The sequence below is a fragment of the Plecotus auritus genome (assembly GCF_963455305.1).
Source record: "Plecotus auritus genome assembly, chromosome: 10".
Classification (NCBI taxonomy): domain Eukaryota; kingdom Metazoa; phylum Chordata; class Mammalia; order Chiroptera; family Vespertilionidae; genus Plecotus; species Plecotus auritus.
This window is the reverse complement of record NC_137785.1, coordinates 59,880,904-59,949,949: the sequence shown is the minus strand read 5'-3', so window position 1 is coordinate 59,949,949 and position 69,046 is coordinate 59,880,904. Positions and strand designations below refer to the sequence as shown.

General features: G+C 58.9%; 1 protein-coding gene across 1 annotated transcript; it reads right to left on the bottom strand.

The window, feature by feature from the left end:
• Positions 1-9,760: 9,760 nt before the first annotated feature.
• N4BP1 (NEDD4 binding protein 1) lies at positions 9,761-40,997 on the bottom strand. The gene is made up of 7 exons (XM_080645408.1): positions 40,672-40,997; positions 24,543-26,218; positions 17,971-18,101; positions 16,087-16,183; positions 14,956-15,063; positions 12,207-12,314; positions 9,761-10,447 (listed from the first exon to the last, which is right to left on the bottom strand). The coding sequence occupies exons 1-7, from the start codon at positions 40,867-40,869 to the stop codon at positions 10,090-10,092; spliced, it is 2,676 nt and encodes an 891-aa protein (XP_080501534.1). The 5' UTR covers positions 40,870-40,997; the 3' UTR covers positions 9,761-10,089.
• Between the last annotated feature and the right edge of the window lie 28,049 nt (positions 40,998-69,046).

Here is a 69,046-nt window from a genome sequence, read left to right as displayed (position 1 = left end):
CCACCTGTGATGCCTGCTGTCTCCTAGCAACTGCTGGTGGCGCCACCAGGGCCGGGCTGCCAGAGCGGGGCTGGATCCCGTTTCAGAGCCTCTGAGGTCTTCGGAAGGGGTCCCCTCTTCCCTGCCAATTGGGTGTCCCTGAGCCCAAGGTCGGCCTTGCCACGCAGGGGGGTGGACCCTGCCCCGTCAGCAGGGCCAGGGCAGGAGCGGGGGGTGGGGGTGGGGGTCGCTCCGCCCAGGCCTCGTTGCCAGGCGCCAGGGCGTGAGGCGTCAGGTCTGGGGCCCTCCTGGCTTCCTAATGCACCCAGGATCCCGGCAGGTGCCAAGGCTCAGATGTCAGGGGGATGACCTCAGAGCTTTGGCTGTCGCTGGCAGGCGGCTGCCCAGACTTAAAGGCCCCCGGCGGGCACCTGTCACCCGGGCTGGACTGCCGCCCTTGCCCTGCCTCGGACCTTCCTGGAGGACGCTGAGGCTTCTGGGAGAAACAGGGTTCCCGGGTGCGGCCTGGGGATCCCAGAGCCCCTTCCACTGCCCGGCCTCGTGAAGCCTGTGAGGGGCTTTCCCGCTGGGCCCGCCGGGGAAGGCAGGCCGGGTGGGGGGGGGGCGGGGGGCAGCGTGGGGGGAAGACGTCCCTCCTGACCCCGGGACCCACCACGGCAGCGCTCGGAGGGAGAGAAACCAACGTGAGGGCTGCTCTGCAGGCTGAGCCCCCTTGCAGGCCTGCACCCCCTTCCTGCCCCTCGAGGACTGTGAGGGGAGCATTATTCACAGCAGAGAAGAACCGGGTCAGGAAGGTTATTTGTTCCCGGCCGGCGGGGCTCAGTGGTTGAGCGTCCACCTAGGAACCAGGGGGTCCCGGGTTCGATTCCAGGTCAGGGCACGTGCCCGGGTTGCGGGCTCGATCCCCAGTGTGGGGCGCGCAGGAGGCAGCCGGTCCATGATTCTCATCATGGATGTTTCTGTCTCTCCCCCCGCTCTTCTCTGAAATCGATAAAAGTATTTTTTTTTTAAAGGGGAGGTTGTGATCCATCCAGAGCCAGGAAGCTGATTCGTTAGGATGTGGGGGCCCCCTGGGCAGGATAGTACCTACAACGCCAGAGCCAGCGTCTGAGGTCCGAATGTCGGACACGCCCCTCGCTGGCAGTGTGACCTTGGCCAGACCTCACCTCCCTGGGCCTGCTTGTGAGAAAGCGGAGGGCGTCCTTACGTCTCCCCCTGGGTGCGGTGCGCATCAGGAGGCGACAGGAACACTCGGGGGAGCCTCACCCACGGAGCGCCCTCCAGGCTGACGAGGGTCGTTCCTGGGGCCGCACGGAGGCTCGAGGGGCGTCGGCCCTGAGCTCGGCCCTTCTGGGCCCTCCTCCCCCCTGCCTCTCCGGCTAGCGTCCTGGGTCTTTCAGGTCCAATTTGTGCTCTATTTTCGGTTGCTAAGCAACAGTGCCGCTTTCCAGACGGACTGAGCGTTAAACATGTCCGTGAACCGACAGAGCCCGCCGGGGCCGGGCCGAGCTGGCTTCCGCCCGTGGTTCCGTGGCCCTGGAGGGTTTTGAGTCAAATGGACCAGCCGGAGCGCTCCTCTCCCCGGGATCTCGCAGCATGACCGCGTCTGACTGCCTGGAGGGGTGGGGACCAGGCCCGGTGGCCAGGGTGCCGATGCCCCTGAACTCCGCAGGTGCTGGGACAGGTGACACCGGGGCGGGAGCGCCGGGCCCCAGAACCGAGCCCGGAGCCCGCTGGGTGGGAGAGCACCGGCCGCCCGCCCTCCGCCACGTGGTTGGCTGCTTCATCCCCGGCTGGGTCCTTTCCGCTCACGGGGCCAATGTTGCTGGGGTGTCTTAGACGCCCCCTCCAGTGAGGGCATCCTCATGGCCCGTGCTGGCATTTCCAGGAGGGGGTGGAAACAGTACGGCTGTCTTTCTTTTTCTTTCTTTTTAAAAAATACTTTTATTGATTTCAGAGAGGAAGGGGGAGGGAGGGAGAGAGAAACATCAGTGATGACAGAGAACCATGGATCCTGCACGTCCCCCCCCGGGGATGGAGCCCGAAGCCCGGACCTGTGCCCCGGCCGGAACTGAACCCTGACCTCCCGGGTCACAGGCCGACGCTCAGCCACGAAGCCCCGCGGCGGGTGAGACCGCGGTTTCCCGTTCCAGCAGCGCCGGGTCCGGGAGCACCTGCCACCCGGCTGCGGGCCTGGGCGCGGGGCTCCGTCCCAGGAACACGTTCGGCCTCCCCGGGGCGGACACAGCGTCGGGGCGCAGGGAGCTGGCTCCGCACTCCGTGCTGACGATGGGCACGCCGGTGGGTTCCAGGCATGGCACCCCGAGTTCCGTTCCCGTGACCTCACTTCCTCCTCAGCACCCCCGTCGGCAGGGGCCCCACAATTTTGTCCCAGTCCTTGGCTCCGGGATTGGGTCCGGCCTTAACGTTGGCCGGTGGCGGACACCTCCTCTGTCCACCAGACCCCGCCGTCCCCACAGCCAGGGTCAGACCCGCCGTCCCCACGGCCAGGGCCCCGCCGTCCCCACAGCCAGGGCCGTCCCCACCGTCCCCACAGCCAGGGCCGTCCCCACCGTCCCCACAGCCAGGGTCAGACCCGCCGTCCCCACAGCCAGGGTCAGACCCGCTGTCCCCACAGCCAGGGCCGTCCCCACCGTCCCCACAGCCAGGGCCCCGCCGTCCCCACAGCCAGGGCCCCGCCGTCCCCACAGCCAGGGTCAGACCCACCGTCCCCACAGCCAGGGTCAGACCCACCGTCCCCACAGCCAGGGTCAGACCCACCGTCCCCACAGCCAGGGTCAGACCCACCGTCCCCACAGCCAGGGTTAGACCCGCCGTCCCCACAGCCAGGGCCCCGCCGTCCCCACAGCCAGAGCCCCGCTGTCCCCACAGCCAGGGTCAGACCCGCCGTCCCCACAGCCAGGGCCGTCCCCACCGTCCCCACAGCCAGGGCCAGGACAGCCAGGGCCGGGCTGCCGTCGGGCCGCTGTGCAGCGGATGCTGAGCCGGGAGCCCGCCCCCGCGCCTGAGACCTCCGGAGGTGGGAACTAAGGACACGCTGGCCGCTCCTGGCCTCCTCGGCTGGGCTCCGTCGGAGTCGCTGTGCACCGGCCACGGGGCTGGCCGCGTCACCCTCACAGCCCAGGGGTCACCTGCCCCCCGTCCCGCGGCTCCGCCGGTTCCTTCTGCGCCCCGGGATGGAGGGAGCTGGGAGCTGCTCAGCAGCCGGGCTGCGGGGGCAAATGGACATCCTTTCAGACGGACACGCACACGCGTTCCCGCAGAACTGGTCTGGGCGCGCGCACAGCGGCAAAGGGGGCACAGCGCTGGGCGGGCAAACAGGGCGGTCCCCACACAGGGACACACAGGGCTGTTTATTACTCAGCACAAAAAGGGAGGTGCGGGCGCAGGAGGCAGCCGGCCCGTGATCCTCTCTCACCCATGTCTCTCCCTCCCCCCCCCCCCGCCCCGCTCTCTAAACCATATTTTTAAAAAACGAAGTGCTGCTACATGCTGCAAAGTGGGTAAACCTGGAAACATGATGGACGTGAAAAAGGCAGAAGAAGGCAAGCAGATGGCTGGTGCCCGGGCTGGGGGCGGGCGGCTCAGTGTGGTGGGCTTCCCGTCAGGGTGATGAGGGGGCCGAGACCCTAGCTGAGGGCTGCATGACGCTGGGTGCACTAAGCATCACCAAGAGAAACTGATGTCCCGTGTCTGTCCCCCTCCCATCCCCCTCCATCCCTGTCCATCCCCCTCCCATACCCCTCCATCCCCGTCCATCCCCCTCCCATCCCCCTCCATCCCCTCCATCCCCGTCCATCCCCCTCCCATCCCCATCCATCCCCCTCCATCCCCCTCCCATCCCCATCCATCCCCCTCCCATACCCGTCCATCCCCCTCCCATCCCCCTCCATCCCCCTCCCATCCCCCTCCATCCCCCTCCCATCCCCCTCCCATCCCCCTCCATCCCCGTCCACCCCTGTCCACCCCTGTCGGAGGCTCTGCTCTCGGGCCCCAGCTCACATTCTCTTGGCCTCACCTGGTCCCTGGCTGCAGCCCCTCATTCCTGGAGGCCCCAGCAGTCTCCCCCATTATCACAGTCTCACCTCCCGGGGCACGTCAGCCCTGGGTGACTGGCATCCAGCGGGCACCCCAGCAGCTCCGGACCCAGGAGGCCCTGCGCAGGCCTGGGCTCAGCGGCTCTAGGCTCCGGGCCGGGCGAACACCTGCATCCTCAGAGGTGGTTGTGCTGGTTAAACGGGGCGCATAGTAGGTGCTCAATAAATTCAGACCCCCCAGCTGCAGGGGCTGGTGTGTGGGGAGGGTGGAGGGGCTGCTGCCTGGGAGACTTCCTGGAAGGGGGGCCTGGGGGACGATCCCCCACCTCCCACTTCCCATGGTGCTCTTCCCTCCCTGGGTCTCACCAGCTGCCGGGCAGGGGCAGGTGGACTTGTATGTCTCACATGCTGAAGGCGACACCCGGCGAGGGGAGGCCCAGCAGAGGGTCCCGAAGGAGCCGAGACAGACCGGGTGACCTTGACCTCAGAGGGGACAGGCGTGAGGTGGGAAGGTGGGCTCCTCCCTCCACCCCTATAGCCCCGCCCTGCTTTGCTGGATGCCCCAGGCCTCCCCCTCAGAATGGGAGTGAGCAGGGGGACCCTCCCCATCTCTGAGGGGCTGTCAAGGGCGCAGGGACCTGCTGGCCTCAGGGACACGGGTTTGAGCAAAGCAGCGTCCGCAGCTCCCGGCCAGCGGGCGGCCTCTCCTTCCTGCGGCCTTTTCTGGTGGCTGAAACCTTAGACTGATCCCAGCGCCAGACAGGCGGGCAGACAGCACATGCTCCTCAGGGGAGCCCCCCTCCCCCTCCTCCCCCATTCCCCTCCCCTACCCCCCCCCCTCTTTCTCCTTCTCCTCCTCCTCCACTCCTCCCCCTCTCCTTCCTCCAGGGCCTGCCCAGGCCTGACCCCAGGCTGGGTTTCAGGCTGTGCGGCCTGCAGGGCTGGTTCCCGGGGACTTGGGGTGGCAGGGAGCCCCCGAGGCCCTGGGCTGGGCTGGGGGTCCCTGTGGGAGGAGCTGATTCCAGGCCCCTGGGCGCCCGGCTCCAGCGCTGTTTCTGGGCAAACCGTAGCTTGTCCTGACTCTGTTTCCCCAGTGACTGCCCCAGAACCCGAGAGGTCAGAGGATTGAAGCTTGAGCCCCCAGGGACCAGGGGGGCGTGAGGCGAGCTCACTCCGTGGCGCTCAGAGCTGCGGGCCAGTCCTCCCCTTGTGAGACGTGTGCTCCTGGCCCGGTCCCCCCCGGAACAGGCTGGACGTGGGCCCCGGGCTGCGCACGAAGGTGGGGAGGGCAGCTCCTCCCACATCTCCCTCTGCCCCCGATGGGCTGGCACCCTTGACTGGGTCCTGGGCCTCAGCGCTGCGCACCGGGCGGGGGCGGGGGCGGGGGTCATCTCGGGCTGTTCTGGCTGCCAGGTGCCCCCTGGGAGCCTATGCCACTTGGGGTGTGGCATAGCCTTTGCCAGCCGGATCCTGGGCCCTGGACACGCTGGCTGTGGGAGCGGGGCTCTGAGCCCCAAGGCTCGGCTCCTCTCCCCGCCGGGCCCCCAGGCAAGCCCAGTGCCGCTGGTCAGGGCACATCGCAGGCCTCTGTGCGGCTTCCCGGGCCTGTCCGGGCGCCTGGTGTGTGGGCGGGGGCAGGTGGGGGTGGAGGACCTTGTCTAGGGCCGGGAAGGTGAGCCTCAGGCTCAGGCTCAGGCTCAGGCTCAGGCTCAGGCTCAGGGTCAGGGTCAGGCTCAGGCTCAGGCTCAGGGTCAGACTCAGGCTCAGGGTCAGGCTCAGCCTCAGGCTCAGGCTCAGGTTCAGGCTCAGGGTCAGGGTCAGGGTCAGGGTCAGGTTCAAGGTCAGGCTCAGGCTCAGGCTCAGGCTCAGGCTCAGGTTCAGGCTCAGGCTCAGGGTCAGGCTCAGGGTCAGGCTCAGGATCAGGGTCAGGCTCAGGGTCAGGGTCAGGCTCAGGATCAGGGTCAGGCTCAGGCTCAGGGTCAGGCTCAGGGTCAGGCTCAGGATCAGGGTCAGGCTCAGGCTCAGGGTCAGGCTCAGGCTCAGGGTCAGGTTCAGGCCCAGGCTCAGGGTCAGGCTCAGGCTCAGGGTCAGGCTCAGGCTCAGGGTCAGGCTCAGGCTCAGGCTCAGCTTCAGGTTCAGGCTCAGGTTCAGGGTCAGGCTCAGGCTCAGGGTCAGGTTCAGGCCCAGGCCCAGGCTCAGGCTCAGGGTCAGGTTCAGGCTCAGGCTCCAGCTCCGGCTCCGGCTCAGGCTCAGGCTCAGGCTCAGGACGGGGAGCGCCCAGGTGAAGGGAAGCCTGTTCCTGAGGCTGTGGGTCTCTGACGCTGTCTGAGGGGAGGGGGTGTCTGTGTGTCTGCATTGCCCTCGGGGTCCTTCTGACAGGAGGTGCCCCCCCCCCCCCCCCGTTTCTCCTGCCGGGCAGGGCAGTGATACAGAGTTGACCCCACTCCCGACTGAGGGAGGAAAGGGAAGTTAGAATCCCGGGGCATCTGCCCTGGCTGGTGTGGCTCAGTGGATAGAGCATCGGCCTGTGAACTGAAGGGTCCCGGGTTCAATTCCGGTCAGGGCACATGCCTGGGTTGCAGGCTTGATCCCTGGTGGGGCCGTGCAGGAGGCAGCCGATCCATGATTCCCTCTCATCATGGATGTGTCTCTCTCCCCATCTCCCCTCCTCTCTGAGACCAGTAACAACACATTAAACAAAGCAGAGGGCTGGGGCCTGGTTCAGCGGAGCAGACATTTATTGGGCACCTAAGTGCAAGGCACTGTGCCAGGTGCCGGGATACAGAGCGACAGACGTCCCTGCCCGCGAGGAGCTCACAGTCTAGGGAGTGAGAGGCGTACACGGTCGGCGGCAGTGACATCAGCTGGCGCTGCAGGTGCGGGAAGCGCGAGGGGCGGCGGGTCCCAGGACACGGGCTGCTTCCGTGGCCGCGCTGGGCGGGGTACAGCGGGCCGTGAGGGGGGCCATGGGGAGAAGGGGCGTCTCAGCGGAGAGGAGGTGCCCACCGAGGCGGAGCCCACGGAGGCGGAGGAAGGGCGCGGCCGCAGCGAGTGCGGGCGGGGCTGTACAAAGTGGGCAAACACGTGGGCCGGAGGCGGCCAGGGAGGCGCTTGGAGCTGAGCTGGGTGCTGGCCGCGGCCTCTGAGGACCCTGGGCGGGAGGAGAGAGCTTCTGGAAGCTAGAGGACAGGACCACGGAGCCCGAGGCCGCGGGGGCACAGCCGGTGGTCCCACGGCAAGAAAGGGGCAGAGTGGACTGGGGCCCAGGGGGACCTGGGGGGTTGTCGGAGGCTGTCCCCGGCTCAGGTAGAGCTAGAAAGGCCCTCCTGAAGGGCACACGGGGGAGGGGGGCAGAATTAGGCAGGAGTGGGGCGTCCTAAGGTAACATTGGCGAGTTTCTCAAAATGTGGTCCAAGGGCCACCTGCCTGGGCATCGTCCGGGGAGAGGCCGAAGGGGCAGCGCTCCTGGGAACCCAGCCCCGGGCCAGTGCCCAGGCACCCGCACCGCCAGCCAGAGCCTCTCCCGACGGCGCGCCCCACAGCTGGTCCCAAGTCTGAGAACCACCTGTCGAGAAAGAGCAGGGAAAGCAGTGAGGGTCAGAAGGGGGCTCTCGCTCACAGGGCCGGCCATGGTGGGCACTGAGGTGTGAGAAAAGGCGGCCTGGAGGGGAGACGGTGCCCACACCATTCTCACCTGGGGGGCGGGGCCAGGGGTGCAGGCGGAGGTGAGGAACGGGGAGGCGGGGGGAGCAGAATGAAGATGATCCTTCAAGGGAATCGGTTGTTACTTCCATCGAAAGGAGCTGAAATGGGTCACGAGGAGGTAGATGCTGACCAGCAAGATGAGGAGCGAGGGAGGGCGGGAGGGAAGGAGGGGGGACAGGGCGGTGCCGGGGGAAGAGGCAGGCCCATCTCCGAGGTGTGTGTGTGGGGGGAGGGGGGGCGGGAGGCTGGACCCAGGGGAGGGGGGCGCTGGGTGCTCAGAGCATCCCAGAAAGCAGGGCTCTCCAGGTGCAGGTCAGACCCACAGGCCACGGCCTGAGCCAGGCAGATGCCCTCCCTCCTCACCGAGGCTGTGAGTCCCCACGACACGGCGGAGGGTGCTGACCGGCCACCCGGGACGGCTGGGCCTTCTCCCTGCTCTTCCAGCCTCAAGGGCCTCAAACACAGGCCGCTGACATCAGACAAGTGCCCTCCCCAGGAGAGAGCCTGGGGCCTGGGATGGGACGCGCCCGGGAGTCAGCACCGCCGACACCCTCTGAGCAGGCAGCGGACAGCCTTCTGGGGGGCGCGGTGGGGATGGCGTCCTGCACGCGCTACCGACTTCTCGGGAAGGATGTGGGCGACAGGACGCAGAGCCCCTGGGCACGGAAGCTGGGGACGCCCACCGAGACGGGTAGGTCACCGAGAAACAGTCACGAGGAAGCTCAGGACAGGTCGGGACTGTCTGCAATGGTTTGAAAACTGAGGTTTTAAACACGAAAACGAACGCAACTTGATGGATTTAGAAAGACTGGGGATGTTTCCTGCTGTAATTTATCAAGATACGTAACCATGCTTTTCTGGGCTCCACAGTCCTCTGCGTTTTCCCTTCCCACACCTGAGGAAGGGGTAGGCGGAGCTCTTACAGACAATACGTCACTCAAGGGTCAAAGGTCAGGCCACCAGCTCCACCTGGCAGCAGGGAGGCCCCGCCCCTTCCAGGCGCACCTGGGGCCACTACCTCGTGACATCAGGATGCAAAGCCTCGGTCCTTCTCTGAAACGGAAGAGCAATCTGGGATTGGCAAGGCTGCCGGGCCAAGCCTTGACCTCGAAGGTCAGGGTCACGGCGAGACAGCCTAGACCTCACACACCTGCTGTTCGAAGTCACAGCCTGGGCCACCTCAAGGGACTCCCTCGGGCACCTGTCCCAAAGCAACAGCTGACAACAGTCCCCATCCGCACGCAGCTCGAAGGCATCCAAGAGGAAAGGTGATGGAAGGACGTAGCCACCCGGAGGGAGCGGGCGTCCCGGAGGCCACCCCGCCTGCCCGTGGCCGGCAGAGCCCCTCGCCGGGAAGGGCAAACCATCCTGGGGGGCTCCCGGGGCGGGAGAGAGAGATGCGCAGGGCCACGGGGACCTGACGGGGAGAAGGGGTCGAGAAGACAAAGCCCTTTGAAGGTAGGTTCAGAGAACAGCGAAGATTAACTGCCGGGAAAGGACAGGTACGGGGCAGCTCACCACACAACGCTAGCTACTGACTCCGAGGAAGGTGGGTTTCTTGGCAAAGCTGCGCAGAGCTCGCGTGGGGCGTGTGCCACGGCGGAGGACACAAAATCACCACGGTCCTCGCGCCCACTGTCCCCCTCGGAGGCTGGACGGGACTGAGTCAGGTCAGGGCAGCGAGGCCTCTGCTGGCGTGAGAGCCGAGCCCTGGACCAGGAGGCGGGCCCCGCCCACCGGCCTGCACAGCGGGCGCCTGGGCGTGGCCGCACGGGCACGGAGCCCGAGGCCGAGGCTGGCTGTGCCAGGTCCCCACCACGCCAGGCACGGGGTGCCCTCTAGTGGCGCCCGGCCACGCTCACCGAGGATTCCGGCCGGGGAACCCCGGGGGCAAAACCCACTCCTGGGCTCGGGTTCGAGGGGAGGCAGAGGGGGCGGGGAGGGCACACACTCCAGGCTGGCGGACGTGACGGTCACCTCAAGAAAATACACTTTAGGAGGGTCCTGCTCCCCAAGGAGCAGCTCTTTGTTTGTTTGTTTGTTTTGTTTTATTTAGAAAGGCTAATCATATTCATTTGTCAATATTCTCAGCTTTAAGGAAAATAGTTTAAAAAACATAAAAATGTCAATACACTCGAGTCACTGCTAGGAAACAGTCTGAGCAGACAGAGAAGGCCTCTCCTCCGACGGGACACGGCGCTCTGATAGCAGCATCGTTATATAGAAAAGAGCTGGCTTGAAAACCCAGGCTTTGTACACGGATCGGGTCCGCTCCCCCCGTCGGCGCAGCGGCTCCCGGTGCCTCTTCACAGTGTGCGGCCCGCGCTCAGTCCAGCACCATGGCCGACAGGGCGTTCAGGTCCTTCATGTAGGGGTGGGCCACCAGGATCTGGTCGATCTTCAGCCTCTGCTCCGAGTCGGGGAAGATTTTCAGCAGGGCCTCCCTCAGCTCGCTGGTCTCGGCCGAGGACCGCTGGGCAGGCAGGGGCATGCTGGGCGGCAGGCCGGGCAGGCCGGGCCCCAGGGGGAAGCGGGGCTGCTGGGGTAGCCAGTGGCCGGGTGGGGGGCCCTGGACCCGGGCGGGGGGCTGGTGGCTGGTGCCGGCGGCTTGGGTGCTGGGGCTCCGGAAGCTGGGGTCGAACATGCCCACGGCTGGCAGGGCGGGGAGCAGGGGCTGCAGGTCCCTGTGAACGAAGCGAGGCCTGGTGAGCTGGGTGATGCGATGAACGGGAGACCCTTGGAAATGACCTGCTGCTGACCTCGAGCCCAGGGCCGCCCCCTGGCTGCTGAAGGTGGGATTGCGGGCCAGGCGGGGATGTCCCCATGCCACCTCCAGACTTAGGGGGGACAGGGATGGCAGCGCTTCAAGAGCCACTCCAACCCGGCTGGTGTAACTAGGTGTCGGAGTGTCGACCTCTGACCCAGGAGGTCACAGTTCGATTCCTGGTCAGGGCACATGTCCGGGTTGTGGGCTTAATCCCCAGTGGGGGGCGTGCAGGAGGCAGCCGATCCATGATTCTCTCTCATCATTGACGTTTCTCTCTCTCTCCCTTCCTCTCTGACATCAATAAAAAAAAAAGTGTTTGTTTTTTTATTTAAAAAAGAGCCGTTCCACCCACAGGTCTGCTCTGCGAGGACTGACCCCGCCCCTCGGTCTGGCTCAGCACCGGGGCCCTGGCACCGCCTGGGCGTGTCCAGCAGGCATGAGGATGGAGGATGGGCCCACTCTCCTGAGACTATGATTCTGCAGGGGGGGCCCTGGCTGACAGGCCTCAGAAGGGACCCCGTGAGTGAACGGGCAGCCCTCACTGACTCATGTCGGCCCCCCTCTCCCCGAAGTCAGGGTGAGGCATTGGCGCCCACAGCTTGTGTGCACACAGGTGAGTGTTTAACTTCCTCATCAATCGGCTGAGCCTGCTGCGGGCGGCGCCAGAGAACATTCCTCCGGCGGGTTGGACCTCGGACCCTGAGGACGGTGAGGCGCGCACACGGGCCTCGGTTCCAGTTGGGACGCCGGGGAAGGAAGTGAGAGGACGAGAGGTGTGGTGTGGAGCGGGGTGGGTGTGGGCGGAGAAGCAGGGCCTGTGGGTGCTAAGTCCGCGTCCGTGTCATGAACACCAAGGGCTCCAAAGAGAGAGGATGCCCAAGACCAGGGAGGAGGCGGGGGCAGGTGGTCCCCTCCGTGAGTCACCCCCATAGCCGGGCCGGGAACCCCCGAGGGTCCCCTGTAAATGGAAATGAACCCCTGGACGCCTTCCTGCTGGAAACACACACAAGTGCCGCCGTTCCAGTTGTAAAAGAGGGAAGGTCCGCGGCTGGGTGACAGGGTCTGCGTCAGGCACAGAGGACGCTGTCGCTAACGGCCAACCTGAGGAGCCCGCGGCTCTCGCTAACACGTGGCGCCCGCAGCGCCCGCCCCGTCCTTTCAGACCCACAGGAGGCGCCTGGCTCCCCACTCCCCACGAGGAGCGAGCGAAACCCAAAGGAGCCCCGGCCGGTGTGGCTCAGTGGGCAGAGCGTCAGCCCGCGGACGGCAGGTCCCGGGTTCAATTCTGGTCAAGGGCATGGACCCGGACTGCAGGCTCGATCCCCGACTGGGGCTCGTGTGGGGGGCAACCAATCGCTGTGTCTCTCTCACATGGATGTTTCTCTCTCTCTGTCTCTCCCCCTCCCTTCCACTCTCTCTAAGAATTAATGGGAAAATATCCCCAGGTGAGGACTAACCAAAAAAAAAACCCCCAAAACCAAAAGGACCACCAATGAAGATTTAGTCTTTTGGGGGCACTTGCTTGATCGGTTCCACACAGACAAGATCCCCACTGAACCTGAGGCTATTTAAATAAACAGAGAGCCATGTGCAGTGTCCCGGGACACGCTGGCACTGAACTTGCACAAAGACCGGAAAGAAACGTGTAAGCAAGCGGCCGTCGGAGGAGGAAATACCTAAGGAAGACTTCCTTCCGAAGAAACTCTTCTAATCGGGGTCCACTCCTTCCCAGAGGGTCGTCGGGAACCATGAATATGTCCCCCACGAAGGTGTACTGGAGCAGCCTGCAACAGAGGGCGGGGAGGCGCTGGGGCCGCGGCAGCGCTCGGGCCTCGGGCCGTCCGGGCCCGGGCAGGGCCACCCTAAAGCCCTAGCGCGGCTCACAGCCCGAGGGCCGAGGCACACCACGTGCCACGCGGGAACTTCTCTTCTGGATACAGAGGGAGCCGAGCCAGCAGCTTTCATCAGCGGCTCCCTCCCTTCTCACCCAGCCCTGGGGTGCAGCTTCGCCCAGCATGACTCCCTTTCACTCTCCCTCCGAAAAGCTAGACTCCCAGACTCCCTGAGGGCAGGCGGGTGCCCGCCAGGGTTTACATTTGGACGAATGTGGGAGACTCAGGTGTCTTAAGTCAAATCATAGCCGAGAGTGGAGACAAGAGCAGCGAGCGAGGGCTGCGGGGAGCTAACACGCAGCTCACGTTCCTGGATGCGCTCGGGGCCGCTCACCCGCGGGGCGACCCCAGACACTGCACGTGAGCGAGCAGGCGGGAGCTTCCCGGGCTGCCTCCCCCGGCCAAGAAGCAGGAAACGGCTCTTCTCCGTGCACCTGCCCGACGGCCCCGCCCCCTGCCCCTCCCCCAGGGCACACTCAAAACCACGCGTGTCCCTCTTCCCCCAAACTGTGCACAGAGCGCCTGGGAGCCCAGGGCTGTGAGCTCTTCTCCCTCCAGCCCTGCGGCTGGCGGCTCGGACTCCACGCCCAGGACCCGCCCTCTCCGGGGGGCGTACGGCCTATTGCCCTTTCTTTCCGAGATTTCTCTGTGAAAGCTTTTGTCCACTGGCAAACCCCTGAAGACACCGTTAAAAAAGGAAGTCATGAGCCCTGGCTGGTGTGGCTCAGTGGACAGAGCATCGGCCTGGGGACTGAAGGGGCCCGGGTTCGATTCCCGGTCAGGGCACAGGCCTGGGTTGCGGGCACGATCCCCAGCGGGGGGCGTGCAGGAGGCGGCCGATCAATGACTCTCTCATCGCTGATGCTTCTGCCTCCCTCTCCCTCTCCCTTCCTCTCTGACATCAATACAAATACATTTTACAACTTCTGGGAAAACAGAAGGGCCAATGGTTGGACCCGGGTCCGGGCTGTGTTTTGTTTTTGACATTGGACCCGGGCGGGCTCTGAAAGCGACCGGCTGGTGTGCAAACCTGTCTCAGCGCATTCAGGCTGCGTGTGGACATCGACAGTGTCCGGGAAACGCTGACCGCGGGCCCGGGGCCAGGATCCTGCAGGAACTGGTCCTAGGAGATCAGTGGCTCGTGAACTGTGCCCAGAGGTCAAAGACCAGCTCCCAGTTCGGCTATCAACAGCTATTTGACAACACACGGGTCACAGGCATGGAGCTATTCGCACTTCTGCCCTGGGCCTCGGCAGCGACATGCCGTTTTCCTGTGACCCCTAATGGCTCAGCGACAGACACACGTGTGCCGTGGGCGCGGGGAGCCCACGAGGAGCCACCTAGTGGGCGGTGTGGGCAGCTGTGCAGGTACTAGTACACTCCTTTAGTAACCGGTCAGGTAGTTGTCAGAGGGCGCTCTCTGTCCTAGGTGTCTGTGTGTGTGTGTTTGGGGGACCCCCAATCTTGAACACTGAACCTGTGGGATCTGAGGCCACCTCTGGGTAGACAGCATCAGAATTGAGTTGAATTCTGCTCAGCTGGCCTGGCTCAGTGGTTGAGCATCGACCTAGGAACCAGGAGGTCACGATTCGATTCCCGGTCTGAGCACATGCCCGGGCTGTGGGCTCGATCCCCAGTGTGGGGTGTGCAGGAGGCAGCTAATCCATGGTTCTCTCTCATCACTGATGCTTCTATCTCTCTCATCCTCTCCCTTCCTTGCTGAAGTCAATAAAAATCTACAGTAATAAAGGAGAAAGATGCAAACTGACCGTACCTTTGCGACGCCCACCAGCCAATCAGGAGTGTGTATGCAAATTAACCCAACAAAGATGACGGGTTAATTTGCATACACAGGCGCCAAGCAGCCGGGGGCAGGGCGGGATGCAGGCATTCTGCACCCCCCCCCCCCCCAGCTGCTCCGGGCCTCTGGGCAGCGTGGGAAGGTGGAAAGGCGGCTCTGGGCCGGAGCAAAGGCGGTGCCGGCAGCCAGGGGAAGGAAGGCCCATTCTTGCACGAATCTTCGTGCATCGGGCCTCTAGTATATTTATAAAAAAGAAAGAATTGAATTGAATTCCTAGACACCATGATGGTGGCTGAGAATTGTTTGTTGACGTGGGGGAACCCCACCCCTCTCCCCTGCATTGGAACTGGATTCGGGAACCCAATTACCCAGCAACGTTCGTATTTCATGGCTAAAGTGTGAGGCCGATGACCTGCGGAAGCCCCCTGGGCATCGGGCGAGGCCAGGAGGTGGCCACTGCTCCCGCTCCCCACAGCTCACAGCTAGCGGCGCCCAGATGTGCCCTGGCCCGGCAGGGAGCTCCAGCTTGGGGTGGCGCCTGTGGGCACCCAGCCCCCCTTCAGCGGTGGGCCCCTTACCTGGGCCCACCCCACGGTCTGGGCACACAGTCCCCGGGGCCTTGGTCCCTGTCTTGCTCTCTGCGGGGCCAGGTGAACACAAAACAAACACGCACACGGAACCGAGGACGGACCACGGCACGCTGTGGCCGAGGACGGACAGGAGGGACGTTACCTTTTTGTAATGATCTCTCTCCAGGACACCGACTCAGTCACAAACTCTCTGAAGTTGTCGTTTGTTACGATGATGCCACCAGTTTTGTCCGCTAAGTGTAGCAGGAACCTGTGGTGACAGGACAGCGGCTCAGACGGGCAGGCGGGCACCCGGCTCCCAGACGCTGAGCAAGAAACACCGGCTTCCTCTTCCTGGGAAACCAGAGGCCGGGGCCGAGGCCGGGGACAGAGAGGCCACGCCCTAGCCCACCGAGGGCGCGGTTGGCTGGGCGCCGTGCCAAAGGTGCACCAAAAGGTTGCTGGTTCGATTCCCAGACGGGGCACATGCCTGGGTTGCGGGCTGGATCCCCAGTGGGGGCCGTGCAAGAGGCCGCCGGTCTGTGACTCTCTCATCATGGATGTTTCTCTCTCTCTCCCTCTCCCTTCCTCTCTCTGTAAAAAGTCAACTTTAACCAGTTAACTTCCACGATATTTTGAATTTAATTAAAAGGGTCCGCCGTTTGCATCTATAGACACTTATGACATACAAATGGTTTTAAAAAAAGCTTAAAAAAAGAAAAAAGAAGCGATGTTCAGAACGGCCATGTCGCCTCGCCCAGGTTACAGACGCGCTCAACTCCCAGCGACGAAGAGAGGCGATCGGGAGGAAGGGCCGGCTGAGCACCGAGAAGCGCTGCTTCGCTGCTGGAGATGCCCACGGCCCCTCTCACTGGGAGGCTGGGGAGGACGGTGCGAGTCACGCCCTCAGGCCGGACAATGACACAGACACGGGGCTCGGGCATCACGGTGACAAGTCGCGGCCCGAATCCCCAGGAGACAGAACACGTCACGTCCAGCAGCACCAACGCCCAGCTCAGCGCCTGCTTCCGTTCGGATCCCGTCAGCTTTCGCTTAAAAAGACCTGGGTGGCGCGTTCCTTCCCCGGGCGGCGGCCCATCGATGCGTCTCTCTCACATCGGTATTTCCCCCGCTCCCTCCTCCCTCTCAAAATCAATGGAAAAACATATCCTCAGGTGCGGATGAACAACAACGGAAAAGAACAAGGGCCCGGATGCAGGGAGAAGTGCTCCTCGGAGCGGGGGCCGCCCCTCCCCCAACCCCCCCCCCCAGAAAGCAGGGCGGCCCTCCCTACCTGTCGTCGTGGGAAGCGATCCGCTCCCCGAAGACCATCCGGGCGGGGGTCAGGGACAGGATGCCCAGCTCCTGCAGCTGCGTCAGGAAGTGCTGCTCTGTTCAGGGAGGGAGTGGAACACGCTCAGGCCGGGCCGCCTCCCCCACGTTTCCAGTGATGACTGCACCCCACCTCCCCCACGTTTCCAGTGATGACCGTACCCCTCCTCCCCCACGCTTCCAGTGATGACTGCACCCCTCCTCCCCCACGCTTCCAGTGATGACCGTACCCCTCCTCCCCCACGTTTCCAGTGATGACTGCACCCCTCCTCCCCCACGCTTCCAGTGATGACCGTACCCCAAAGCTGTCGTGTGCAGAGTCGTGGGAAACCTTGCTCTCTGCTGACTCAGGGAGACTCGGATGTACTCACTCACGGGAAGAAAACAAAAACCAAGCGTGGCCCAGTCTAAGGTCCCCCCCGCCCCCCCGTCCTCCCCCCGCCCCGCCCGCCCTGTTACCGCAGCAGAGCACAGAGTGAGGACCACAGCCCCTAAGGGGAGGGGGGACCCGGAGCGCCTGCTCCCGGGCTCCCGCTAGGGGCACCCTAACTCAGCCTCTCAGCCATCTGTGCCTGAGCACGGACTGCCACAGGCGTGTGATGACTAAGGAGGAAGGAGAGCCGTGATGGGGAAGAGGCCCAGAGCTCCGGGCCTGGGACCCCCACGCCTGCTGAAAGGCCGTCACCGCGTGCCGCTGTCCCAGAATGCACCCCGCACAGCTTACAGGACTCTCCCAGGGCCCGGCGGCTATGCACCAGGAGGTCAGGGTTCGAGTCCCGGTCAGGGCACAGGCCCGGGTTGTGGGCTCGATCCCCAGAGTGGGGCGTGCGGGAGGCAGCCGATCCGTGATTCTCTCTCATCATGGATGTTTCTATCTCTCTCTCCCTCTCCCTTCCTCTCTGAAATCAATAAAAATATATATTTTTTAAAAAGAGAGGCTGGACATTAAAAGGAAAAAAGACTCCTCCAGGGACCCAGCGCAGAAACAGCTGTAAAACGAGCAGCGTCGGCCGTTCCCCGGCCCTTCTCAGGGCACATGGCCCCGAGGTGAGGGAGGCCGGACTCGGCGGGCGTGCTTTACCGCTCCCACCGGACAGTGGCTACGTCTGACTTCCTGGGGGACGTCTGGGCACACCCTGTCCTCCCTGCCCCCCACCCCCCCTCTGTTCCTAGGTGCTCAGGGCTCTGTGGGAAGCTGCCCGAATCAGCCCTACAGGGCTCCTCCCACAACGGCCGCTGTTTCTCCGGAATATTTCACGATCCTAAGATCAGGCCTGTGTGTGAGGCCTGCAGGGCAGTGCCTGTCCCATGTGATCACAGAAATGGTTGGTATTCGCTCCAGGCAGACCACGGAAAGGACACTCTGCCTGGCCAGCGATCCATCCCTGGTCAGGGCCACGCCCAGGCTGCGGGCTCCCGGGTCGGGAGGGAGTATGCAGGAGGCTCACATCGGATGTTTTACTCTCTCTTCCTCTTTCTAAAAATCAATTTAAAAATCTTAAAAATCTACGTTCTATTTGAGGGTTCTAAATTTATCAAGTGACCACTTTCAAAAATAACATTTAAAGAGGCAGAACCCCAGCCTGATGAAAGAGAAACGGTCAAAGTTTTTCTAAAAAAAGACATTATTTAACCTGCTTTTTAGAGCCAAGGCCATTGCCGTCTATATAACGAACTCCGATGGAACTTTCCAGAAGCGGCGCTAGCCCCGCCCTGCCCGCCTGATGCTGCCCCCCCACACACGTTCCGTGCTTTTGGCGGGGCAGCAGCTTGCCCCTCCCCCCAGAGCGGCGGCCATGGAAAGCCAGCCCCCGGGCGCCTGCTCAGAGGCCGGGAGGCGGCTCACCCGTGACGTTGGGGTCGCGCCTGGTCCTCCACTGCGGGACGAACACGGTGATGTTGCGGTTCCCCAGCTTCCAGAAGTACTCGACCGCGATGGCGATGCCCCGGCAGGAAAAGAACTTCTTCAGCCCGTGGCTGTGGGGACACAAGCGCGACTGTGGGCAGCGGCTGGGGGGCGGGTGCCGCGCGGGAGCTCCGGTCTCGTCCTCCGGCAACCCCGCTCCCCGCTCACTGCACGTCGTCCTCCGGCAGGTGCACAGCCGGTTCTGCGCACCCTGCCGGCCCCTGGCCCCGGTGGCCGGACTCTCCTGAGCGTTGCCAAGCAGCCCCGAGGGCCGGTGACACGCTCGTCACCCCCGCGGCTCCCAGAGGCTGGGCTTCCTACTGCGGGGGGCGCCGTGCCCGTGGGGGAACCGCAAAGCACACCCGGCCCGCAGCCGGGGACAAGACTCCACAGACACGTGCTGGGGGCGACTCAGAAACTCCCGAGGCCACCCAGGCCCCGCCGCAGCCACAGCCACAGCCACAGCCGCAGCCACAGCCGCACCACAGCCACACCGCAGCCACAGCCGCAGCCACAGCCGCAACCACAGCCGCACCCGCAGCCACAGCCGCACCACAGCCACAGCCGCAGCCACAGCCGCACCACAGCCACAGCCGCAGCCACAGCCGCACCCGCAGCCACAGCCACACCACAGCCACAGCCGCAGCCACAGCCGCACCACAGCCACACCGCAGCCACAGCCGCAGCCACAGCCGCACCACAGCCGCACCACAGCCGCACCACAGCCGCAGCCACAGCCGCACCACAGCCGCACCACAGCCGCACCACAGCCGCAGCCGCAGCCACAGCCGCACCACAGCCACAGCCGCACCCACAGCCACAGCCGCACCACAGCCACAGCCGCACCCGCAGCCACAGCCGCACCCGCAGCCACAGCCGCACCACAGCCACAGCCGTAGCCACAGCCGCACCACAGCCACAGCCGCACCACAGCCACAGCCGCAGCCGCAGCCACAGCGGCACCACAGCCGCAGCCGCAGCCGCACCACAGCCACAGCCACAGTCGCAGCCGCAGCCACAGCCACAGCGCCGGCCCGGGCTGGTGACGGATGACAGTGATGACGGAAAAAGGCAGCAGCGGCCTGTCCAGAAGCACACGATGCGGCAAGGAGGCAGCCATGTGCCCTTTGTTCCCGGGAAACAGGCTGCGGGCAGTTCTCATAGAAGCGGGACAAGGTGTGTGTGTGTGTGTATGTGTGTATTTTTTTTTTTTTTTATCTTTAAAAGGAATAAATCACTTGGCAGGTGTGGCTCAGTGGTGGAGCGTCGGCCTATGAACCAGGAGGTCAAGGTTCGATTCCCGGTCAGGGCACATGCCCCGGGGGGGTGGGCTCGATCTCCAGTAAGGGGCGTGCAGGAGGCAGCCGGTCCATGATTCTCTCTCATCATTAATGTTTCTCTCTCTCCCTCCCTCTCCCTTCCCCTCTGAAATGAAAATAAAAAATCAAAAACAAGACTAAATCGTCCCGATGGCTTATCAGCCGGGAAGGCCAGAGCTGGTGGCACCGCAGCCAGAACAAACACAGCTGCGAGGGCCCCGTGGTTCTGCTCAGAACCAGGGCACAGGTGAGCCCCGGAGGGCACAGCTCCCTAGAGAGGGGCACTGGCAGTGTGCACAGGGCCCCCGCGCTCACGCCTCAGGCCCCGGCCTGTGCCAGCCCTTCCTCCTCCTCCTCTCCTCTAACGCTCCGGCGGGGCCCGCGGAGGGGGGGACCCAGCCCCCCACGGAAACACAAGCAGACGGCCTCTGCCCCGGGCCCCTCACAGCTCAGCGGGGACGCTGGGAGCAGCTCTAGAAGCACTAGCTCTCAACTAATGTCCACAATGTCAGCCTCAGGGACGAGATCGCGCCACCCGGGTGGCCTGAACGTTTTGGTGGAGGGCACAGATTTCCCGAAAACAAAACTGCAGAGAGAGTCGAGTGCCCACGCTTCCGTCCCCCCAGCAATACAGCGGGTCCTTCCTGCCTCAGCCCCGCACCAGGCAGCACTGCGCTGACCTCGCTGTCCCGGCCCGCCTGCCAGCCACCCACAGCCTGGGGACAGGTGCCCCGGCGGACCAGCTGTCCCCGCCGACCCGGGCAAGGCGCACGGGCACAGCGACCCGCTCTGACCGCCGAGAAGGCGGTGCCCGGGGCTCACAGCGCCAAACGCAAAAGGAGTGGCACTGGCCCGAGGGCAGGCGTGCGGCTCGCGGGGAGGCCCGGCCCGGCTGTCACATCCCCGGAAACGGGCTGCGGGTCGGCTGTGGTTCCCACACCATCGCAGGCCGCCAGCCAGCGGGACGCGTCCGACGCGGGAAGGAGGTGGGTGATGGGGGATGAAAACGAAGGGCCGCCCTAGCCGGTGTGGCTCAGTGGATAGAGCGTCGGCCTGCGGACTGAAGGGTCCCGGGTTCGATTCCGGTCAAGGGCATGTACCTGGGTTGTGGGCACATCCCCCGTGGGAGGTGTGCAGGAGGCAGCTGATCGATGTTTCTCTCTCATCGATGTTTCTAGCTCTCTATCCCTCTCCCTTCCTCTCTGTAAAAAAATCAATAAAATATATTAAAAACAAAACAAAAAAAAAAACGGAGGGCCGGGGCCCTGGCCAGTGTGCTCAGAGGTTAGCGCATCGGCCTGCGGACGGAAGCGTCTCGGGCTCGGTTCCGGTCAGGGGCATGCACCTCGGCTTCAGGCGCCACCCCCAGCCCCCGCGTCGGGCGTGTGGGAGGCAACCCATCGAAGTGTCTCTCTCACATCGACGTTTCTCTCTCGCTGTCCCTCCCCTTCCCTTCCACTCTCTCTCTTAAAAAAAAAAAAAATCAACGGGAAAAATACCCTCGGGTGAGGACTGACAAAACACAACAACGACAACAACGACAACAACGACGACGATGACGAAACCTGCCCCAGTCGGGGAGCAGGCGCGGCAGCGGGAAAGTGAAACCCTCCCCGAGGGGCCCAGGGGAGAGCCGCTTCCGTCCATGGCTCCCACTGACCACAGAGCCCGGGAGCCTGACGTCGGGAGACCAGCATGGGCCGCGGTCACACGCAGCTCGTGGCGAGAAAAGTCCTCGCCGGGCGTCAGGTGCTGTCACGAGGGGGCTCGCCTCCCGGAGCAGCGCCACGGCCCCCCTGCCATGCTGGGGACTCACCGCAGCCATTTCCACTGACTCACCGTCTGACTCGTTCACGGTGACCGAGGGGAAAAACCAGGTACAGATCTGTGTCACCAGCAGGCCTGGGAGCGTGCTGGGAATTTCTCATGGTGTATGAACTGCGGGCACGGCTGGGGTCCCAAGACCCTGTGGCTTAAGGACCCACATTTCCTCGTTACTGACGTCCCCCACGGGCTGGGTTAAGGGAGCGGGGTGCGCGAGCACGGCTTAAGCAGCTCAACGTGTGCATCCATGTTCCCAGGCCCCTAGTCCCAGCCCCCGTTGCTGTGGGAAGAGGCTGGGTGTCCGGAGGGAAGGGACCGTCTGGGCCCGCATCTCCTATCTGTGATCTTGGACAGGATTCCTAAGCCATCTTGTGTTGTGTGAATTCCAGATAACTTTCACCTCACAAAGCTGGCCTGAAGTTTCTCTTAAAAGATAAAGTCCAGCCGAAACCGGTTTGGCTCAGTGGATAGAGCGTCGGCCTGCGGACTGAGGGGTCCCGGGTTCGATTCCGGTCAAGGGCATGTACCTTGGTTGCGGGCACATCCCCAGTGGGGGGTGTGCAGGAGGCAGCTGATCGATGTTTCTCTCTCATCGATGTTTCTAGCTCTCTATCCCTCTCCCTTCCTCTCTGTAAAAAATCAATAAAATATATTAAAAAAAAAAAAGAAGAAGAAGAAGAAGATAAAGGCCAGGCCCTGGTCGGTGTGGCCCAGGGGCCGCCGGTTTGATTCCCAGCCAGGGCATATGCCCAGGTGCCGGTCCTCCCTCTCTCCCTCTCCCTTCCTCTCGCTCTCCAATCCATAAAAACTCTCCTTAAGAAAAAAAGATAAATCACAGTACCTAACACATGTCAGTGTCAGCTTTAAGATTCCAAATATTTGTTAAATTAAATATATGGCCTCCAAGTTTAACCTAAATTGATTATTGAAAGAGCAACTGGAATTGCAAGTTATAAATGGGTGGTGAAAAGTCATTTAAAAAGTCCTAATCTTTCCTTTTTTTAAAAAACAAACAAACTGGTTTTAGAGAGAGAGGAAAGGAAAGATAGAGAGAGAGGAAGAAAGAGAAATTGTTGTTCCACTTATGCAGGGGTCCTCAAACTTTTTAAACGGGGGGCCAGTTCACTGTCCCTCAGACCGGTGGAGGGCCAGACTATAGTTTAAAAAAAAAAACTATGAACAAATTCCTATGCGCACTGCGGGCCCGGGACGCGTCAGCTGCTAAGCAGGACAGGCAGCGGCACCCGGCGGGCCGGATCAATGTCCTCGGCGGGCCGCCTGTGGCCCGCGGGCCGTAGTTTGAGGACGCCTGCCACTTATGTGTGCGTGCACTGGTTGATTCTTGTGTGTGCCTTGACCGGGGATCAAACCCACAACCTTGGCGTACCAGGGTGATGCTCTAACCACCTGAGCCACACCAGCCAGGGCCGAGAAGTCTACGACCTCCTCTTTCATTCGTTCTTCCTGTGACCGAGCGCCATGTGCAGGCACCACTGACCTTGGGGGTCGTTCGGAGAACAGAACAGACACGGTCACCTTCTTCATGGAACTTACAGTCTAGAGTTCACATTTCATATTGAAGCAATTAATTTAGAAGAAGGGTTAATCTTTCCCCAACTCTTAAAAAATTTAGAGGTGAAATAAACGTAACGAAAAACAATCCTTTCAAAGCGAACAATTCCATGGTATTTAGGACACAACCACCACTTAGGTCTTGTTCCGAAACATTTCCATCGCTCCAAAATACAGCCCTACACCCATTAAGCTGTTTCTCTCCAGAATACGTTCATTTTAATGACTGATATTTTCAAATCAATCTACATCAAGCTGTAAGTCTGTCTTCTTTGTAAAAATGGTGCTTTAAAACTTAAACATCTTGTGAATTCAAAGAAAATGGAGACCCTCCCCCAAACAATCAGTTTTTAAAAAATTAACGCAAGTCAGCTTGTGGGTTCCCTAAGAGCGCTGAGTCAGCGGGTTTCAAGGGCAGGAGGGTACCCAAGGGCGTTAGGGAAACCCTGGGGGTGTGTTGGGCTGTCACATGACGAGGGGGGAAGCACTCTGGCCACGGTGGGAGGGGCCATATATGCAAATCGCCCTGTCATGGATAGACACACAGCTCTAAGCCCCAACAGTCCCTCTGAGAGATGCACTACCATACCACTCCGGGAAGGTTTTAAGGAACGTGTCATTCTCGCCCTGGCTGGTGTGGCTCAGTGGATAGAGCACCGGCCGGTGGACTGAAGGGTCCCAGGTTCGATTCTGGTAAACAGCACATGTCCGGGTTGCGGGCTCGATCCCCAGTAGGGGGTGTGCAGGACGCAGCCGATCAATCATGCTCTCTCATCATGGATGTGTCTCTCTCTCTCTCCCTCTCCCTCTGAAATCAATAATAATAATAAAAAAGTATCATTATCAACACTTATCGTAGGTTAATTTGCATTTCTTGTTCTTCGAACAGCAATTTGGGAAATCTTTCCACGTACAGAAAAATGACAAAGGATTAATATTACTCACAATCGTGACCTATGTTGATGTCATCGTTTGGCTCAAAACATTGTGACAGGGAGGAGCCGGTGCTGGCCGGCGGGGACACAGCCGCACTTACACTTTCCTCAGATAACGCGGCTGTGGCCCTTTGCTGGGTTTCCCCCCCAAGGAACGGCCAAAAACACAGCGAATGACAACAAACGGCAGCGTTCGGGAGTCAGGCGAGTGCACGCGTCTGTTTACTGCCAGCTCTTTCTTTCTTCTTCCCTTTTTTTTTTTTTTTTGACAGCAAAGGACAGAATCAATAATTCATTCAAAAAATAAAAAATAAAAAGAATCCTCTTACTTTAAAAAATTGACACTAAGATAATTGTGGATGAAAAGACGTAGTTGAGCCTGGCCAGGAGGCTCAGTGGTTGAGCATCGACCTAGGAACCAGGAGGTGACGGTTCGATTCCCGGTCAGGGCACAGGCCCGGGTGGCAGGCTCGATCCCCAGTGGGGGGTGTACAGGAGGCGGTCGATCCATGATTCTCTCTCATCACTAATGTTTCTGTCTCTCTCTCTTCCTCTCTGAAATCAATAAAAACACATTCTTTAAAAAACCTAATCGTTTAGAAGTCTCCGTGCCGCTTATCACTGGGCAAAGCGAGGTGAAAAGACACTCCCCGTCATCTCCCGCCCCCGAAATGCAAGGCCGCCGGTGGGCCAAGTTAGAACTCTACAAGATGGAACAGCAAGGCTTTCCACCCAGCTGCTCCCTGCATGGAAGCTCAGACCCACTGGACACACACAGGACCGTTCCCCCAGTGCACGCAGCTCCGGGGCGCTGCGGGGGGCGCTGCTGGGAATCACAGGGGGCGCGGCCGCGTGGACTTACGTAATCGCGACGTTGCTCCCGTCGATGACGATGTGCTTCAGGTCCGTCCTCCCCGGCTCGTTCTTCAGCTCCAGCTTGTAGGGCACTTTCAGGGTGTCTCGGAACCTTTGCACCCCTGTAACCGAGGAGTCGATGTGATCGGAAAACCCGGCCGAGAGCCCCAGCGGGGGCAGCGGCGTGGCCGGAAGGGGCTGGCAGTTCGGCCTGGACTGCGGGGAGCCGAGGCATCCGGCCCGGCTCTCACAGGCCGACTTGAGATGGTTGGGGAGCAAGGCCTCTCCGTGCGGCTGCACCCCATTCTCGGGGAAAACCGGGATCCTGGGCTGGTGGCCCGACACTCCTCTCGAAACAAAACTGGGGCTCGAGGGGGCGACGGAGGGGGCACAGCCATCGATTTCCAGGTCCACGTTCCCGACGTAGTTGGGGTGCGGCCCCCAGGGCTCGGGCCGCGGCTCCGCCGGCCCTGTTTTGAAAGCGTTCATTCTGCAGTTCGAGGTACACGGTTTTGATTCCGCTTTGAACGGTAACGGGGGAAATTTCCTCACCGCGTTTTGCTGTGCGTGGGTTTGCGTTTTCTTTGGGGTGGAATCCACGGTGAACTCGTTGGCGCTGCCACAAACTCCCTTGGGTTTGGTCTTGCTGGTCTCGGGGTGCCCGGGGCCGGGCGCAGACTCCCGCTCCTCCTGGCACCGCCTGTTCTCCTTCTCGATCTCCTCCAGGAGCAGCAGGGGCTCGGCGGACGGCCCGTACTCCCGGATGACCTTCTCCACGGTGTCCTGCGAGTAGCCCATGGTTCTGAAGAAGTTCACCAGGATGTTGTGCTCCATCTCCTCGGTGGTGTCTTTCCCGTCGGGGCTCACCCCGTTGGGCTCGCCGGGCGCCTCGGACAGGTCGAGGAGGACAGCTCCCGCGTCCGTCTTGGCGTCCGCCTTCCCGTTGGGCGCCGGCTCGCCCCCGTCCACGCTTTCCAGAGAGAACTGCTTCTTGGTGTGCCGCTCCTCCGAGTCGGAGGACCTCCGTTTGTGGCGAGCCCTGCCCTTGCCGAGCTCGTCCTCGGGGCCCAGGCCGTTGACGGGAAGGAAGAGCGCGTCTTGGGAGCTAGAAAACACGGTGTCCATCTGTTTCGTGAGCTCGGAGACGGGCGTCCCGGCCCCGCTTCTCGCCTCCTCCCGCAGAGCCTCCCCGTCGACGCTCAGCCCCGCGGCCGCGCTCTGTGGGCACGCCGCCTCCGCCGCCGTCGGGGCAGGCTCTCTGATTTCAGTGGCGTCATCGTCCCCCGCCTCAAACAGGGTGTCCTCCCCCAGCGTGAGCGCCAGCAGCTCCTTCTTCAGGGACGTGGGCAGGATCAGCAGGTCCATGGTGAAGCTGTCAGCGCGCGCCTCCACGAACTGCTTGAACTCGCGCTTCACCTCCGACTCCTTCTGGCAGCTGGGCAGGCCCTCGTGGCTCTCGAAGAGCTTCACGAACTGCTGGATGTGGCTGCGGGCCATGACCACGGCCTCGGCGCTGCCGCGGATGCCCAGCAGCCCGACGTCCAGCACGCAGAGGTCGGCGCAGGTGTCCTGGATCAGGCTCTTGAGGAACAGGCCCTGTGCGCCCACGAAGATGCAGTGCATGGCCTTGGGGTAATGCTCCCGTTCCTCCAGCTCGGGCTCGCAGACGCCCTTGATGTACTCCTGCAAGAGAGGAGAGGGTCAGCTCACTGCGCCCCTCGGCACACAGCCCGGCGGCGACACGTGGCCAGATGCCGAGCCCAAGGGGGCAGCAGGCCCATAACTGGGGGAAGGGCGTGATTCAGACAAAGGGTTTACAGCAGTGGTTCTCAACCTTTCCAACGCTGCGACCCTTGAATGCAGTTCCTCATGTGGTGGGGACCCCCAACCGTAACATTATTTTCGTTGCTACGTCGTAACTGTCATGTTGCTACTGTTAATGAATCGTCATGGAAATATCTGTGTTTTCCGATGGTCTTGGGCTCTACAGCAGTGGTTCTCAACCTGTGGGTCGCCTAAGACCAGGGGTCCTCAAACTACGGTCCGCGGGCCACATGCGGCCCGCCGAGGACATGGATCCGGCCCGCCGGGTGCCGCTGCCTGTCCTGCTTAGCAGCCGACGCGTCCCGGGCCCGCAGTGCGCATAGGAATTTGTTCATAGTTTTTTTTTTAAACTATAGTCTGGCCCTCCAACGGTCTGAGGGACAGTGAACTGGCCCCCTGTTTAAAAAGTTTGAGGACCCCTGCCTAAGACCATCGGAAAACACAGATATTTCCATGACGATTCATTAACAGTAGCAAAATGACAGTTACAAAGTAGCAACGAAAATAATTTTACGGTTGGGGGTCCCCACCACATGAGGAACTGCATTCAAGGGTCGCGGCATTAGAAAGGTTGAGAACCACTGGTTTACAGGAACAGTCGTGAGTCTGGACGGCCTGGCTCAGTGATTGAGCGTCAACCTAAGAACCAGGAGGTCAGGGTTCGATTCCCGGTCAGGGCACAGGCCCAGGTTCGGGCTCCGTCCCCACTGGGGGGCGCGCAGGAGGCAGCCAATCAATGATTCTCTCTCATCATTGATGTTTCTCTCTCTCCCCCTCTCCCTTCCTCTATAAAATCAATATATATATATATATATATATATATATATATATATATATATATATTTAAAAGAAATAGCAGTAGATTGTTTAATATTTAGGTAACCATCAGAACAAGCAGCTAAAACCAGGAAAGTGGAGTTGCCCGTAGAGGTTGGGGGGCAGCGGAAACCCCGGAGCCACCTGACCGCTTGTTTGAACCGGGGCACACCTTCTGATTTTAACAAGAAGAGAGCAAGGAGGCGCAGGGCCTGCCCCATGCTGCCGCGGTGACAGCTGGGCCCTCATCCCAAGCTCTGCCCCGTTCTTGTTGGAGGCGAGGAACCCCAGCAGTTACGGAATACCGAGGGATGCATCTTTGAAACGATTATTTCCTATTATTCCTGTTGCTTTTCTGGATTCCTGTAATTGAAGACTATTCGGCCAGAACCGCCCAGGACTATGTCATCGGTAGCTAATGAACTGTGCAATGCAGGACGCTCTCAACCCTGCACAACCACAAGAAAATGTAGACTCGCACCGGCTGCTGAGTCAGAGAGGTGGCTGCCCAGGTTGGTGAAAAACCCCGACGCTGAGTTAAAAAAAAAAAAAAAAAATAGACTTTATTTTTTTAAAGCAGCTGTAGGTTCAGGGCAGAATTGAGCAGGTAGAGATTTCCCACCAGCACTTTTAAAAACCATCATCACAGCAGTCCCTGCTTCTCTCACCTTAAGTCAATGAACCCATAGAAAATACCCTAAAGCCGTCGGTCTGATCTGTTATTGACAAGCAGATCGACGGCTTTGCGTCGCTTCTGCAATCCCTTTCCAGCAAGGGGTAGTCTCGGGATGCATCCAGACGCTATTGAGATGGTTGTCTTTCGGAGAAAACATAATCAGGTTCCTGCTGGATCCCTAAGAGCCATGGCTGTGGGTGGCAGGCACGGGGGGGGGGGGGGGGGGCGGCAGAGAAACGTCCCGGGAGCAGAACCGTCTGTGGCGTCGCCCCCGGCAGCCAAAACTATGGCTGCAATGCCAGCTGCAGAGGTGTTCTGTGTGTGTGTGTGTGTGTGTGTGTGTGTGTGTGTGTTTTAGTATGTTTTTATTGACTTTGTTTTTCAGAGAGCGGGGCGGGGGAGAGGGATGGGGAGACAGAAACATCAAAGAGAGAGACCCATCTCTGCTTGGCTGCGGATCGAGCCTGCCGCTGAGGGACGTGCCCTTGACCGGGACCGGAACCGAACCTGGGACCCTTGCGTCCGCAGGCGGACGCTCCAGCCAACGAGCCCACCGGCCAGGGCCAGCGGCACAGTTCTGAGGAGGAGTTGTGTGTGTGTGTGTGTGCGCGCGCGCGCCCCGAAAGACATGAGTAATTGGTCCCTTGAGAATGACTCAATTTTTTCATTAATAATTGACTCTTGAGAATTACTAAGTAACAACAATTGATTTTTATACCCAAGTTCAGAGGTAAGCAATAAAGTATACAGTATTACTCCATTCTAGGGGACGTCTGGCCGTCACTTGGATGGGTAAGGAAGATGCTGTGGACCCAAAGAGCCATCACTTGCCTTTGGCTGTATTTGCTATCTGAGCATGTGAATGTTAGTCAAAAACTGTCTCCCCATCCTGCAATGTTCGTATTGTGTCTTTAAAAACTCTTTGTTGTTGGAAGCATTACCTATGTCCCCTCTTTCCGCCCACTGACCTCTTCTAGCGCTCCCACCCCAGGCCCCCGGCTCTCACTACCCTACTGTCTGTGTCCGTGGGTTACTGTTGTTGTTGTTTTTAAATTGATTTTAGAAAGAGAAAGAGAGGGAGAGAGAGAAACATCAATGTGAGAGAGAAACATTGATCGGTTGCCTCCCATCAGGGAATGAACCCGAAACCTGAGCGGGAATGGAGCCCACCACCTTTCCGTGGACGGGATGATGCTCCGCCCACTGAGCCACACCGCCCGGGGCTTCCTGTTGTTTACATTACTCAGGCTTTTAAGGAAAAATCGGGGGGGGGGGGCATGTAACAACCTCCCTTTCACGTGGCAAAATGAGTTTTATTAGTCTCCCTCCTACAGTCTCAGCTCTTCTCAACTCGCACATCATGGCACCAATCTGGAGGGACTGGAGCTGGAACCGGGGACCCAAGGGGCCGTTGGAGAGCCTGCAGGCTGACTCAGCAGCCTCCCACCATCGCCCAGCTCTGACCACGGGCGCACGCAGGAGGCCCTGCCGGCTCGCCCCCCAGACCACGTGCGGTTGGAAACAGGTGCCTGGACGTGCGGAGGGAACGGCACAGGCACAGGCACAGGCACAGAACAAGCTCAACCGAGCCAGAGAGGTTAGAGGCCGGAACGACCGGCTCGGCTGTCATGAGTGTGGATCTGGCCGACGTGGGCGGCTGCCAGGAGGGGGGCTGTGCCGAGCCAACCACAGGCCAGGAAGGTCTGGGCACGGGGCGGAGGGGTCCCTAACCCGGCTCAGACAGGCCGCCCTCACCCCGCCCCACACAGTGCTGCTAGAGGGAATGGAGGAGGGGGTGACTGCGATGTCCCACAGAATGTGTGTAAATGAGGCACCATCGCAGCAGCCGTGGGCGAATCAAACCTTCAACCATCACTAACCCACAGGCCTCTAACAGGCCGTCCTCGGTTTCTGTCTGGCCATCTATATTAATAACATAACGCTGCAGATTTAATAATAACCCATTAGCCATTTTCCCAACGCACTTCGAACATGCGCTTTCGCCATCTTCCTCCTCAATCTCGTTTCTAAAATGCTACCGCGTTCTCCCCAGGAGGGGGTCCTGCTGGCCCTGGGGTAGCCCTCCCCGCAGGCTCCCTGGACCCAGGACGGGCCACACGCAGAGTCTGCCGTCCTCCACCCAGCGCTCCGCCTCCGGACCCACTCACTCCTCTCTCACCCAACGCCTCCCGGTCCCACTTCGGGCCTGGCTCTCTTCTCACTCTGAGGGAAAGGCTGTTTCTTGACGGCCCGGAGGCCAACACGGGGGAGTCCCTCCGGCCGCCGCTCCTGGCAGCCAACCGTTCGGCCCCTCGGGCATTCTGCCTCCTGCCTCCCAGCCACAGGCCCTGGCGCAGCGGGCGCCGCCCTCCCGTCCGCCCTGCCCACACAGGGGGCCGCTCCCCTGTCCTTCCAGCTCCCCACTTTCTGAACAAGTAGCCCAAACTCCATTCCACTGCCACCCACTGCCACCTGGATTCTGCCCCATTCACACGGGACCCCTTTCCCCAGCAACAGGCGGTGCAAACAGAGCCTTCCCATGTCCATGAGTGCCATCCCGCTGACCAGCATCTCCCTCTGACCAGCATCTCCCGCAGACCAGCGTCTCCCTCTGACCAGCGTCTCCCTCTGACCAGCGTCTCCCGCTGACCAGCGTCTCCCTCTGACCAGCGTCTCCCGCTGACCAGCGTCTCCCTCTGACCAGCGTCTCCCTCTGACCAGCGTCTCCCTCTGACCAGCGTCTCCCGCTGACCAGCGTCTCCCTCTGACCAGCGTCTCCCGCTGACCAGCATCTCCCGCTGACCAGCGTCTCCCGCTGACCAGCATCTCCCACAGACCAGCGTCTCCCGCTGACCAGCGTCTCCCGCTGACCAGCGTCGCCCGCCTTTCCCGAGACCCACGAGCTGCCTCTCACTTCCCACTTTTCTGACAGCTCCCCCCCACCCCATCCTCTGCTGCCTCTTCCTCGGCACCTGAAGTGCAGACACTCCCCAAGGTTCTGTGGGTCCCCCCCCAGCACATGCCCACTGCTGCGCTGCCGGGGAGCCCCGGGGTTCAGGCCCGTCCCCTCCGGCCTCCCTGATGCCGCACCAGGCGGCAGGCTCTCAGGGGCGTTTCTGAGGTGCCTCGAACCCACCGGTCCCACCGGTCCCACAGCTTCCCGCCTGCACCGGGCGGGTCCCTTTCAGCGCTTCCTTCTCATCGGGGGTCCTCGTGGACTCGGGTCCGTGACCACGGCGACCGGCTCTGAACGCGGCTCTGTGGCTGCCCTCCGCTCCCCTCTGGCCAGTGTCCAGGCGGCGGGAGCAAGCGCACCCGGTCCCATCCCCACGCGGACACTCCTCCCTCTGTATCCGCTGCCCCCCGGTCCCATCCCCACGCGGACACTTCCTCTGTGCCCGCCGCCCCCCGGTCCCATCCCCACGCGGACACTCTGTATCCGCTGCCCCCCCGGTCCCATCCCCACGCGGACACTCCTCCCTCTGCGCCCACCGCCACCCGGTCCCATCCCCACGCGGACACTCCCTCTGCGCCCGCTGCCCCCCGGTCCCATCCCCACGCGGACACTCCTCCCTCTGTATCCGCTGCCCCCCGGTCCCATTCCCCACGCGGACACTCCCTCTGTATCCGCTGCCCCCCGGTCCCATCCCCACGCGGACACTCCTCCCTCTGTGCCCGCTGCCCCCTGGTCCCATCCCCACGCGGACCCCTCCTCTGCGCCCGCTGCCACCCGGTCCCATCCCCACGCGGACACTCCCTCTGCGCCCGCTGCCCCGGATGGGGGTTCGAGACCCTCAGGCCTGCACTCAGGTCCTCTGAGGTTTCCATTCTAACATGCTGCTTATTTCCGCAGCCCGATCTGACCTTGCCCTTCCTCCCTCCCGTCTTTCCTTCCTTCCTTCCACCCTGACCCAAAAACACTTTCCAGAGGAGGCGGGTGGCCACTGGGGGAGGGATGCTCATCTGCTTTCTACCCGCCGTGGTGGCACCTGCGCACCTTCACCAGACAGAGTGGGCCCCGCCTGGGCCATGTAACAGCGGGTCCTTAGCAGGGAGAACGGCTCTACGGGAGGGTAAGGGGGGGGAATTGGCAGTGTCAGGGCACAGCTGAGGGGATCCTCCTGGCACCTCAGGGCTAAGGCTGGGCATTCTGCCAAACATCCTACAATGCCCGGCACAGCCCCACCACCAAGTACCTCTGACGGAAACGTGGGCAGAGCCGCTGCTGGGAAACCCTGGCCATCAATTAATGCACGTCAAGGCAGGAACTGAAAGTGTGGGGACAACCGATAGGACCCTATTGGCCAACGTTGCCCCAATAAACGTAATAATAATAAAAGAAGAAGTGTGAGAAACACCAGCTGACACCCGCTCAAGTATCAGTGATGTGGGTGACATTGTTTAAGCAAGTGGCTAAAGTGACCAAAAGAAGGTGCGTGCTCCATCTGAATAAGTGCGCACAGTTAAGAAACATTATCTAATACTTCTAGAGAGGCAAGGGGGTGGCCTTTCTTTCCCAGTGAGCACTCCCTGGCCCGCCCACAGACGATGCGATGCTCGGGAAACGGATGTCTGACTCACCATTCGTCGCTGGTTTGGGCCAGGACTGCGATGCTACGTGCTAAAACGTGGGCGTTTGTCCAGCAGAGACGCCAGTGACCTCAGTCTGGTGGGAGAGATAGCCCCAAAGGTCATGGTTTCACTGTTTCCAAGAACTAGCCAATTTGTATACAATCAAGCAATTGTAACCCACCATTCTCTCTCTCCCTCTCCCTCTCCCTCTCTTTCTCTTTAGTGCTGATAAAAGTCGGATTCTCTGTCCTGGCCGGTGGCTCCGTGGTTAGAACCTGCGCACCTAAGGGTGCTGGTTCGATTTGCGGTCAAGGCCGCGTACCTGGGTTGCAGGTCCCATCCCGGGTCCCCGTCCAGATGTGTGTGAGACGCAACCAATCGATGTGTCTCTCTCACATGGATGTTTCTCCTTCTCTTTCTCTCTCTCCCTGCCTCCTCCTTCCCTTTCACTCTCTAAAAAGCAATGGGAAAAATATCCTCGGGTGAGGATGAACCACACACACACACACACACACACACACACACACACACAGCATTCGGACCCTCAAACGCTCTCTGAACCCCACATTCCTGATGCTTCCCTCACCCGTCAGCTGCCCAGCTGTGCGAGTCACACTTATTACTGAAAATGCCGAGCCGGGGCAGTGGGGCCGTTCTGTGGGACCTGGAGAGTCCGGGCGAGCCCACCTGTGTGGAGCCGTCACCCGCGTGCCGTGCCGTGCCGGGGTGGGGGGGCACTTGGCGGCCCTGCAGCCCCAGCACGTTTCATGTTGGCGCCCAGAGCGGATCCCAAGCGGAAGGAGAAGCTCCGGGTGCTCCTTCCCGGGTGCTGTTCCCTGTTCCCTGGTTCTGTGTCTGCTGTTTCTTGGCTGGGGGAGGGGAGGGGAGGGGAGGGGAGGGCCAGGGCAGTCTCCACTCTGCCCAGTCTGCAGGGATCTGACTGCGGGGAGCCGCCTGGCAGGGAACAGGGACCTGTTCTCCGGGAGAGGGGACCGGGGCTGGGCTCTCTGCTGTGCGGGCGCCTGTCCCAGGGCCATGAGGGGAGCCCTGGGGAGCGCAGGCCCCGGGTGAGCTTTGGGAATGGGGGTGGGGGTGGGGGGATTTGCTTTGACTGTGGCTGAGAGTGTGGGGACAAAGGGAGCCGCAGCTCTCTGCTTCTGCCTGAAAGCGCCAAGAGCCTGGACTTCTCACGGTCAGTGGGAATGCGCCCGGCTCGAGGGATGTTAGTGAGTTAGTGACGATGTTTCTTTTCTTTTTTTTTTTTTTTTAAAAAAATACTTTATTGAATCTTTACAGAGAGGAAGGGAGAGGGATAGAGTTAGAAACATCGATGAGAGAGAAACATCGATCCGCTGCCTCCTGCACGCCCCCTACTGGGGATGAGCCCGCAACCAAGGTCCATGCCCTTGACCGGAATCGAACCCGGGACCCTTCAGTCCGCAGGCCGACGCTCTATCCACTGAGCCACACCGGTCAGGGCACGAAGTTTCTCAAAGAAGCTTGGTTCCAACTGGCTTATAGAGAACAAGCCTTGCCTGACTCCGTGTCCTGGAATTCCCAGCAAATAAAGGAACTACGCAGCTGGCACCGATGTGTGAGCCCTTCAAGGACCCCCCCCCCCCCCCCAGAACCTCAAGTCACAGAAACGGATACTTGGAGAGCATTTTCATTTTTATTCATGTCCTAAAAACAATCCTTAGAATAACGGATGGGCTTTGATCAATTCAATGCTAATTTTTAAAACAGATTCCTCCCCGGATGTTATTAACCCGGCTATGATAGCAAAGTAACAACTTCATTTCTTAACCTGAACGATACCAGGGCTGATCACCAGGCACTGCGCTCTGAACGCGCCGGCGCAGGAAGGGCGAGGATGCCGGTGGCTGGCAGGCGGGGAGGCCCAGCCACGGACCCAGCGCAGCCGCCGCTCCCGCAGACACCGACCCCGAGGGTTCCCGCAGCCCGCGCTCAGCAACGCTGTGAACCACTAACTCTGTCGGCCCCGGACGAGCCAGACCTCCCTGAAGTGGGAAGGAACCCCTTAAAATAACAGTGAAAAGGAATAATTCCGTTTCTTTAAACAAAAGGCGTTTCCTGTGCTGTTTCCACATGACATAACCTTGTTGAAAAGAAGTTCGTTGCCCTAACCGGTTTGGCTCAGTGGATAGAGCGTCGGCCTGTGGACTGAAGGGTCCCGGGTTCGATTCCGGTCAAGGGCATGTACCTGGGTTGCGGGCACATCCCCAGTGGGGGGCGTGCAGGAGGCAGCTGATCGATGTCTCTCTCTCATCGATGTTTCTAACTTTCTATCCCTCTCTCTTCCTCTCTGTAAAAAATCAATAAAATATATTTAAAAAAAAAAAAGAAGAAGTTCGTTAATTAATTATATAAGGACCCCCCCCTCCAATTTTGTGCTTAGATGGCAAAGCTGCTAACTGTATACAATGCCATCGATGTAGCCCCAAGGCGGCCAGAGCAGACAGTCCTCGATTTGATTAAAACCCGGGACGCTGGCTGGTAAGGCGAGAGGGCAGGACACGAGTCGTGAGCAGTCACTGCCCCCTCCCCCGCAAAGTCAGTGTGAGAACCCCTTATTTCCACACGCCGGCACAACCCCAAAGGACCAGCCCCACGGAGGGGCTGAGCAAACCACCCCTTCTTCAGAAGACGATTTTCACAGCCGGGGGGCGAGCTGGAAAACAGCATTCCTGGAAATGCAGAAGGGCCGCCGGCCCCCTTTCTGGTAAAATCAAAACAAAAACCCGACGTCACCACCCAGCGTGACATCGAGCCGTTTCCGCCGTGGGCGGATCCACTGTGCAAGAACTCATTCAGGAAACCAGGGACCAAAAAAAAAAAGAATGAAAGAAATCAACCAAAAAGGGCAGAAACAAACAAGAGAACCTCAACACTGAGAGTTCTCTCCTCCCCTCGTGTCCTTTTCCTCACACGTTAACCGCGCGTTCCCCGGTGCAGTCGTCCTGTGGGTCCTCCGAGCCCCTCTCCCGCAAGCTCTCCCGACGGCTCCGCTGTGCCCCCGGCTCCGCGCTGCGTGCGCCTGGGCCTGAGCTGGCAACGGGCTGCAGCGCGGGCAGCAAGCTCCGCGCCCGCAGTTCCTGGACACGCACACGAGGAGCCGGCCACTCACGTCCAATCCCTGCTCCTTTGCAAGAGCTCCAGGGCAGCATCCTGGCACACCAGCTACCCACTGGCACCGACGCCCCGCGCTGGACCCGGTGCCCTCGCCCTGCGGCGCCTCCACGTCCTGCTCTCCACCTCTCTAAGCGGAAAGGGACACGTCCACCTCACGCAGGACCAAGGAGCTTCCCCCTGCACGCCCCCCCCGTGGCTCCCCATAGCCAATTCCTGAGCCCCGAATTCCTCTCTCGCCACCACCTGGAGGCGTCTCCAGTGCTGACTGACCTTGCCCTCTATCGGCACCCCTCCCCATGCCCAAGGGGACACAGGCCCCCCCGTCTGGTCCCTATCCACCCCTCGCTCTGCCCCTTCGGCCTCACCTGCCCCCTCGCAGGCCCAGGTCACGGACGTAGGTCAGTCTTGGACGTGCTTGGACTGTCCTAGCCCAGAGGCTGACCTCTCAGAAACACCGCTGGGCCGGGGGCCTTTGCCATGTGGTCTGGCTCCCCAGCACCCAGTGGGCGACCACCACCCACCTGAGCACTTCTGGACCAAGTCCTGCTCCGATTCAAGCCATCACACCGTCCATGGCCCGCCCTTCAGGCCCCCGGTCCTCCCACAGCTCCTCCGCATCGATCCCACACAGCCCACTGTCTCCCAGGCCCCGCCCCCCCGGACTTCTGAGACAGGCCACCAGGCCCCCAGTGCCCTCCTCCCCAAAGGAAGCCCACAGCCCACCCCCACTCCTCCCTCTCCCACCACCTAACGGAGCGCCGCCCCCCCACCAAGGCCGCCAAGAGCTGAAGCTGGCCCACCGGACACGTTGCTTAGCACGCGGTTGGTTTTCTTTGTAAAGAAGACGTGGAGCTGATCAGAAGTCACTGGGCCCGTTCGGACTGGGTACCTGGCTAGTAAGAAGCCTGGCCCCGCCCTCTCCCTCAGGACACACCTGTTCCCATTCCTTCCCACCGCCAGCCACCTCCCCACGCAGCCGCCTAGTCCAGGAAACATCGCGATCGGTGGCTTTGATCTAAAGCGAGGGCTCTAACCCTTCCCACTCGCCAGGCCGAGCTCCCTCCAGCCTCCTTCCTCCCCACACTGCCCGGCCCCCGGGGTCCCACCTGCTCGGCATCTTCCATCCCGTGAAGGAGGCCCGAAGGAGGCCGCATCGGGCAGGCACTTCCACTTCCTCTCGGATGTTCGTCCACAGGCTGCTTTGACTTCTTTGCTTGCACGTCTGCCTCGCCCCTCCCTCGGGCCCTGCGGACAATGCCCTCCACGGCCTTCCTCTCCCTCCCAGGCCGGCCTCCTGGCCCTGGCGGCGACGTTGCGTGGCTTCACAGGAGGCTCAACCCTCTCCCCAGTTCCTATCACCACCAGCCAGCAAGGCGGGCGTGTACGCGGGTGACGGGCCTTTCCTTGGGAACGTACGTGGGGACATCACTCTCGCTCGCAGCCCTCCAGGCCTCGCCACGCCTGCCGCTGGGACAAGTCCCGGCTCTTCAGCGGCTCCAGGGCCTGTGCCCTGGCCCTCAGGCGGCCACGCCCCCTCCTCCCCGCACTCAGGCCTGCCAGACTGTGATTCTGCCCTCGCTCTTCTGTGGAGAGCTCTCTCTCGCTCACCCCAGCACCCTGCTGGGCAGAACCAGCTCCCTCTCCGCGGTATGTCACTGTATGTCCGCGGTCACGTGTGCCACGTTGCGCCGTTTGCTTCCAAGTGTGCCCCCTGCCCTGCTGAGCTGTGGGCCCTTGAGGTCAAGAGGCAACAGTGAGTGCAGTTCTTGGCACATTTTTTTTATTTTTTCTTATTTTCAAAGTATATTTTTATTGATTTCGGAGAGGAAGGGAGAGGGGGAGAGAGAGAGAGAGAGAGAGAGAGAGAGAGAGAGAGAGAAACATCAATGATGAGAATCATCGATCAGCTGCCTCCTGCACGGCCCCCACTGGGGATCGAGTTCACAACCCGGGCCAGTGCCCCAACCGGGAATCGAACTGTGACCTCCTGGTTCATCGGTCGACGCTCAACCGGGCTGGACCCTTCTTCTTTAAATGTCAGCTGCTCGGCCCCACCAAGCAGCAGGCAGGCAAGGCACCCACCATCGTTTCTGACCCCAGGGCTGTCCTCTATCCCGGTCCCTGTGCAAACCTTGTCCCCCCCTCCCGTGTCGCTCACGGGGAACATCGTCCCTCCCACAGCTGGGGCTTCTTGCCTCCAAAGACAGACCTTCAGACAGACCCGCCCCGGGGGAGCCCTCAGACTCCCTAATGAACGAGGCCGCGGCCCGGCTCCCCAGAGGCTCCCCCGAGACGCGCTGTGTTGACGTTTTAAAAGCCCGAAAACCAAGGGCTAGGCCGCTGGATGCGCCCAGGACGGCGGCCCGCAGCCCAGGGTAACCGCGCTCAACCAGCCGGCCTAAGGCCGCGGACCTCCAGCTCTCCTCCCCCCACACCTTCTCCTCTCAGCGAAATGCGCTGCAGATGCTGACATTCGCTTTCCTGTTCTTAACTTTAAAAATCAAGTTGATGGTTTTCTCTCCCTCAAAAGAATGTGAAACAAACTGCAAGGCCAGTTAACAAAAACATAAAGCCCTTGAGTGTGGTACTGGCTCACCCCGTGCGCCTCAAGGGGAAACAAACAAGAAAAGGATTTCTGGCAAAGGGGAGGGTGGGACTGTGAGGAACACACTTCAGAGATAGTGGGCAGGTGCCCCAGGCTACCCAGACACTCACTGCGAGACACACCTTTTCCAGGGGGCTCCCGCCGAGGGGTGCGGCAGGGACAGCGAGAGGACGGGGTGGCGGGGGTCTGGCGAGGTGGCGGGGGTCTGACGAGGTGGGCAGCCAGGTTTTTTCGTTTGAGCCCAAGAAGCACTTCCCGTGCTCGGGGTGAGTCCAGAGCAGGGGTGGGCAAACTTTTTGACTCGAGGGCCACCATGGGTTCTTAAACTGGACCGGAGGGCCGGAACAAAAGCATGGATGGAGTGTTTGTGTGAAATAATATAAATTCAAAGTAAAGGAGCGGAGGGGAGAGCAAGAGAACCGGAGGGGAGAGCAAGAGAACCAGATAGAACAGCCGGATCCGGCCCGCGGGCCGTAGTTTGCCCACGGCTGGTCCAGAGTCAGGCCGAGCTGGAGCGGGCAGTGTGCGTGGGTCGGACTCCAGGGGAGGTTTACCCCGAGGGTGGCGGAAGTGTGTAACTCAGAGGAGGGGTTCAGAGGGAGTGAGATAGGCAACGGAGGCCCCAGGGCAGTGGTCGGCAAACTCATTCGTCCACAGAGCCAACTATCCACAGCACAACGACTGAAATTTCTTTGGAGAGCCAAATGTTTTAAACTTAAACTTCTTCTAACGCCACTTCTTCAAAATAGACTCGCCCAGGCCGTGGTATTTTGTGGAAGAGCCACCCTCAAGGGGCCAAAGAGCCGCATGTGGCTCGCGAGCCGCAGTTTGCCGACCACGGCCCTAGGAGGTCCCAGGGCAGGAGAGGGGCTTTTGTGAGGGCTGCACCGGGAAGAGGGGGACGGGAGTGAGGCAATGATCAGGGGGCCGGGGGCACCCGCCCAGAATGAAGGCTTATCTGCAGCACAGGCGCGGGAAGGAGAGGTGGCGGCAAAGGCAGCTGGCTTTCCTAAGAGCCTCAGGGCTCCCTCAGGCCAACCTCTCGCCCGGAGGACTGGGAAGGCGTGGATCAGTTGTCAGACAGACGGTTTAGAAATGGAAGAACAGGAAAGCAGACCTGCTCCGACAGGACACCTACTATGTCTTAAGTCATAGCTGCGGAGAGGGGTCGTGCAGGTAAGCGTTCTCTCCCCTCTCAGCATGCTGAAAGCAAGCACCCTGGCTTTTAAACCCAAGGAAGTCAGGGGTTACAGCGAGGCTTCAGGGCCCCGTGGCATTTCTGAAGTCCGGGCGATGGGTTCCCCGCGCCCCGGAGGCTCCCCATGTGGGAGACAGGGTTCTGGAAGCAAACTCCGGAAAATCCTGGAGAAGCTAGCACATGGGGAGGGGGCCGGGGCGCGGCAATTCTGTGGCGGTTTGGGGCTTGAGGAGGGAGGGGCGCCGCCTCCAGTAGGTGTAAGAGGAAAACGCTGATCTAGAAGGTGAGTCACCTCCTCAAAAGTTTCAGTTTCCCCAGCTGTGAATGTAAAGAGAGGAAGAGAGGAGAATAAAGTCGCCCTCACTGCATTTCTAGGGTCCGCCGCACCCGCTCGTGGAGTACTGAGCGCGATGTGGGATGTGTTAGAACCAGCAAGTAAGTGCGAGTCCTACGTAACATCACGACGAGAAACGACGCTCCTTTTAAATAGTATCATTAAACATCCCCATCTCTCCTGGATACTCCTCGAGTCAGATCTTCAAAGGGGTCTGAAACCCCAAAAAGGTCCAGCCCCGCGCACCCCCACCGGCCCTGCGCATCTCCAGCCCCGCGCACTCCCACTGGCCCTGCGCACCCCCACCGGCCCTGCGCATCTCCAGCCCCGCGGACCCCCACCCGCCCTGCGCACCCCGGAGGGCGGGGGAACCATAACAACAGGCAGCAGCGTGGCCCGCGCACCGGGGACAGCCTTGCTCCGCGACAGCCCAGGTCGGCGGGCTCTGGACACTGCGCTTTAACCCGCGCGCCGGGCCGGGAGGCGGAGTGGGGCACCCAGGGACCCCGATCGCGCGGGCCGGGGATCGGAGTGGGGCGCCCACGGACCCCGATAGCGCGGGCCGGGGATCGGAGTGGGGCGCCCAGGCCCCGATCGCGCGGGCCCGGGGGTCGGAGTGGGGCGCTCAGGCCCCGATCGCGCGGGCCGGGGGTCGGAGTGGGGCGCCCAGGCCCCGATAGCGCGGGGCCCGGAGGCGGAGTGGGGCGCCCAGGGACCCCGATCGCGCGGTCCGGGGATCGGAGTGGGGCGCCCAGGGACCCCGATCGCGCGGGCCAGGAATCGGAGTGGGGCGCCCACGGACCCCGATAGCGCGGGCCCGGGGGTCGGAGTGGGGCGCCCAGGCCCCGATCGCGCGGGCCCGGGGGTCGGAGTGGGGCGCCCAGGCCCCGATCGCGCGGGCCGGGGGTCAGAGTGGGGCGCCCAGGCCCCGATCGCGCGGGCCGGGGGGCGCACTCACCTTGGCGCTGTGCACCGCCTCCTGCGCCCCGCGCAGCTGCAGCCAGATGCGCGCGGGCAGCGGCTCCTCCGAGCCGAGCGCGCCCAGCACCGCCAGGCTCACGCCGAACAGGCCCTCGATGCGGCCGCGGCTCCGCTCCAGCAGCGCCGCCTTCTCCGCGGGCGCCGTGAACTCGTCCAGCACCAGCCGGGCCGCCATGGCGGGCGCGGCCTCCCGCGGCGGCGCCGGGGTCGGGGCGGCGACCCCCCCTCCGCGCGCGGCCGCTGTCCCCGAGCCCGTGGCGGCGCGGCCCTGGGCCCTCGCCCCGCGCGCCCGCCGCCCGCCGCCGCCCGCAGGCCCGGCTACACCATCCCGCCCGGCGCCGGGCTGGGCCACTGGGGCAGGGCCGCCTCCGCCCCTTGTCGCCGTCGCCGCGGCCCGCGCCGCGCATGCGCCCCGCGCGCTGCCGTCACTGGGGCTCGCCGATCGCGGGGGGCGGGGGGCTGGGACCCGCGAGGCGACGGAAGGCGACGTCACCGCAGACGCCACGTTTGTTGAGGGCAAAGCCCGGGCTCCGGAGGGACCTGGGTGGCATTCTTTGGGGAGGACAGAGCCCTCGGGTGGAGGGAGTGTCCCCCAGGGACCAGGAGCTCCTGGTTCCATTCCCCGGGTTGTGGGCTCCATGCCCAGTAGGGGGCGTGCAGGAGGCAGCCAGTGGATGTGTCTATTGATGTTGCTCTCTCTCCCTCACCCTTCCTCTCTAAAAAGCAATAAAAACATTTTTAAAAAATAAAAGGAGAATTTACTCTTTAAAACAAACGAGAAACAAAAAATGCTTCTGGATGACCTGTTGGATGGTGAACTTCTGGTTTTGCAGGCGGGGAAACAGAGGCTCAGATCGAGGAGGTGGGACTGACCCAGTGGCACACCAGGGATCTGGCTGGGCCTCCAGACATCCTGACACCGGAACCAGGGCGCTGGAGATTGGGTTATCCAGCTTCTCATCAATGGATGGGCACATAGTCCTGGCAGAGGGGGCAGCTGGACAGGCATGCGCCCAGCAGGGACAATGGGCCAGGGAGGAATGTCAGCAGGCAGAGAGTCCTGGGTGCCTAGCAACGGGCAAACCTGGGAAAACTTGAGTCACAGGCTGGGCCCTTACCCCGGGGTGGCCTTCCCTCCCCTGGCCTGTCGCTGGCAGTGTGGTAGACCCCCTTCCAGGAGGAACCAGGGGCCGGGAATAGCCTCGTAGACTCCCATCCAAGCCCTGCAGGACCATCCCTTACGATGAAGCCCTCGGGACGGTGAGGTTCTGACCCACACCCACTAATCGGAGGAAGGAAGTTGTGGGTCTGCTGACCCCAGAGACGGGGTTTGGTCAAACTAGAGGTAACGTCTAGGCCTCAGCGTGTTTCAGCTCCAGGCCCAGGAAAGCAGCGGATCCAGACAAGGCAAGGCCATGGCCGGCATCAGGCCCAGATGCACTGACTAATGATCATCGGTGCCTGTCCCAGCGCTGGCCAGTCAGTGGAGACCAGCACCCTGAGGTGACACACCTGGGAAGTGATGAATATTCTATTGAGACTCTCCCCCGAGACCCCCCTAAAATTCCCACCTTTAGAAAATAGATAAAAACCCTTAAGACAAGGGCCCAATGTACTGGCTCACCCTCCTCTCTCACGCCCTCCCTGTCCCCCCTTCTTTCCTTAGGTGCCTACCCTCTGATGTCTTTCTCCTGAGCTCCAAGGGCCCTTCTCTCTTGGAGCTCAGGAATGGAACTGTTTCCTGAGTACACCAGGCCCAGCTGGCTCACTCCCTCTGCCTCTGATTTTCTAAGTGAACTTCTTGCGTCAGAGTCCTTGCTCTGAATTTTCTTAGGCGAACTCACAAACAAAGGTCTAATACATCATTGTTAACAGTTCCCCGTCCCCCCACTCTCTTCTTTCTCTCTTCCTCTCTCTCCCCCTACCCATCTCCCTCTTTCTCTTTCTTCTTTTCTTTCCTTTCTCTTCCCTCTTTTCTTATCTCCCACCCCCCTTTTTTTTCTTCACTAAAAATGGTATCAGAAGCCCGGACGGTGTGGCTCAGTGGTTGAGGGTCAACCTATGAACCAGGAGGTCGCGGTTCAATTCCAGGTCAGGGCACATGCCCAGGTTGTGGGCTCTATCCCCAGTGTGGGCCATGCAGGAGGCAGCCAATCCATGATTCTCTCTCATCATTGATCTCTCTCTCTCCCTCTCCCTTCCACTCTGCAATCAATAAAAAAACATATATATTTTTAAAAATGGTAACAGAAGAAAAAACTGGAACCAGTAAGTATAGAGAATTGAAAAGCCAACAGGTGATTAAGGAAAATCCAGGAACACGCTGTCTTTGGGGAGGGAAGGGGAGGATGTGTTACAGGAGAGGTACAGGAAGCGGGGATCGGAGACGCATCCATGATTTGACTGCGGGGCCTTGGGCAAGTACACCCTGAGCCCTCTCCAGTCCTGTTTCCCGTCTGTAAAACCCAGGGCTATCCTCGGTGACCTCTGAAGTCCTCCCCACACCTTAGCATGCGCTGAGTCCAGGAAAGCACAGGTTGTCGAAGACAGAGCGTTGGCTTCCTCTCTCTGGGTTGCCTGTAGTAGACAGCAGACATGTCTTAATTCCTCATCTGTCAAATGTGGTTAGCAATAGTACTTCCGAGGGTTGTGAAAGTTAGTACAGTCCCGAGGAATCGAGTGAAGAAATAAACAGAGCCCTGACCGGTTTGGCTCAGTGGATAGAGCGTCCGCCTGCAAACTGAAGGGTCCCGGGTTCGATTCCGGTCAAGGGCATGTACCTTGGTTGCGGGCACATCCCCAGTGGGGGGGGGGGGGTCCAGGAGGCAGCTGATCGATGTTTTTCTCTCATCGATGTTTCTAACTCTCTATCCCTCTCCCTTCCTCTCTGTAAAAAAATCAATAAAATATATTTAAAAAAAAAAAGAAAACAGAGTCACTGTCGCCAATCAGTTCAATTACTAAGATCTTTTTTTTTTTTTTTTTTTTTAGTTCAGCCCTGAAAGAATTCAGAGCAAGGGATCTGGTCGGTTGAGGAAACAGTTCAATTCCTGCTCTAACTGGCTCCGGATCACAGACACCTGAACTTTCCAGGCCCTGCAGTCCCACGTTAATGCCTGAACACGTATCAAGCCTCCGGATAGCCCTCTGCTGACCCCGGAAGGACTAAGAAAAGAGGGTTCGTGCCTTGAGGCCGCCAGCTGTTTAGAGGGTGGCCTTCCCATCTCAGCCCAGCCCAGAGGCTGGCATGCAGCCCTGAGCCTCCTTAGGAATGTCCTTTTTCATTGTTCGAACCCTCCGCTGCTCGCTCTCTTTTCTCCGGAACACTCTCGGCCTGGCCTGGTGTGTTTCCGGTTTGCAAACCCTCAGGCCCCCAAACAAATATTTTCCCTTTATTTCTAGCCCAAGCCTCCTGATTCATGTACGCCCCGTCCACAACACCTGGACACAGTCAGCGATGACTAAACGTTAGCTGTCATTATTGCTCAATTAGCCGTATACACGTAAGGCTCCATTGTCACAGAGAGGCTTGGGGTGGCTGATGCAACCGCACTGAACTTGGGGGCCAGGGAGCCCCGTCCCTCTGTGTCGATTCCCCCCGGAGGAACAGGAGGGGACCTAAAGGTGTTGCCGTTGGAAATGCCAAGGGGGAATGGTAGAGGGATTAGCCAAGGTCAAACTTCTCAGGGATGCCCGCCGCTGGGGTTTTCCGTGAGCCTCAGAAACCCAGGCAGGTGTGGTCCCCGGGGCCCCGCCCAGGGGTGACTCAGCATTGGGAAGAGAGCCGAGGGCCTCCAGGACCAGCCATTTCCTGCCCCCGGGGGCGTTCCCTGGGCGTCCCCAGGGCCAGCAGCCTCCCCCCATCAGCTGGATGACCGAGGTTGGCTGAGGTGGGTTCAGGTGGGGAGCGTGGCCTCGCTGACAGGGCGCACCGGGAGTCAGCGGGACAGGTTACTTCCTGCCTCCCCTCTGCCCTCACCTTAAACCAGCCGTGGGCAAACTACAGCCCGAGGGCCGGATCCGGCTGTTCTATCCGGTTCTCTTGCTCTCCCCTCCGCTCCTTTCCTTTGAATTTGTGTTAGTTCACACAAACACTCCATCCATGCTTTTGTTCCGGCCCTCCGGTCCAGTTTAAGAACCCATGGTGGCCCTTGAGTCAAAAAGTTTGCCCACCCCTGCCTTAAACGGAGCTGCCATGGTTGTGTGATGGGCCAGGGCTCCCCCAGGGCGAGTCCTGTTTGCTTCCCTGCCCAGGACTCCTAATTGCTTCATTGTAAGGGGTGAGGGGAGGCTGCCTTGCAAAGCACACAACAGCCGCCCCCCACCCCCCACCCCCAAAAGAACCCCACCCTTAAGCAACAAAGCAGTGCCTGCCTACACCCCGAAAGGAAGCCGGACCTCGATGCTGCATTCACAAGCAGACAGAGACACACGCTGGGGTTTTTCCCCTGCTTAGGAGACTTGCCAGTTCATATCTGGTCAGCATTTCCCTTTAGGAAACTCTCAAGATTTCCTGAGTAAAGGGAACAAGGAGAGAAGGGGAAATAGAGAAATCCCCTTTTAAGAAACTCCCTTGCTTCATGCAATTGCTCAACCACAACTTCCCTCCGGGGCCAGCCTCCCCAGCCCAGGACTGGCCACTGCCAGGGATGTCTGCTCTGCGGAGTCGAATCTCCATAGCAACCCCGTGAGACGGTGTGGAGGTGACAGGGGCAGAAAGAGAATGTGGGGGACCAACTATAATTGTAAGAAGTGCTAATCCGGCTCTGCCTTTATTCTGATGGAAGAAGGCACATTCTAACCTGGCCGGGAGTTCCGCCGGGGACCTGGGAGCTCACCTGGAAATGCAGGTCTTCATAGGAAGATGAACCATCTTGCTGCAGAAACCAGAATCGCCAGCCCTTTGGAGAACCCCAGCCCTTTGCACACCCGCAGGCCTTTGCAAATACCTGTAAACAGCCCGTTTGGCATCCCTCCCCCGTGTAATCTTTGTGCTTCTGCCCAATAGAAGCAGCGGGCTTACAGGGGGGTTGTGGGGCACAGAGCAGGTTTTTGTGGCTGACCTGCTGCTCTCCCACAATTCAACGCTGTTGGCTCCAGTAGTGACAGGCAGCCGGACCCCTAGGTTGTCGGGTTTCAGAGGGAGTCACCTCCTCCTCCTCCTATTTCCACGGGGGAGAAGAGGTTCTGAGGCCTGGTCCCCGCACTGCCTGGTCCCATCGCCTCCCACGCACTTCCCCAGGACGACAGGTGACCTCCCTGGAAGGCTCGGCGCTCGGCTCTCCACCTGTCCCCCCAGATGGCGTGTTCCTCCCCGCCGTCTGCGGTCGCCCTCTGTGTCAGCGGCTGTGTGAAGCGTTTTCACCTCAACCACATCCTCGGGTCCAGCCTGGTCGCCTCAGAGGAGGCGTTTTGATCTCTACCTGTCTGGCGCCTGCTTCTACGCCCCACTTCTGAAAGCCGAGGGGCGGGAGGGGTGTTTCTCCGGCCTGGCCTCCGAGAACTCCAGCAGCGGTGGCTGCTATGACACTCCCATGGCAACCGTGAGGCATCAGGAGCCCAGAGAGGTTCTGGAACGTTCCACAGAGCTGGTAAGGGCAGCCGTAGGAAAAGGCATGTGAATGCAGGCACGTGCGAAGCCGTGACGACAACCCTTTATATGCAACCAGCCCGCTTTTCCGCCCTTTCACCAGAGTGAGCGAGAGGAGGCAATATGTCCTCATGACCAGCCCTCCTCGTGCTTGGGCCCTGCTGGCCTGCCGATGCCGTCACGACAGACAGACCTGCCTGACCGGCGTGGGTCAGTGGTTGAGCGTCAACCTATGAACCAGGAGGTCACGGTTCGATTCCCAGGCAGGGCACATGCCCGGGTTGTGGGCTCCCTCCCCAGGTGGGGGGCATGCAGGAGGCAGCCCATCCATGATTCTCTCTCATCACAAATGGTTCTCTCTCTCTCTCCCTCTCCCTTCCTCTCTGAAATCAATAAAAAGAAAATATATTAAACAAACAAACAAAAAAAGCAGACGGACTTGCACACGTAATGTTGCTTAATACACCCAACCGATCTGATAAACAGGCTCGGACATGTTTAGGATGGTGTGTCTCCCGGGCTTCCTGGTCCATGACATCTAGGGCTTTAGCGTAAGGAACAGGAATACAATTGTGCTCCGGCCACTCGCAGGTTTTAGTACATTTGCAAACTGTTCGATCTCTCAGCTCCCGGGTCACCGGTCCATGCCGCCATCCTCTCTGCCGTTGATGGCAGTGGGGTCTCCCCACATTCTCTCTGGCCTCTCTCCGCCTTGCAGGAGCTACAGCTGCTCTGAGGTTGGAGCAGTTATCACCACATCAGGACTGAGCCAGAGCCAGCCCCTTTGGCCAATCTCACCAGGCCAGCGCTGGCCCGAGACCCCCGGGAAGCTTCTCCTTATGCCCAGAATAGAACCCGAACCCTGTGGGTGGCGGCCCTTGTTAGACCTGTCTCCTGCTGGCTCTCCCCCCTCCTCCCCGGCTCTCCACCGGGCCTGCTTACAGGGCCTCGGGGTGTGTTTGCACACGCTGTTCCTCCCTCCTGCTTTCCGTTCACTTCCTTCACTCCTGCTCATCCATCCCATCTCAGTGAGGAGGGACGTGTCCCAGGAGTCCTTCCCTGGGCTCTCTGATGAGTCAGATCCCCTCGTCACAGGCTCGGTGTGTGTGGGGGTGGGGGTGGGGCCCTCTCGCTCACAGCACTGGGGCCAGTTTTACATGTTTGCGTGACATGAGGGATTGTGTCCATCCCAGTTATCATCAGACCATCAGTGACCTGAGGCTGGATGGAGCCTGAAGTAGGGGGGGTGGGGAGTGCCCACAGGGAGGATGAGCCCCTTCCTGGCACTGTGTCTTATCTTTTTTTTTTTTTTTTAAATATATTTTATTGATTTTTTACAGAGAGGAAGGGAGAGGGATAGAGAGTTAGAAACATCCATGAGAGAGAAACATCGATCCGCTGCCTCCTGCACACTCCCTACTGGGGACGTGCCCGCAACCAAGGTACATGCCCTTGACCGGAATCGAACCTGGGACCCTTCAGTCCACAGGCCGACGCTCTATCCACTGAGCCACACCGGTTAGGGCTGTCTTATCTTTTTTTAAAAATATATATTTTTATTGATTTCAGAGAGGAAGGGAGAGGGAGAGAGAGAGAGAGAGAGGAAGGGAGAGGGAGAGAGAGAGAGAGAGAGAAAGGGAGAGGGAGAGAGAGAGAGAGAGAGAAACATCCACGATCACAGAGAATCATGGATTGGCTGCCTCCCACATGCCCCCTACTAGGGATCGAGCCCACAACCCGGGCATGTGCCCTGACCGGGAATTGAACCCATGACCTCCCGGTTCCTAGGTTGATGCTCAACCACCGAGCCACGCTGGCCGGACAGGGCTGTCTTATCTTAAGAGCAGTGGGAAGCCTTCCCAGTTTTTTTAAGCAGGACGTGCCCCTTCCCTTTGTGCTCTGAGATGGAGGGCTTCCAAGGTTCATTGTTGGGATAACTCTTCGCCTCTGCCTCCTCCCTCTTAGGGTATCTGCTTTCCTGTTTGGAACCCAGTGACCATGCGGAGAGGAAGCCCACACAGACACGTGGAGCGGAGCCAAGGCCCCCGCACCCCGAGCTGACAGGCCCCAGACGCTCCCAGCTGGGGGCCAGCACCCACCACCAGCCGCGGAATGAAGCCATGGAGACTCTGCAGCCGACCCAGCGCTCTGGCTGACAATATGCAGAGCACGAGAACCAGCTGGTCAACCCACAGGCCAGACGGAAAAACAGTAAACAGTTAACTGTTCATTCCAGCCGCTGCGTTTCGGGTGAGTTGTTGGGCAGCGATAGACAAAAAAAACTCATAACCAACGGACGGACCAGCACAGCAGCCAGGCGGGTATTTAAAACCGAGAACGTTGCACGGAGGACACGGCTCGTCAATGCTCTGCTCAGGAACGGAGGAGACAGTGCCAACAGCTCCGCACCCTCAGGCCTTTCCCCCCTCCCACCCCCCACCCCCCGCAGGTGGGGAGGCCCTAATCTGGGAGATAGAGCAAACCATGCTGTCTGCAGGCCTGCCGGCTCCCCAAGAGAAGGCGGCTGAGAGGAGTGTCTTCTCCCAAACTCACCAACCAGGCACTCAGTCCTCCTGTAGGAAAGAGGGAGGTGGACCAGGAGAGATGGTGGGGCTGGTCGCCCTCCACGTGGAAATGTGGAGGACGGAGAGAAAGAGGGTCCCGACCGGGACAAGGACTTGGAAGTGGAGGTGTGTTTGTGCTACTTTTTTTTATTTTTTTAAAAATATATTTTCATTGATGTCAGAGAGGAAGGGAGAAAGAGAGAGAGAGAGAAACGTCAAAGATGAGAGAGAATCATGGGTCTGCCACCTCCTGCACGCCCCCACCTGGGGATCGAGCCCGCAACCCGGGCATGTGCCCTGACCGGGAATCGAACCGTGACCTCCCGGTTCCTAGTGAAGTATGGTAGCAACCACACTTGCGTAAAAATTGCTGTTTAATATTTTAACCTTGCTGTTTTGGGTTCTGTACTCATTTAAAAGTTATGTTGATTTTCTGAACTTATGTATGATTGAAAACTCCATTGATGGCGGTTTGAATATCCCATTGATTGTGATCTCACTGGTCATCGAAGCACATTCCTCCGGGACCCAGGACAGATAGTGATCCTAAATTGTCTCAGCAGCTACAGATAACTGAGTTTCGGTTGACTCAGTGGTCCCGGAATCTGGACAGCACAATTATTCTAAATTGTCCAGGTGGTCCCAGACAATGTGTTAGATAACTAAGTTGCTTAATTTCGCTTCTAAAATAAAAACGCTTTTTCGCGAAACAGGTTCCTCATTCCAGACCCAAAGATGTAATCAATACTTTTGTGATTTTTGTGATATTCTGCCAACATAAGCCAGAAATGGCAAGCCGTTCGGGGCTGCGAGGTCTGGAGCGCTTTTGCTCCCTCGTATGCCGCCGGCTTTTAATAAATGACTCCATAATTCGACCTTTTTTTGAGGCGTCCTTTGTAAGATGGGGGTTACACTACAACACTAGGTCGACACTCAACCCCTGAGCCACACCGGCCGGGCTGTTGGTGCTGCTGTTAGACGGGCTGGGCAGGGAAGGCCGCCGAGGAGCTGACACTGGAGCAGGGATGGGAGTGGAGCTGGGAGCCGTGGAGACATCTGGGGAAGACCTTCTAGGGCCCTAGAATCTAGGCCAGGGGTGGGCAAACTTTTTGACTCGAGGGCCACAATGGGTTCTTAAACTGGACCGGAGGGCCGGAACAAAAGCATGGATGGAGTGTTTGTGTGAACTAATATAAATTCAAAGTAAACATCATTACATAAAAGGGTACGGTCTTTTTTTTTTTTATTTCAATAGTTTTATTCATTTCAAACATTTTAACAAGAAGAATGTAAACACTAATTATTATAATTTGAAACTTCAAAAAATGGAGGAATCATAGCACAATAACATAGCTTATATTGAAGATGGCAAAGGCAAAATAAAATTGCCTAACAAAGGAAAGGTACGAAAGCCTTTCAAATTAAACTTAAATATAATAAAATAATTTAAAACTAAAACAAATAGAAAATAACAAAATGTGTAAACAGTAAATTAAACATTTTCTTTAGTGCAACTTCCAAATGATGCCCGGGACGTAGATGTAGATGGCAATGTAGACTGGGTTGAAAGGTTTTTGGTCTTTAAAACATCAACTTCAGTGGGAACAGTGTTGTTGGTCTCCTTTTTAGCTAATGCTCTAATACTGTGCTCTCCAGGGGCGTGTCTCCCTACATCCCCACGATACCGTGTCTCCGCATTCCCAGGGTGATGTCGGGGGACGCGTCCGCGGGCATTACAAGGAGCCTCTGGAAGACCGAGAGGTTGTTCCTTCTACTGAATGGGGATATAAATCCGCCCACTCAGAAGAAGGAGCTGTGGCCATGTTTCCCGACGTTGCCATGTTAACACTGCTGCTGGTGAAGGAGCGGAGGGGAGAGCAAGAGAACCCTCCGCTCTTTCGGCTCCGTGTGCCGGATAGAACAGCCGAACGGGCCGGATCCGGCCCGCGGGCCGTAGTTTGCCCTCGGCTGATAGGCAGAGCGTGTGTGAATGTGTTTGCAGGAAAGCAAGGATGTCGCATGCTCAGAGCTGGGTGAGCAAGGCGAGGAGACGAGGGCAGTGACCGAGCGTGGGGCCTCCTGGGCCTGGCAGGACAGACGGGGGGCCTGGGTTTTACGTGTGGTGGGACGCCATGAGGAGGTCACTGGTCCTGGGCAGGCAGACTCTGCGAGCCTCAGCGCTGCCAGCGCTTCCGTGCCCTGCGGTCCGGCTTCCTGTCTGCGGTGAGCACGCGGAGGCTGGGGGAGGGGCTGGAGGGCCCGTGTGCGAGGGGGAGGCGCCGAGCTGGTGGGCGATCCCGGAGCTCAGCCCTGTGTGCTGCCAGCCGTCTTGCACCTGGCTGGCTGGATGCTGTCACCACAAGATGCTAACCAGGGGACCTCAAACTTCTTAAACAGGGGGCCAGTTCACTGTCCCTCAGACTGCTGGAGGGCCAGACTATAGTTTAAAAAAAAAACTATGAACAAATTTCTATGCGCACTGTGGGCCCGGGACGCGTCGGCTGCTAAGCAGGACAGGCAGCGGCACCCGGCGGGCCGGATAAATGTCCCGCGGGCCATAGTTTGAGGACCCCTGTAAGCCGTCTGCCCTGTGGCAACTTCCAGGCAACAGGCTTCGCTCAAGGGGCCTGGGATAGAGGGGGTTCTACGGGCCCTGGCCAGGGTGCAAGGGAGGGCATGGTGACGAAGGTGGGCACTGCCTATCTCTCTGGAAGAGGAAGGGAAGGAAGAGAAAGTCTCCGTAATGAAAGGTTCAGTGCTGTCACCAGCACAGGGGACAGCAGTCACGCGCCGAGGGGCGGTGAGAAGACGCAGAGGCCACGGCGAGGGCGGGGATCGGATGGAATGGCGGTGGCATAGGAGTGCGCCGTATAAACATGCCTGTCGACTCGGTGTATTGCTCCCCCAAACACCCCTGCCCGCTTAGCCCTAAAGAAGGAGCCGCGCTGGCACCAGGCCCTCATAGCAAGGGGTGCTCTGAAGGTGGATTCGCCGACTCTGTGCAAACGCTCACTCAGCCCCACCAACAACCGCAGGAACTAGGTACCACACCCATTTTACAGGTGAGGAAACTGAGGCCGAGGGGGGTTAAGTGACTTGTCTGAAGTCCCCTCCACGAGGAAGGATGGAGCAGGACTTGCGCGGAAGGCCGAAGACCAGAGGGTGAATTGAACTCTCCCACAGCCGAACACGTACCAGGCTAGCCCAGCATGGAGCTGAAGGTCTCGTGACTTCGATTGAACTTAGTTTTAAATCCTACTCCAGAAATCATCTCTCTACATACATACCCCTCAGAGACCCGGCCTTTCCCCCATAATCAGCACCCCCGAGGGAGCAGAAGACAATAGTCCGGGCCTGACTAATGGTCACATGGTCCGACCTCTGCAGGCCAAAGAGAACATTAAAAAAAAAAAAAAAAAAAAAAAAAAAAAAAATATATATATATCAGGGAGGAAGGAAGAGGGAGAGAGAGAGAAACATCAATGAGGAGAGAGAATCATGGACCTGCTGCCTCCTGCACGCCCCACACTGGGGATGGAGCCCGCAACTCGGGCATGTGCCCTGACCGGGAATCGAACTGTGACCTCCTGGTTCCTAGGTCCACCCTCAACCACCAGGCCACACCGGCTGGGGCTAAAGAGAACATTTTGATGTAAGTTATGTTTCAGCTCCTGAGCCCTAAGCTGGAATGACCCCTTCTGGCTACTTTTCTAAGAGACGGGACAGACCTCAGACCTGAAGAGACGAGTCAATACCCTCCTCTCCCCTCCAAGCAGTGAGATCCCAGCACCTCCCCGACCCTGACCCCGACCCCTGATGCCCTCTGAAGGCCCGCTAGGGTCTGTAACTAGGTGCCATCAGGGAGTCGGGTTTTTTAGAGCATCTGCCTCCACCTCCGCGTGGGCCAATTTCATACTAAACTGGTTTTAAAACTTCCCGTCTGCAAAGGCTGCCGGCTGCTTCTTTGGGCCAGTGCGCGCAGGAGGGCGCAGGACAAGGCCTCGGGCTACCGGTAAGGAGCGGCTCCTGGGACCAGCCACTGGCTCCTCTGGACCTGAAGATCTGTGGGACAAGGGGGCGCAAACGGACCCTCATGTCCCTGGGTCGCGGGGCACAGACACTGAAGAAGGTCTGCCTCCCCCCGTTAGAAAACTCCTTTGGACCTGGCGGGCATGACCCAGGGGTTGAGCATCAACCCATGAACCAGGAGGTCACGGTTCGATTCCCGGTCAGGGCACATGCCAGCGTTGTGGGCTCCATCCCCAGTGGGGGGCGTGCAGGAGGCAGCCCATCCATGAATCCCTCTCACCACTGACGTTTCTATCTCTCCATCCCTCTCCCTTCCTCTCCGACATCAATAGAAATATGTGTTTTTTTTAAAAAAAAAAAAACAATTCCAATACGTGTTGCTTCTTTAAAAAAAAATATATTTTATTGATATTTTACAGAGCGTAAGGGAGAGGGATAGAGAGCTAGAAACATCGATGAGAGAGAAACATCGATCAGCTGCCTCCTGCACACCTCCCACTGGGGATGTGCCCGCAACCAAGGTACATGCCCTTGACTGGAATCGAACCCGGGAACCTTCAGTCCACAGGCCGACGCTCCATCCACTGAGCCAAACCGGTTTCGGCTAGAAATATGTTAAAAAGCAAAACAAAACGAAGCTAGGACAAACCTCCTTAGTAACAGGCTCGCTGAGGCTTGGTCTGAACCTGGCTGCTTCAACTCTTCCGTCTCCATCCCCCGTCCCACCCTGCTGCCCCGCCCACCCGGATGCTCCGCCCACTCCCGCTTACACCACGCCCACTCCATCTTACTCCCCGCCCACTCCCGCTTACGCCCCGCCCACTCCCCGGCACACCCCGCCCCTGTGGCTGCCTCCCAGGCTGGCTGTGAGCCGGGGGCACAGGCCACGGGACGCCCGGCAGGAGGTGGGCGGGGTCCGCCTGCAGCTGCGGGGAGCTCCTCTCCAGCGGGGGCGGGTGTGGGGGAGCCTAGCCGCCGCCCTCGCCCTGAGCTTCCAGGGAAAAAAGAAATAACTCGCTCTTTCCGGAGGCGTGGTCCAGCGGCAGCCCGCCCAGCGCCAGCCGGGCCTTTGTTCAGCGCGGGGTGGGCGCAGCCGCCTGCTCTCTCCCGGCACCGCCCCTGGTCTCCCCTCCTTCAGAATTCCTGTGGGGGGGGGGGGCTGTCCTGGAATCCCGTTCCCCCTAAAGTGTGGAAAACACCGCCTACGACATGCATGGCAGATGCTTTCCATGGGAAAACAGACTTTCTTTTTCTAAATTACAAAGTTTTTTTTTTTGTTTTAAGTATTTTTATTGACTTCATATAAAGTCAATAAAGGGAAAGAGAGATAGAAGCATCAATGATGAGAGAGAATCATGGATCGGCTCCTCCTGTATGCCCCCACTGGGGATGGAGCCCATGACCCGGGCCTGTGCCCTGACCAGGAATCAAACCATGACCTCCCGGTTCATAGGTCAGCGCTCAACCACTGAGCATCACCAGCTGGGCCAGACTTTTGTTAGATATTTATTTTTACAGTCCTGTTTTTTTTTTATTTTTAATTTTTAAAATATATTTTATTGATATTTTACAGAGAGGAAGGGAGAGGGATAGAGAGTTAGAAACATCCATGAGAGAGAAACATCGATGAGCTGCCTCCTGCACAACCCCCACTGGGGATGTGCCCGCAACCAAGGTACATGCCCTTGACCGGAATCGAACCTGGGACCCTTCAGTCCACAGGCTTTATCCACTGAGCCAAACCGGTTAGGGCTATTTTTTTTTTTTTTAATTTAAAAATGAAAACAAAGAAACAGAAACAGGGCCTCCAGTTACTGTAGCTCTGAAATGTTCCCCTTATAACTATTTCTACCTTGGGAACGTGTGAGGAGCGAAAACCGAATGGAGTAAATGTGAAGACATAATGGACCCGATTCGTCAGTCCATGACGGGACAGCACAACTGGAGGGGTGCTCATGGGTGTGCCACACGGGAGGGTTTCCCAGGCCGCCAGCGGGGCGGGCAGGGAGGAGCCAGCAAAAGGAAAGGAAAGGTTGCTTTAGCCCCGCACAGTTTATCTTGGGGGGTGGATGGCCTCCCTAGTGCTAACCAGGAACTTCCTGGTGGTTTGAAGAGAGAGGTGGACGTTGCAACACGCTGGGTTTGCAAATGACTGGGAGCAAATGACTCCATTGTGGGGGGTTTCTTCCTTCCTTTCATTCTCTCTCCCTCTCCTTCTTTCTTATTTTCTCTTTTTAACAACAGTGAGCTGGTTTTAAGAAAAATGCCAGCCTGCCCGTGTGGCTCAGTTGGTTGGAGAGGCCTCCGGTGCACCAAAAGGTCGCAGGTTCGATTCCCAGTCAGGGCGCATACCCCAGATTTCAGGTTTGATCCCTGGTCAGTAGTGTGCAGGAGTCAGCCGATCAATGTTTCTCTCTCTCTCTCTCTCTCTCTCATATATACACTGAGTGGCCAGATTATTATGATCTCTGAACGCATAATAATCTGGCCACTCAGTGTATATATAAATACTAGAGGCCTGGCGCATGAAATCATGTGCGGGTACGGTTCCCAGGCCTAGCCTGTGATCAGGGCCATCTTCCCTGGCTCCCAGCAGCCAGCCCCACCCCCTGCCGCCTCCCACCCTGGTTCCCTGTACACCATCCAGCAGTGGGAGCCTGATAGCCAGGGGAGGGACAGAGAGGTCGGCCATTCCTGCCCCCTCGCCAGCCCCATCCCTGCCACTGGTCGCCCTCTGTGTGTGGGGGGCAACCGGCAGGACAGGGGCTTTGGCCTGGCACCACCCACATCCCTGCCACCCACCCCAGGTCCCCGTTTGCCATCGGTGATCAGAGCCTGCCAGCTGGGGAAAGGGACCAAGAGGTGGTCAGTGCACCTCATAGTGACTGGTTGAGCAGTCATTCTGGTCATTCTGCCATTGTGGTCTCTGGGCTTTTATTATACAGGATATTAGAGGCCCGGTGCATGAATTTGTGCATGGGTGGGGTCCGGCCAGCCTGGCCAGGGGGAGGGCACATGGGCAGTTGGCCGGCCTGCCTGCTGGTCAAACTCCTGGTGGAGGAGACAATTTGCATATTAGCCTTTTATTCTATAGGATAGACACTGAGTGGCCAGATGATTATGCGTTCAGAGATCATCATCATCCGGCCACTCCGTGTATATACTGAATAATAACCCGGGTCGTGTGCAGCCATGACCAGAATCACCAGGCGGGGAGTAAAAAACTCCAGGGTGGGGAATACTCCTCGTGGTTGGCTTGGGGATGGGCCCACAGCGCACATCTTTCGGAAGGCCTCCCTGGGTCTGAGGGCCGGCTCCAGGTGCGGGGAGGACCCGGCAGGTCAGGGGTCCGGGCTCTGCCCTTCTCCGTGGGTGCCTGGGTGGGGGTCCCTCTTTCTGCCACAAGTGGTTCAGCCTCCCCAGCTGACACCCTCCGATTCCTCCACCAGCTCTGGAGCCCAGCCCAGGAGGCAGAGTGAACGGGAGCCGAGTTCACGGGTCACACGCCCCCTCGCTCCCGCATCCAAAGTTGATCACACCTCTCCGTGCACGGACACCGCCTCTCTCTAGGAAAATCTGCTCCTTCGGGGTTCCCTGTCTCGGCCACCGAGGTCGGGGCGCCACCTGCTGTCCCTAGGGCGTCAGTGCAGCCTCCAGAGCTGGTGGGATCCCCATCCGGCCCCCGCCCGCCCCCCCCCCCCCACCCGGCCAGGGACAGCGAAGTCCCACGGGAAATCCGGGGGCGCAGATCTTTCGGGAGCAGATGGCCAGGCCAGACGGGGATGCCTAGTGCTTGGATCTGTGTGCTTGGCAGAAAGGCCTCCCACGGAGGGAGGGGCCTCAGAGGGAACCGGGAAAAAATACAGGCTTCCAACGCGCAGCTCCAGGCCACAGGGGGCGCTGGGTCCGCTCCCCGCGAGTGGCTGGGGTGCAGGGGCGGCGGGAGGCGCAGCAGACGCTCAGTACACGGCCGATGCGTTAATGCACCCGCGCTCTCTTTTTGCTGCTTGAAGGAGCGGAAGCTGGTGCCCAATGTTAGTGCAGGCAGGGCAGCGCCCCCCGCCGTGCCTTCCGCTCCCACGCCTTGGGGTGGCTCCCCCAAGCGCTCTTTCTCAGCAGCCTTGTGCTGAGGCGGGTTCAGGGTGCCCGGCGGGCACCTGCGCCCCGACACTGCCACCTGCTGGAACCGGGAACAAATAGCGCCCAGTCCGCTTAGGTTTTGCAGCTGGAGGCCAGGAGCTGGGGCCTGGGAGCCGGCCTTCCAGGCCTTAACTGTAGTCTGGCTTCGGTCTTTCTGAGCTACAGGGAGGGCAGTGCGGTTCCAATAGGAGCGCGCAGGCCCCACCCTAGCAGATCTGTGCATGGGTTAGGGGTGGGCCCTGGGTGTGTGTGTGTGTGTGTGTGTGTGTGTGTATGAGAGACAGAGGAAGAGAGATGGAAACATTGATGATCAGCTGCCTCCTGCACGCCCCTACTGGGAATCAAGCCCGCATCCCGATCAAGCCTGACTGGGAACAGAACCAGCGCCCTCTTGGTGCCTGGAAGGACGCTCGGTCTGAGCCGCACAGGCCGGGCAGGGCAGGTATGTTTTTAACAGGCACCCCTGACGCTGGTCTTCCAAAAGTTGCAGGCCACTGCCCTGGCATCAAAGGTACTCCTTGGTCTGGCCCCCTTCCTGCAGTGAGGAAATCATAGTCCTCGTGTCCTGTAAATTTTAGGGTAGTCTGTCTCTCTCTCTCTAGCGCCCCCCCCCCCCCCCCCCGCCGCCCCGTTCCTTTTCCTTCCTAAAAATCAGGGGTCCTCAAACTACGGCCCGCGGGCCACATGCGGCCCGCCGAGGACATTGTTCCGGCCCGCCGGGTGCCGCTGCCTGTCCTGCTTAGCAGCCGACGCGTCCCGGGCCCGCAGTGCGCATAGGAATTGGTTCATAGTTTTTTTTTGTTTTGTTTTGTTTTTAACTATAGTCTGGCCCTCCAACGGTCTGAGGGACAGTGAACTGGCCCCCTGTTTAAAAAGTTTGAGGATCCCTGCTAAAAATCAATGAGAACATCCTCGGGGGAGGATTTAAAAAAATGTCCGCGAAGCCCTGCTTCCAATGACCCTTCTCCCTCAGACGCTCAGCCCACTCCCCTCCCGTCCATGGTGTGTGGGGCGGGGGCCCGCCGACCCAAGTTTACCAGCCCCTTCGCCCATTCTGAGGCCCGGGACCTCCCAGGTTCGGAGACACAGAAGAGGCAGCTTATGCACGTGTGACGTGACGGGGAGGACGTGTTCCCCCCCCCGTGCAGCACCTGGACAGACTTTGTCTCTCTTTCTGGGCTCACTGTCCATCCTTGCCCATCCTGGAGTTTTTGAGAAATGAAGCTTCGGTGACTCAGGCAGGAAGGGTGGCCGGGAACAAGAGTGCCACCCTGTGGCGGGAGCGGGCACCCCGCCCAGACGTAGCTGTCAGCGTGAGGAGGGGGAGGGACGGGAGTCTGTGATGATGGGCAGCGAGAGCTGAGTCGAATGGAGCCTTTGCCCAGCCCCCTCCAGAGACCGGTTTATTTAAAACCCACAGGGGTGTGGAGGGGGTGCCCTTGTCATCCCCGCATCCCAGGGCTGGGGGGGGGGGGCAGAGAGAGAGGGGTCAGGGTCCCTGGGCCGTGAGGCTCCCCTAGCTCACAATCTAACAGTCTGGATGTATTTCCTCTGTAGCAAGAGAAGGAGCCCTTTCTGGGGCAGGCCCCCCCACTTTTAGGCTATTTTAATTTTATTTTTTAATATTTTTATTATTGATTGCAGAGAGGAAGGGAGAGGGAGATAGCAACATCAATGATTATTGATCAGCTGCCTCCTGCATGCCATGCCCCCTACTGGGGAGCCCATAACTCGGGCATGTGCCCCTAACCAGGAATCGAACTGTGACCTCCTGGTTCATAGATCGATGCTCAACCACTTAGCCCAGGGGTGGGCAAACTTTTTGACTCGAGGGCCACAATGGGTTCTTAAACTGGACCGGAGGGCCGGAACAAAAGCATGCATGGAGTGTTTGTGTGAACTAATATAAATTCAAAGTCAAGGAGCGGAGGGGAGAGCAAGAGAACCGGATAGAACAGCCGGATCCAGCCGGCGGGCTGTAGTTTGCCCAAGGCTGACTTAGCCACACCAGCTGGTCTTTTTTTTTTTAAATACATTTTATTGACATTTTACAGAGAGGGATAGAGAGCTAGAAACATCGATGAGAGAGAAACATCGATCAGCTGCCTCCTGCACACCTCCCACTGGGGATGTGCCCGCAACCAAGGTACATGCCCTTGACCGGAATCGAACCCGGGACCCTTCAGTCGGCAGGCCGACGCTCTATCCACTGAGCCACACCGTTTTCAGCGCCAGCTGGTCTTAAATGACCTCGTTTAAAGGGACTTAACCGGCAGAAGCAGAGCCCGGAGGCATCAGAAGGCAGTAGCCACAGAAGCTGCGGGTGGGCCTGGGGCTTGAGAAGGCAAGGGAAGGAGAGGAGGCTATTGGGACCTAGATCCTCAGAGGCGGCCCCTGGAGGCGGCGAAGGGTGTGTGGCCAGCTGGCGCCGGTTTATCTGGGCGGATGGGTGGAGGCGGCCAGGTTATTTCTGGCGGAGCTGAAAGAGCCGGAAAATGGGACCCACGGGTGCTGCTGGGTGAAAGGCCATCGCTGGGGGATGCCAACAGGAAACAGCGACAGGTAGGAGCGAGACCTCTCTCCCTCCCCCGGTTCCTGGTCCCCCTCAGTGCACCCATCAGCAGCTGGCAGGAAGCCGGCGGGCAAGGGGGACATCTTAGCCCCCAGGCGCCGAGGAGAGGTAGGGCCCGGCTCTGTTCCTGAGAACAATAGTGTAATAAGCGGGATATGGAGGCCACGGCGTCCAAAGCCGTGATCAGGGCGCTGAAGGACAGCCCCACCTCTAGTGGGGTCCTCCTTAAGACCAGGGGTCCCCTCAAACATTGCCTGGAACCCAAGGACAAGAGCATAGGAGGGACCCCTTGCTGTTTTGTTTCCTTCATCTCTCCCACTGTGGCCTTCTCCCCCTGCCTCCTGCTCCCAACACCGGCCAAAGCGGGCCCACTGTGCTTTTTAAATAAAGTTTTATTGGGACACTCCCCCCCTCCTATTTGTTTACGGGAGTTCACTGAGCTGAGCTCCCGCTGCACACCCCAGTTAGGGGTCCCCGGTGGGAACCTCCTTGTGCCGTAAGGAGGCATTAGCAGGCGTTCTCTCTCTTTTCGGCACCTGAACGTCACGTCCTCGGTAGCACGGTCTTCTGGAGGGAGTGGCGGGGGGGGGGGGGCAGAGCATCTAATTACTGAACCGGTGTGACTGCCTCAGACCTCCAAACCTTCCCCAAACATCTGCCCCCCTCCCCCTCTCCCTCCCCCTCCCCTCCCCCCTCCCTCTCCCCTCCCCCCTCCCCCTCCCCTCCCCCTCCCCCCTCCCCCCTCCCCCTCCCCCTCCCCCCACTGGAAGAAGCTGGAGCCTGTGGCTAGCACACTTTCTCTCTCTTCTTTTAACTTTTTAAAATTTGATTTCAGAGAGGAAGGGAGAGGGAGAGAGAGAAACATCCATGCTGAGAGAAAATCACGGACCGGCTGCCTCCTGCACGCCGCCCCCTGGGGATGGGTCCTGCAACCTGGGCCTGTGCCCTGACCGGGAATCGAACCGTGACCTCCTGGTTCCTAGGTCGACACTCAACCACGAAGCCACGCCGGCCGGGCACACTTTCTCTGTTGAGAAACTATCAAAAACCATTTGCAAATAACTGTGATTGCTTTATTTTATTTTATTTTTTTAAAATATATTTTATTGATTTTTTACAGAGAGGAAGGGAGAGGGATAGAGAGCTAGAAACATCGATGAGAGAGAAACATGGATCAGCTGCCTCCTGCACACCTCCCACTGGGGATGTGCCCGCAACCAAGGTACATGCCCTTGACCGGAATCGAACCTGGGACCTTTCAGTCTGCAGGCCGACGCTCTATCCACTGAGCCACACCGGTCAGGGCCTGTGATTGCTTTAAAACGACGGCGGGGGGTGTGTGTGGGGGGGAAGCACATTTTCCAATTACAGCGGGCGATTGCCGGCTCGTTTAGTTCATGGCGTGTGCACGTGTTTGCCGAGGCCCCTGGAATGTGTTTTCTGGGGTTCCTGTTACCAAAGCTCAGGTGCACGGGCCAGGGGACCCCTGGAGCCGGGATGTCTCCCAGAAGAGAGGGTCCTTCTCGATGTGAATCCTGAGTCGTGTGAGGACGGGTTCGTTGTAAGTCTTCCTCCCGATTTGGTCCATGCGCGGCGGTGTCGGAAGATGTGATGGGCTCCGTTCGGATGTTGACAAATGAGATGGAGACGGAAGGGACCAATTTTCATCAGACAGACACTTGTCAGCGCTGGACCGTTACCGACGGCAAGTCATTTGCACGCTGTCGCGAGGGGGCGGCTGCCTGGTGCAGGCGGCGGGATGCTAATTCCGGGGGGGCGGGGGGGGGGGGAATTGCCACTGTGGGTGTTACAGGGCGGAGCCCGCCGGGAGGGAGAGGGCACCTGTTCCAAGGGAAGATCCGCTCAGCGACTGGATGTGCCGGAAAGATTTACTCTCCTGCAAGCGGGGCGCTCGGCCTGTTCCTGTCTATAAACAAAACTGGTTTGTTTTTAAAAATATATATGTTTTTATTGGTTTCACAGAGGAAGGGAGAGGGAGAGAGAGAGAGAAACATCCATGAGGAGAGAGAATCATGGACCGGCTGCCTCCTGCACCGCCCCCTACTGGGGATGGAGCCTGCAACCGGGGCCTGTGCCCTGACCGGGAATCCAACTGTGACCTCCTGGTTCATAGGGTGACGCTCAACCCCTGAGCCACGCCGGCCGGCCGGGATGTTGTGTCTTCACGCAGCAATGACCACCTCTGGATCTGAGAGATGATGTTGCCGTTCGAAAGTGCTCAAGGCCGGGTTTAAAGCGTCCGTGACGATGGAGGGGGTGGGCGTTGGAGGGTACCGTCCCACGAATTGCGGCGCGAATTGGTGAACTTCGGCCCCAGGGGCCAAATCCCGCCCACTGTGCTTTTTTTTTTTTTTATATATGTATATATTTTAATATATTTTATTGATATTTTACAGAGAGGAAGGGAGAGGGATAGAGAGCTAGAAACATCGATGAGAGAGAGACATCGATCAGCTGCCTCCTGTACACCTCCCACTGGGGATGTGCCCGCAACCAAGGTACATGCCCTTGACCGGAATCGAACCCGGGACCCTTCAGTCCGCAGGCCGACGCTCTATCCACTGAGCCAAACCGGTTTCGGCCCCACTGTGTTTTTTAAAAGAAGTTTCGTCGGGACACACCCACTCCTATGTGCTCACGTCTGTGGCTGCTTGAGCCACCTCGGCAGGGTTGAGTAGTTGGACGCCGTGGCTTGCGCAGCCTGAAATATTTACAACCTGGCTCTTTGCAGAAATGCTTTGCTGACCCCTGGAGGGTGGGACTGTGTGGCCACCGGCGTAGAGTAAGGCGGGGGGGGGGGGGGCGCTGCGGCTTCAGGGCTCTCCTTAAAAATCTATTTTTATTGATGTCAGAGAGGAAGGGAAAGGGAGAGAGAGAGACAGAGAAACATCAATGATGGGAGAGAATCATGGACCGGCTGCCTCCTGCACGCCCCCCACTGGGGATCAAGCCCCCTAACCCAGGCATGTGTCCTGACCAGGAATTGAACCGTGACCTCCTGGTTCATGGGTGGATGCTCAACCACGGAGCCACACGATGTGGGCTACACCATGAGCTATTATGAAGTAGATGAATAGTTAGCTGTGGTAGACATAGTTATACTGAATGCTCACGTTTATATGCCAAAGGAGGGAGAGAGAGTTCGAGTGATTGTTGTCAGCGAAGGCGCCTGGAGCAGCTGGGAAGGGCTTGAAACCAGAGATTCAGAGGAGTGTTCCCCTCCGACTCCCCTACAAACCCCTGCGCTTGGCTCTCTGTGGCTGAGCTGTTTATGTTCCTTTTTCCGCGCAACAGAAAACGCTTCTCCCGTTACTTTATGTGGAAGCCTCTGTTTTGACATAAAACCAAGAAACATTTCCACTTCTTACATTTTAGTTTCCTCACTTGTAAAAAAAAAAAAAGGTGGTTCAATTACATATCACCGGAGGGCTCCTTCGAGGCAGAGACCTTTGAAAATTGCTCTCCCCGCTTCGCATTTAGAAAAGCATGTTTATAGAAGCCGAGCGTCTCCGCAGCGTGGGCATGCCGTGCGGGGAGAGAAGAGCCACGCTCTCCCGTGAAGAAGGAAGCCACCCTGCCTGGCTGGTGTGGCTCAGTGGATAGAGCGCCGGCCTGCAGACTGAAGGGTCCCAGGTTTGATTCCTGGTCAGGGCACGTGCCTGGGTTGTAGGCTCCATCCCCAGTAGGGGGTGTGCAGGAGGCAGCCGGTCAATGATTCTCCCTCATCATTGAAGTTTCTCTCTCTCTCTTTCCCTCTCCCTCCCTCTCTGGAAAAAAAAAAAAGGAAAAAAAAAAGAACGAAGCCATCCCACTCAAGGCCAGCCGTGAGGACTGGATGCAGAGACGGGGCATCGTGTGGCACAGCCCGTCAGACCGCACTCACATGTACGTTTTACATGAACCACAGCAGCGTGTCCACTCCTGCCTGCACTGGATTAGGGGAGCATAGGGTGGAGACGTGGGGTGAGGGGAATCATCCAAATCACAAAACATGTCCTCCAGGCTAAGGGGCGGGGGGTACCACACCGATCCCCTCATTCACCTGACTGATGGACTTATCTAGCATTCGCCTAACATTGATCCATCTACCCATCCATCCATCCACCCATCCATCCATCCACCGACCCATCCACCCATCCATCCATCCATCCATCCACCGACCCATCCACCCATCCATCCATTCATCCATCCACCCATCCACCCACCCACCCATCCATCCACCCATCCACCCACCCATCCATCCACCCATCCACCCACCCATCCATCCACCTACCCACCCACCCACCCACCCATCCATCCACCCATCCATCCACCCATCCATCCATCCACCCATCCACCCATCCATCCATCCACCCATCCATCCATCCATCCATCCATCCATCCATCCATCCATCCATCCACCCATCCATCCATCCACCGACCCATCCACCCATCCATCCATTCATCCATCTACCCATCCATCCATCCACCCATCCATCCATCCACCCATCTACCCACCCATCCACCCATCCACCCACCCATCCATCCACCCATCCACCCACCCATCCATCCACCCATCCATCCATCCATCCATCCATCCATCCACCCATCCATCCATCCACCCATCTACCCATCCATCCATCTATCCACCCATCCATTCACCCACCCATCCATCCATCCATCCACCCACCCACCCATCCACCCATCCATCCATCTATCCACCCATCCATTCACCCACCCATCCATCCATCCATCCACCCACCCACCCATCCACCCATCCATCCATCCATCCATCCATCCATCCATCCATCCACCCACCCACCCATCCACCCATCCATCCATCCATCCATCCATCCATCCATCCATCCACCTACCCATCCATCCATCCATCCATCCATCCATCCATCCATCCATCCACCCACTTACCCATTCATCCATCCACCCATTCATCCACCCATCCATCCACCCATCCATCCATCCACCCATTCATCCACCCATCCATCCACCCATCCATCCATCCATCCATCCACCCATCCCTCTACCCATCCACCCATGCATCCACCCATCCACCCATCCATCCAACCACCCATCCATCTACCCATCCACCCTTGCATCCACCCATCCACCCATCCATCCAACCACCCATCCATCCACCCATCCACGGGAACATTTATTGAGCACTTACTGAGTACCAGATGTCATACATGGGGACAGAGAAACAGGGGCTGCCAGGGAGACAGGTGCAGGAACAGAGAGGGAGGAGGACGCGGGAGGGAAGGCAGGAAGGCAGCCTTGGGCTCGGGCGGTGGGTGGGCAGAGAGGAAGGGAGAGGGAGAGAGAGAAAAACATCAATGAGGAGAGAGAAGCATGGACCCACTGCCTCCTGCATGCCCCCCACTGGGGATCGAGTCCACAACCCGGGCATGTGCCCTGACCAGGAATTGAACCGTGACCTCCTGGGTCATAGGTCAGCGCTCAACCACTGAGCCACGCCGGCCGGGCTTGGCTTTTTCAGATTCACCCCAATGACTGGTACGTGGATTCTCTTCTGTGTAGCGTTTTCATGGCCAAGCGTCTGTCTGTTCCAGACGCCCTGCCCCAGTTGTGGGGGGCCCGGCTCCATGGATCATGGCTTCTCCTTCCCGCGAGAAGCCACTGTAAGGGGTGTGTGCCCCTCTCCGATGCTCAGGAAGGAACTCGCTGCAGTGGGGTCCGCATGTGGGGCCCCTGAACGGGAAAGTGCGCCGTGGCATTGGGATCGCAGTGGCTGGTGCAGCAGGGAAGGGGCTGGGGCAGCCAGCCCTCCCCATGTGTCTACAGGCGGGCCTTGGGCCTTCACCCCGGGGCCCAGACAGTTCCTTGCATTCCGTCTGTTTTACAAAATGCAAACGCAGCTCCAATGCTACGGGGCGGGGGTGGGTGGGTAAGGGGGGACCCAGTCCTTTGCTCCTCACAGAGCTGCTCCTGCTCCCTGTGGGGTCTCCCTGGGGAAACGTTCCCTTGGGAACCTGTGCGCCTTCTGCTCTCCCACGGGAGCCTGCGGTTCTAGTTCCTACCAGCAGGGGGCCCCCTCTCCCTTTTGTAATTTTTGGGAGCGGCTGCCAGTACCTTCCCAGGCCTAAGGATATTTTTCCTTTTTCTTTCTTTTCTTTTTAAAAATTTTATTGTTTAAAGTATTACATATCGTAGCACATATATCTTCTTTTTAAATTTTTCCTTTTTCTGTTCATGGCGTTAATCCTGAGGTTAGAGCCGCGGTGGTGAGCAATAATACGTTGAACCTTTCACTAGGGCGCCGAGAGGTGATGGGTCATTTGTGGTCTCCTTTCCAAGAACTGGGGACCGCGCGGTTCAGTCCCAGGTGCCCGGAGACAGGCGAGCCTGGGTGTCAGTGGCTGCCCGCCGTGCTGGAGAGGGCGCGAGGCTCAGGTCTGACGGCCGTATCTGATGACCTCCTCCGTCCCGCTCATCTTCATTTTATTTCCCACTAAGCGATCTGTTATTTAACATCTTACACCCACAGGCGGGTCCTGGGAGGGCCATTTCCTTGCGAATGCGCATTCGGGTCTCGTTGGTGAATAACCGTGAGGCGGGATGAACACCGAGCCCTGAACCCAACGGAGGCCCGGAAGTAGGTCCCGCCCAGGCCCGCTGTCCGTCCCTGTCCATCGTCTCGTCGCTCTAGGTCAGGATAGCGAGGCAATCATTCAGCGCGTGTTGGTCTAAGCACAAAGGACCACTTCTGGTGGATTGACCGTCACCGTACCGTGGATGGAAGGCCCGCTCTGTGGCAGGCACACTGTTAGCCACCGACATCCTCTCCTCTTCACACCATGGGAAGCAGGGATCACTAGATTAAACAAACATGTTTCTATTGACTTCAGAGAGGAAGGGAGAGGGAGAGAGAGAGAGACAGAGACATCAATGACGAGAGAGAATCATGGGTAAGCTGCCTCCTGCATGGGGATGGAGCCTGCGACCTGGGCATGTGCCCTGACCGGGAACCGATCCGTGACCTCCTGGTTCATGGGTTGGTGCTCAGCCACGGAGCCACGCCGGCCGGGCTGCAGTAGCATCCTGCCATTGGGTGGATGAGTGTTTGGCAGCGTTTTGAGAGGGGCTTTGAGAGGGAGTGTCTGATTCCAGTCCTGGAATTCACGCTGCCCTTGTATTCCCAGTCGGTGACATTCACACGGCAACCAGTTGCCACATAGCCCACAGCACCTGGGTGTCACCACTGCTATGACACCTGGGCTTATACCTTCCTTTGTTTATCAGACTGATGTCCATTTGTCTGTCAGCTGCCTATATGTGTATCTATACGTATGTATATGTGCATCTACCTACCTATCTATCTATCTATCTATCATCTACCTATCATTTATCTATCTATCTATCATCTACCTATCATCCATCTATCTATCTATCTATCATCTATTTATCTATCCATCTATCTATTTATCTATCATCTATCTATCCTCTATCTATCTATCTATCTATCTATCTATCTATCCATCCTCTATTTATCTATCTATCATCTATCTACCTATCATCTATTTATCTATCATCTATCTATCTATCTATCATCTATCTATCTATCTATCTATCTATCTATCTATCACTATCATCTATCTATCTATCTATCTATCTATCTATCATCTACCTATCATCTATTTATCTATCTATCTATCTATCTATCTATCTTTCTATCTATCATCTATCATCTACCTATTATCTATCTATCTATCTATCATCTATTTATCTATCCATCTATCTATTTATCTATCATCTATCTATCTATCTATCATCTATCTATCTATCACTATCATCTATCTATCTATCTATCTATCTATCTATCTATCTATCTATCTATCATCTATCTATCTATCATCTATCTATCATCTACCTATCATCCATCTATCTATCTATCTATCTATCTATCTATCTATCTATCTATCTATCTATCTTTCTATCTATCATCTATCATCTACCTATTATCCATCTATCTATCTATCTATCTATCTATCTATCTATCTATCTATCTTTCTATCTATCATCTATCATCTACCTATTATCTATCTATCTATCTATCTATCTATCTATCTACTATCATCTATCTTTTGAGTGATGTTTGATTCTCACCAAAACCAAAATCTGTTTTCACTGTCAAAGAGCACGTGCAAACCAGTGCGCGGGGACACGAGCCCAGGTCTAGGGCGGGCTCGATGGAGTTCAAATCCGAGCGCTGCTTCCCGCTCCCTGTGTGGTCTTGGGCACGCGAGTTGGCTGCTCTGTTCTGTTTCTGTCGTGCTCAGGGTGACCCGCGGAGGAGCTCACGAGGATGAGCTGCACGGAGCCGTGGCGCAGCGCCTGCCCGCCCTCAGGTCTTCACAAACGTTGCTGGCCAGGGTGTCCGTGGGTGTGCGGTCCGCAGGGGCGCGGTGAGGAGGAGCCCGAGCCAGGGCAGAGCCCCCACATGGAGGGCTGTGCACCCTCAGCGGAGGCTGCTGCGGACAGATGAGCTGTTCGGCGGTGCCTGCGTGTGCCTGTGGCCCCAGGCGGAGTGGCTGCCCGAGGAAGTGATGTTTAGGATGAGCTATGAGGGTTCAAGGTGGGGAAGGACATCCCGCAAGAGGAGACAGCCCATGCAAATCCCCTAGGTCATGACCGTGACCTGGTGGGGAGGGGTTACCCCGGGATTTGGAGCTGCGCTTCCAGGCCACGCACAGGCCCCCGGCCCCGTGGGAAGAGCGTCCTGACGCCGTCCTCTGTGTGGACAGTCTCGAGGAGAAACCTCTCCCCGCGCTTGCTCTTCCTCGCTGTCGCTCTCCTTAAAGAGGAAAAGACTGTCCTCTCCCACAGCCAAACTAGATGAGCGTGCCCGGCCGGGTGGCTCAGGGGCTGAGCATCGGCCTAGGAACCAGGAGGTCACAGTTCGATTCCCGGTCAGGGCACATGCCCGGGCTGTGGGCTCGGTCCCCAGTGTGGGGCGTGCAGGAGGCAGCCGGTCAATGATTCTCTCTCCTCATGGATGTTTCTCTCTCTACCTCTGCCTTTCTCTCTGAAATCAATGAAATATCTATATCTATATCTATATCTATATCTATCTATATCTATCTATCTATCTATCTATCTATCTATCTATCTATCTATCTATAAAAAACACACACAGGTGAGTTGTTTAGCCCCGAATAGAAGATCTTGAAAGCAGCCCACAGCCAGCCCTCCTGCTCACCATCTAGTTGCCTGGAGATGCCCCTCGGAGCCGCACCAGAGCCATCTCCTAGGTTCTGATGGTCGTCTGATGGGAGGAGATGGACGTCCTGGGAGAGGGAGAAGCCCGAGTTTGTGTCTGTGAAGGGTCACGGCCCTGTGCAGTCCTCGATACTCATTTCCATAGGAACCTCCGGCCAGAATCCAAACATGTAATCACACAGCTCTCAGCGATGCAGCCCGG

Coding starts and splice junctions, on each gene's coding strand:
- N4BP1 (XM_080645408.1), bottom strand. CDS start 40,869: ATGGCGGCCCGGCTGGTGCTGGACGAGTTCACGGCGCCCGCGGAGAAG. Junction 18,102..24,542: donor GGGAGCAACGTCGCGATTAC/GTAAGTCCACGC, acceptor GTGTCCCCACAG/CCACGGGCTGAAGAAGTTCT. Junction 10,448..12,206: donor CGGAAGGAAGTCTTCCTTAG/GTATTTCCTCCT, acceptor CTTCGTTCACAG/GGACCTGCAGCCCCTGCTCC.